This window comes from Oncorhynchus tshawytscha, linkage group LG27, assembly GCF_018296145.1.
Source record: "Oncorhynchus tshawytscha isolate Ot180627B linkage group LG27, Otsh_v2.0, whole genome shotgun sequence".
Lineage (NCBI taxonomy): Eukaryota > Metazoa > Chordata > Actinopteri > Salmoniformes > Salmonidae > Oncorhynchus > Oncorhynchus tshawytscha.
The window spans coordinates 7,652,167-7,714,371 of NC_056455.1; the positions used below are offsets into that span (position 1 = coordinate 7,652,167).

The 62,205-nt window shown below is 44.4% G+C and overlaps 4 protein-coding genes across 4 annotated transcripts in view; 1 reads left to right on the top strand and 3 right to left on the bottom strand.

Moving 5' to 3' along the window:
- LOC112225973 (tousled-like kinase 2) overlaps nt 1-11 on the bottom strand; it is an 11,719-nt gene extending 11,708 nt beyond the window's left edge. The window contains exon 1 of the mRNA XM_024390131.2: nt 1-11. This exon is cut by the window's left edge and continues 661 nt beyond it. The gene's annotated coding sequence lies outside the window, so the exon portion shown is untranslated.
- Nucleotides 12-107: 96 nt separating this feature from the next.
- Nucleotides 108-6,326, bottom strand: mettl2a (methyltransferase 2A, methylcytidine). Its single transcript, XM_024390134.2, has 9 exons — nt 6,113-6,326; nt 5,514-5,602; nt 2,236-2,510; nt 1,968-2,017; nt 1,704-1,764; nt 1,482-1,621; nt 1,260-1,366; nt 1,000-1,065; nt 108-650 (listed from the first exon to the last, which is right to left on the bottom strand). Exons 1-9 carry the CDS (start codon nt 6,265-6,267, stop codon nt 487-489), a joined length of 1,107 nt encoding a protein of 368 aa, XP_024245902.1. The 5' UTR covers nt 6,268-6,326; the 3' UTR covers nt 108-486.
- Nucleotides 6,327-8,566: 2,240 nt separating this feature from the next.
- On the bottom strand, nt 8,567-26,645 carry LOC112225975 (integrin beta-3-like). The gene is made up of 15 exons (XM_042307355.1): nt 26,512-26,645; nt 25,279-25,364; nt 24,744-24,948; nt 24,325-24,577; nt 23,946-24,108; nt 22,140-22,301; nt 21,952-22,047; nt 21,766-21,855; nt 20,958-21,092; nt 20,393-20,822; nt 11,668-11,890; nt 11,397-11,497; nt 10,293-10,409; nt 9,637-9,803; nt 8,567-9,522 (listed from the first exon to the last, which is right to left on the bottom strand). Exons 1-15 carry the CDS (start codon nt 26,576-26,578, stop codon nt 9,454-9,456), a joined length of 2,364 nt encoding a protein of 787 aa, XP_042163289.1. The 5' UTR covers nt 26,579-26,645; the 3' UTR covers nt 8,567-9,453.
- Nucleotides 26,646-33,526: 6,881 nt separating this feature from the next.
- On the top strand, nt 33,527-35,003 carry LOC112225827 (reprimo-like protein). The gene has a single exon (XM_024389922.1). It carries the CDS (start codon nt 33,938-33,940, stop codon nt 34,265-34,267), a length of 330 nt encoding a protein of 109 aa, XP_024245690.1. The 5' UTR covers nt 33,527-33,937; the 3' UTR covers nt 34,268-35,003.
- The last annotated feature ends 27,202 nt before the right edge of the window (nt 35,004-62,205 follow it).

Consider the following 62,205-nt stretch of genomic DNA (forward strand, 5'->3'; position numbering starts at 1 on the left):
CTACATGCAATCTAAAACTGGCCATAACTTTTCAGGGAGACAGAAACGCAATCATCTTTTGAAATGTGAAGTGAAGGCAATTATCTGAAAGGAATCATGTGACAGTGATGGGTTTACACAGTTTTTTTAATCATCTTGAAAGTGTTAATGTAAAAAAAAATTTTTTAACTCATACATCACAATTAATCTAAAACAATGAAAAATGTCAAACAGTCTGTTGAATGTAAACATTAGAACATTGGGTTTCCAGACCTTTTTTCAGGTTTCATTAGCTCATCATCCTTTTCTATATGCCATTTCTGAGCCAGGGCTGTGAAGACAAATGGCTGAGGGAACCCAATAGCAAAACATGTCTAATGCATTGCACACACATCACTCCTCAATCCATCTCCACCCATCCCTCCCAGGGGTTGCAGTCCCACATCTACCTCAGACACTGAAATGTTCAATGATAAGCCACACAGTGTTCTCTCTGCTGTTCCTGGCTCACTCCTGTGTCTCTGGTGGTTGGGTATGAGGCTTGCGGTACTTGCATTGGATCCAGACACGGTACATGGTCAGCTGCTTGCCTCTGTTCACCTGCAGCCGCCGGTCCACCATGTTCTGGACCTTCTCCAGACCCGCTTCACTGAAGTAGTCATGTAGCTCATCTGGTGAGAGATGTCACGGAGATATTATACACACAAAAAAAACAGAAAGGGTCTAGTGTCTGAGGTAGATGTGGGACTGCAGCCCCTGGGAGGGAGGAATAGAATTGAGATACCTCCATGAGACCATTGTGATGATGGACACTATGGAGATGGATTGAGGGGTGATGTGTGTGTAAAACATTAGTCATGTTTTGCTATTGGGTTCCCTCAGCCATTTGTCTGCACAGCTCTGGGTTCACCCAGGTGCTTAGATAAAAAGATATATTTAAAAATAAAAAAAAACGGACTTGCAAATTACCACTGTTAAAAAGCAGTACATACTAGCCTTTTGATTGGATTTATTTATTACCTTGAGTGAAGAAATAGACTCGTGTTCCATCACCCCGGACATAAAAGTTATCTGACAAGCACCTTCCTGAAAAAGGAACATTCAATAATTCAATATTTTCCCCAAAAATGTACATATTGCTAATCACAATTTACAAGCATTTCGATACACACAAGCATTACGCTACACCCGCAATAACATCTGCTAAATATGTGTATGTGACCAATATAATCTGATTATATTCCACACAGTACCACGCATGAGTGCCTATGGTAACTAACCTTTCTTGAAGCGTAGCTGTGCCATGTCATAGCGCCCATAGTCCCTGAGCAGCAGCACTCCTCCAGGCTTCAGCAGCCGAGCCAGTCTGCTGATGGAGGCCTGCATCCTGACAGAGAATGTTTTTTTGATTTGATTGCACTTCAATTTTCCCTATCGCACACACGCACCCACACTTGCTTGTTGCCACACTCAAACACACACGTCACACAGGGGCGTCTTACTTGTCCGGATGCAGGGCTGAGAGCACGAAGATGAGCACTATAACATCCAGGCTGGCGTCTGGGACAGGGTAAATAGCGCCCTCATCACCCAGGTCATGAACAAAGGCATAGCAGCGCCCGGGGTCATACTCTGAATTAGCCTGGTGGTGAAAGGGACAAGATGAATGAATCCATTTATCAGCCAACTAATGACACTGTCTATCAAGCATTTCTCCATCTCACCTTGACCAGCTCTACAGCGGTGCTGGAGAAATCACAGCAGTAGACAAAGAGTCCAGGGTCACTGTCCCACACAAAGAAGACAGGGTCATGGAACATGGAGGTGCGAAACAGGGTTGCAGCATCTAATACATATTGAGATCTGAATAGCAGATATACAGCATGTGCATACGAAGAGGGTAGTAGCTAGTATAAAACGTCAAACTGATCAGGCTGCATACTGCATAATGGGACTGATCAATACACGTGGTCCCAACCACCACTCACTTGTTGGTCTTCAGAATGGGAAAGACAGTGTTTCCAACACCACAGCCAACCTATTGAATCAAACAAGGACACAGGTTAGCCTACTTTATGCCTGAGTGCCACATATACTTAGATGGACCCATATCTGTTTGTGCTCTTGCCAACTCTATTGCTCATTCTCACGGCAAACATGTCTGACATTACAATGAGTGACAATGAGTTGGCATAACACAGACTGGCACTCAAGCTAACATATACTGCAGTCATACTATGATACAATATTCCTCACCTCCAGTATGCGATACATGGCACTGGATCCAGGGTAGTCACCATCTACATGGGCCAGAGGGGTGACTTCACTGCTTTGGCCCTGGCTCTGTTCGAGACCATGTGGTTCACTGTCCTCAGCTCTATCGTCCCCAATACAGGCGTCCCGGTTGAGGCGACACTGTGGGGCCAGCTCAGGGAACTCTGTGAAGAGCCAGTGGCGGTCTTTGAAGAAGCGATTCTCATGGATGGTGTAGAATTCATTCCAGTACTCGTTCGCCCGGCAGTCAAAGTCCTCTGTTGAAATGAGTGGAAGAGATGCAAATTGACTACTACATATACTATATCTTGTTCTGGTACTAACACTACATGACAAAAAGTATGTGGACACCTGCTCGTTGAACATCTCGTTCCAAAACCATCGGCATTAATATGGAGTTGGTTCCCAGCTTTGCTGCTATAACAGCCTCCACTCTTCTGGGGAGGCTTTCCACTAGATGTTGGAACATTGCTGCGTGGACTTGCTTCCATTCAGCCACAAGAGCAATAGTGAGGTTGGGCGATTAGGCCTGGCTTGCAGTCAGCATTCCAATTCATCCCACAGGTGTTCGATAGGGTTGAGGTCAGGGCTCTGTGCAGGCCAGTCAAGTTCTTCCACACCGATCTTGACAAACCATTTCTGTATAGACCTCACTTTGTGCATGGGGCATTGTCATGCTGAAACAGGAAAGGGCCTTCCCCAAACTGTTGCCACAAAGTTGGAAGCACAGAATCATCTAGAATGTAATTTTATGCTGTAGCATTTATGATTTTCCTTCACTAGAATTAAGGCGCCTAGCCTGAACCATGAGAAACAGCTCCAGACCATTTTTCCTCTTCCACCAAACTTTACAGTTGACACTATGCTTTCGGGAAGGTAGCATTCTCCAGGCATCTGTCTGACTGCCAGATGGTGAAGCATGATTCTTCACTCCAGCGAATGCATTTTCGCTGCTCCAGAGTCCAATGCCAGGGAGCTTTCCACCACTCCAGCCAACGCTTGGCATTGCACAGTGATCTGTGCGGTTGCTAGGCCATGGAACCTCATTTCATGAAGCTCCTGACAAACAGTTATTGTGCCGAAGTTGCTTCCAGAGGCAGTTTGGAACTCGGTAGTGAGTGTTGCAATCGAAGAGAGGTTAAATATTTTTTTTTTCTCCCCAATTTTGTGATATCCAATTGGTAGTCAGTCTTGTCCCATCGTTGCAACTCCCGTATGGACTCGGGAGAGGCGAAGGTCAAAAGCTGTGCGTCCTCCCCGAAACACGACCCCGCCAAGCCGCACTGCTTCTTGACACACTGCTCGATTAACCCGGAAGCTAGCCACACCAATGTGTCGGAGGAAACACAGTAAAGCTGGTGACCGAAGTCAGCATGCATGCACCTGGCCCGCCACAAGGAGCCGCATGAGCACGATGGGACAAGGACATCCCGACCGGCCAAACTCTCCTCTAACCCGGACGACACTTCAGTACTCAGCGGTCCAGTTCTGTGAGCTTGTGTGGTCTATCACTTTGCGGCTGAGCCGTTGTTGCTCCTAGACGTTTCCACTTCACAATAAAAGCACTTACAGTTGACCAGGGCAGCTCTAGCAGGGCTGGAATTTGACGAACTGACTTGTTGGAAAGGTGCCACATTGAAAGTCACTGAGCTCTTCAGTATGGCCATTCTACTGCCAATGTTTGTCTATGGAGATTGCATGGCTGTGTGCTCGATTTTATACACCTGTCAGCAACAGATGTGGCTGAAATAGCCGAATCCACTCATTTGAAGGGGTGTCCACATACACTATATATACAAAAGTATGTATCTAGCAGGCCTATGTATGGTTGTTTGTTTTATCACTTATCAGCGTCTAGCGCTGAAATAATTGATACCGTACTCTCAGTTGTTGAAACTGTTCCCACAATTGGGAAACACCCACCCCTCAACACCACCCACCTGCTCTCAAGGATTAACGGGGTGCAATGAACCAACCTGAACTAAAATTTGGGCTTACACGAGACATTCTCCTTTAAGCAGCCATTCAGCAGCTTTTTAAGCTTAAAGGGATACTTCAGGATCTACTTTCCCAGAGTCAGATACACTCTTGGATACCATTTTTATGTCTCTGAGTGCAGTTTGAAGGAAGTTGATAACTAGCGTTTGCGCAATGACTAGAATTCTTTGGTAACCGCTAGCATGCTAGTAGATACCATAGACTTCCATTCATGGTGCTTACGCTAGTGAGCATTGGCTCGCAAAACTCTCTCTAACTTCATTCACAATGGATGCAGAGACATAAAAATGGTATTCATTAGTTCATTTGACTCTGGGGAAGTAGATAAAGAGATGTCATTGCCAAAATCCCAAAGTATCTCTTCTAATGTCAATATACATTTGGTACTTACCAAAGAAAGGAGTTTCCCTGAGCAGCTATCGTCATTACTGCCCTACCCAGAAATTGTCTAAATAAAAAGTGACAAACAACTGAAAAAACACCTTATATGGAAATAACCTTGTTTTTGAGCAGGTGCTCATGTGCCAAATCCACCTCATTACTGCCACCAGAGATGTGTATATGATGCTCATGTCTCCGCCCTAACAATGGGAGTTGTTGTCCCAAAGCCGGGAAAACAGTAGACAAGCTTAGGTCCAAAATAAGCCCATAGAAACGTATTGGGCTTATATTTGGACTGATTTTGGCGAGAGTGAAACCTCTCGCTTCGCCTCTTCCTCTCTGATGCCACGCACAGATTGGCTGATCCAGCAGCAGGAAAGGGAATTGATTTTATCACCTACAACAGTGCATGAACCTCATAATCTGTTGTTTCACCCATGCTACACCGAATGCAATAATAGATTAAGTAGACAATATAGGGTACGTTATATTATTTCCAGAAAAGGCATTGGCCATGTTCGAGAGCATTAAAACTGCAATGTATCATGGGTAAATTGTGACTGACTGACTGATCTTCAAATAATAATGGGTCGTTACTTATGTCATTTGTGGATCAGTCAGTCGAGACATTATATACAGATCTCTGATGAATTAATTAGGTAGATTTTTTTTCAGATGCATGTCAATTTTATTTAGACCTTTTTTGGAAGTACATACTGTCTGGGATGGCAGCAATGATGATAGGAGTTTCACTGAGCAACTGTCTTTGGTAAGTTCCACATGTATTTTGACATTATTAAGCTTGAAAAGCTGGTGAATGGATGCTTCTCGGCTTAAAGGGGGACATCTCCTGTAAGCCCAGATTCTGGTTCAGAACCAACCTTGCTTCTCTTGAGGGAGGGGCTGACTGTTTTCCTGGACCTTCTTCTTGGCTGCTGTCTCTTGCTCCTCTGTCCACTCCACATTGTCCCTGAAAGTGAATGGGACACCAACACCACTAGAAACCAAGAGGAAGACTACCCCATGCCTAGTTCTGTTCTGTCCATATGTTAGCCCAATAATAGACTAATGAAGCCTAAAGTTACTCCTTACAGTCCAAGGACCTTACATGTTCTGTTGAAAAGCAAATGTACAAAAAGGTGATAGAAGACGCATAAAGTTAATCTGTTTTCCGTAAACAAGCGCTGTAACATGGAAATATGGCCGTGTGGGAACCCTAGCCCTATATAAAAAGCTGTGTATCAATTTAACCTTGTTTTGATTTCTCGCTGATATGAAATGAAAGGTCTTTGTGCTTCCAAAGCCGTACCGCAAGCGATGCATGTTTATGTTCAGACCAAGCCGTGGGGCTCTAAACAAAATACACATGTACAAAAGACACCTTCATCCAATGACTCTTGTGTAATGTAATGGAACTGAGAGTCATGATCAAGGGCTATTCATGTGTGTACTACCACCAGTAGTATGCTCAAATACGAACCATGCGTTATGTTGAAAAACTTGACGTGGGTCTGTCAGGAAACGGGTTCCGAACTGAGGTCTTTTCAGTTCTCCAGATGTGGATTCTGGTAATATTTGTTCCGTTTCAGTGATGTTTTGCTCCACTATCCCTCCCACAGTAACGGGCGCTGCCATGTTGAATTGACGCACCGGAAGGAATGTCCAGAGAAGTTGAAGCAAAGACCACACTGTCAACGAGATATCCCACTATAGTCCGTAAATCAGCATTGCCTGTGAGTACTCTGTTACACCAGTTGAGCGCGCCATAGCCCTACATTTAGCATTATGATCGAGAACGTGGCTGCTGGTGAGATCCCCGCGTGGGGATGAATGGAGGTAGGATGAAAGACGATGGCGGGCAAGGAAAAAAGTGCAGCGTATGAATAAATATGGAGTGTGGGATTGCACAAACCTTCTGGAAGATCTGTCGAAGGAGAAGATGGTGGATAAGGGGATTATGTTTAGAGGGAGTAATGAATTGAGATTTGCACAGAACTTTTGGAAGAGCTAGAGTAGGGAAGTGAGGGTGAATTCATTGTGGTGGCAGGTGCAGTGATGACCACCGAAAAGAAGCTGAGTGTAGAGGGCAGCGGTGTGGTGAGGGAGGTTGGTGCCAAGTGCAAAAAGAGGGATACGTCCTATAGTAGCTCAGAGGTGGAACCTGGCGAGTTTCTGGGTGTTGTACCTGCGGTGAGGATCGCCGAGCATACCGAGGATGAAAAGGATGATTCTGGCCCAGTGGGACGGAGATTTGTGGAGGGGAATCGATCCTTGCATTTTGGCTAATCCATATGTGGTGTCAGGTTGGATGGAGAAGAGGTTGGGGACTGTTGAAAGTAACTCTGAGTGGAATAGTGATGATTTATTGTGTTTCTTCAGTCCAGAGGGAGTTAGGGACAAGAAATGTGACTTGCTTCGCTCTCTTGAGCAGGGTGGAGTTGAAAGGAGTGATAACAGGGATGGCATTGTGTTGAGGAGGATCAGTTGAAATGGAAGATTTGCGGTGTCTGTGACACCCGCCGTTTGGTGCGACGCAGACCCGGTGGAGAGCGTGGGGAAATGAAGAAGACATTGTCTGTCCTGCTGAGTAGAGTCTTTGCCCGACAAGGTCAAGTTAGGAAGTGTAAGGTATCCCGTGAGAGAGTTTGTTCCTGAAAATACTACACTGTTTTAGGTGTCAAGCATATGGGGATGTTGCAGCAGTATGTAGGAGGGGAGATTCCTAGATGTGAGAAGTGTGCAGGAGGGCATGAGATGAAGGAATGTGGTTTTACAGGTGGTGTTGAGTGGTATAGTGTTCTGTTCTCCCCGACCGTTGGACAGGAGCAGGATTAGACAGGGTTTAAAAGTGGAATGGGGTAGTGTTGTTGTTTTTTTGAGAGAGAGAGCGAGGGGGCTAATAGTTGGCAGGGTAATTTTCTTTTTTCCCAATTTTGCATTACTGTATCAAAAAATGTAATGTAGGTAGGCCGTGAATGGCCTCACACACCAGTACAGTAGGTGGTGGTTTGTGCCCATAAAAATTGGATGCGCTCCGCCAACCAAATCCTTTAGAAGAGAAATAAGACTTCGCACCTGCCCCTCTGGAAATCCTTATCCTCTACTCAGCTAACATGTGGAATTGTTTTAAGATGGTCATACCAAGGATAATTTAGCTATCTGATGTAGAATTTAAGGACCCCTTTTAGGTATCAAGAATAAATAGAATAAAATGATTTGAGGAAACATTGAATTTGGCCTGCTATTGTTATTGGCCCATTGAAACGCATTGAATAACAGATTCATACCTGGAAAAACAGATGTTGAAAAAATCTAAACAAAGTATGTTTTTAAATGTCTGGGCTGCCTTCAGACAAGTATTGTGTGGCTTGTGGGAATCCTAGATTCCATTTTAAATTATAGTCGAGACACATTATCTTCACACATTTGAAATGCTTTTTACTAGCAGCAGCAACTCAATAATTAGCTATGCCTATTGCCACAAGCACTGTCCAAATTGCTGGCTTCCCAAATAGCCATAGGCCTACGTACGTGTGATTTGAAACAATAAAGCTCTCTGGTAAAGTTTTTGGAATAATTTTATATAGACAGGGGTAGTTATATACTTTTGGCAAAACACCAATGTACTTTAGGGGTTAGCCAGCATCTTAGCAGTGCACTGTACACCTGCCAATTAAACTTTTTAATTCGCAAGTGTCTGAAACCGGAGATCTGTATATAATTACGAGATGCTCATGTTACGGGTGGGTGAAGCGGCAACCGAGCGCTGAGCAACAGCTACAAAGGCAGCGGAGTGGAAATCCTGCACATGCGCAGAAATCTCCGTATCTTTATCCATGGCAAATCGTGTTTGTACTGGTTTGCACAATGTGTTATTGATACTCATTCAATTACAAACATGATGTTATATATAAAAGCAAAACGCAAAAGCAGATCATTTTTTCAAAAATGTTTCTTAGCAGAGTGAAATTGCTAAAAAGGAAGACAGAAAAATGGATGAGTGATATCACTTTTTTTAAATCAACATAGTAAAACCAATAATCTAACCAAAAAGCCACTCATTCCCAAAACACATTAAATGTAACATTGACATATTTTAACATACAGCATAAATTGGGCACCAGCACCATTAACTAAAACATAATTCACTCATGATATCCCATGTGGCTGTTTATTACAGGTATTGGCTTTGACCTTTTTGTAATACAGTGTGAATACCTGAGTTTAGTGTCATAACGCAAGTAAACCATGGTAGTAGAAGCAAGCAGTTAGGTTCCATAATAACATACTACAACCAGTTTGTTTGTGAAAGAGGCCTGTGGGCAAGTGTGCTGTGGTGTGTGCTGTGGTGTGTGCAGTGGTGTGTGCAGTGGTGTGTGCAGTGGTGTGTGCAGTGGTGTGTGCAGTGGTGTGTGCAGTGGTGTGTGCAGTGGTGTGTGCAGTGCAATTTCATGAAACAACAACAGAACATAACAGTCTTTCTCTCTAAAGTTAGGTTTGGGGTCTCTGAACTATACCTGGCCTTATTCTGGGAATGACGTCACACTTTGTGGGTGAAATAGGGGTCCTGGAGGCCCTGCCATAATTTGGACGGATATCGAAATGTTGGATAAGGCAGTTTTAATGCTTTGGTTTTAACATGATATATAGAATACCATCACTACAGTGTAATATCAACAAACGTATTTCACTGACAGTAGAGTTAGCACACTTTATCACGACGATGGAGAGGGTCCGCCCCACCAACCCCCTCTGTGTCACTACATTGCATCTCTCTTATAAACCCCTGAGTTTTGCTGATTGTGATTGGTCAAGAGTCCCTCAAGAGTTCCCACGGTAGGTCACATTCGTGAAAGTGGTGGTGGCTCCTTTGTACAAGGGGTTGTTAGCCTGGAAAATAGAAACAAATAGAGGATGTGTCATCTTGACATGGATAAATATTCTTGCCATTCATATTTTCTCCATCAGATGGCAGCTTTGTCTTAAAAGCATAGTCGGACTCACCGTATCCCACTTGGCCTTAGCCCTCTCCTCCTCAAACTTGGCGAACTCTCGGCGGTCGTGGATGGTGACCAGCAGCTTCCAGATGAGCAGGCCAGCCAGACCCAGAAACAAGATGGCCCCCGCCACCGCCATGAGAACCACCAGGATATCAGGCCCTTTAGGGCAGTCTGAAAGAGAGAGAAGAAAACAGGAGGAGAGAGGATATTTGTGTCGGCAATATGATATTTGTGTAGGGGACTAGCATTAATGCACCTCACTCTTGCTTTGGGGTTGTCTTTGTTCCTCTTGGGTGCGTGTCAGAGGGGAGAAGACTACCAGGAGTGGCAGGGCTGAGTGCTATTATCAGCTTTAGAGAACCATTCTGCCCTCTCTGTACCTGCTCTACTCTCTAGTGGTGCCTCCCAGCCACAAAGACAAAGACTGACATGGCACCCAGGAACACACTATTCTTATCTAGGGAGAAAAATCGACTCCTCCTACAGCTCCCGGCTTTAGTCCTATGCACACATAGTAATGCACATTATTTCTACACACACAATTATTCTCTAGATAACTAAAGGAATTCACTCTCATCCAGACCCTGCCAAATGCATATCATATGCTGTACATACGAGCACAGAACTCCGACCCATTCACACACGGATGGACACACTCACCAGGCTCCATGACATACAGGATGGACTTTCCGCTGGCATCCTCGTAGTACTGGAAGCGCTCTACACAGTCATTCTCATCCTTATAGGTGCAGTTCGCAGCATTCTTCTCATAGAAGACTGGGGTGAAAGAGAGTTAGATCCAAGTGGAGGATAAGGAGAGAGAGAGAGAGAGAGAGATGAGGAGCCGGAGGTTAATTATATTTATTTCGCAGCACATAGTAAAATCAATTGACACATAACATTAAATATACAGACAAACAAATACAATATAAACAGCAGTGTCCACAGGAATTAGACCTCTAAACCAGAGATGAATAAACCAGTCTGTACCAAAACAGCACAGTCCTACCGCATATTGAGAGAGCTAATAGCAGCCGGGATGAAGGAGAGTTTTGATCTATTAATTTTAAACCTTTGGAGCCTGTATCTGCACTCTAAGGGAAAAGCACACAAAAATGTATCAAACGGGGGATGATAGGAGTCTCAGAATGGATGGCTCCTTGCGTATGATTCATGTATGTTGCTGGCGAGAAAGGTCAGTTACTGTAAGTTCATACCAAGGATCCTGCTGCCTGGTTTCACAATGTTACTCAGCCTGTTCTGGTTCTTTTTAGGTTTAGATTACCGAATCAGCAGATCATACTGAATGTTAAAATGGAATTCAATGAATGAGCTCTAGAGAATGGTCATCAGCGTCATATCCACCCTGAAACTGCAGACTTTCCTCAGGGAGAACAAGCTCTGATACTGCCTCAATGTGGGTTGTTAACACCCAGTTTATATAACATGTTTTGGACTACTTAAAGGACCAATTAGGGTTAAGTGCTTTGCTCAAGGGCACATTGACAAATATCTCATGTAGTCGGCTCAGTGATTCAAACCAGCAACCTTCCAGGTGGGAAGGCCAAGGGGAAGGGAGTGATTTAAAAAAAAAAAAAAAAGTTTATTTAACTGGCCCAGCCCACCAGTCTGTCTACCTGCCACTCACATCATAGGAATATGTGAGAACATCAAGAACTTTAACACACACTGTAAATAATGCAATCTGTTGCTTGGAGAGCATGTTGAACTCACAACATGGGAACATTGTGTAATAGTTCTTACCTAGTTCTTCCACCTTCTGAATTTCATCCCTGCAGATTCGGGCACAGCTTTTCTCCTCAAAGAGACGGCCTCTCTTGAAGTGCTTACATTCAACACATTCCCTGCAGATACAACACAATGTTAACGCATCATCATCATCACCAACTTCATCATAATCATCCTCCTTTTCCTCCTCTTCCTTATTGCATCACCATTTCCTCATCACCCCTATCACATGTACTCATACAGTATCTGTGTGTAGGCAGTTATACTGCCCCCTGTATTTACTCACTTCTTGATGCTGCAGGCATCAGGGCAGGTTGGACACCTCTCACAAGTGGCCCCGTAGGCCCCTGGCTGGGTGCACTCACAGGCCCCACACACACACTGGCCCCGGCCGCTGCACAGCAGGCCCATGCTGGACATGCAGGTGTCTGTCCGGGTTGTGCAGTTACAGTTCTCCCCCATCCAGTCAGAGCCACACTTGCAGAAGCCACAGTCACATTTCCCATGGCCTGGCAGAGACACAGAGAGTGAGGATGGGCCATTTTTTAATGGACATTTTATGTCTAACTTAGAGACCGTAATAATGTATATTTTGTACATCACGTTATCAGTACTGGACAAACCCATGAGTGCAATTACAACCCTGGCCTGGAATGTTTTGAAGTTCTAAGCACTGTGTATGTGAGTGGTTGTGCACGTGTTTTTGCCAGATTGTATCTATACTTAACTAAAATAGAAACCCAACATGTAAAGTGTTGGTCCCACGTCTCATGAGCTGAAATAAAAGATCCCAGAAATGTTCCATATGCACAAAAAGCTTATTTCTCTCAAATGTTGTGCACAAATGTGTTAACATCCCTGTTAGTGAGCATTTCTCCTTTGCCAAGATAATCCATCCACCTGACAGGTGTGGCATATCAAGAAGCTGATTAAACAGCATGATGATTACACAGGTGCACCTTGTGCTGGGGACAATAAAAGGCCACTCTAAAATGTGCAGTTTTTCACTCAACACAATATCCCAGATGTCTCAAGTTTTGAGGGAGCGTACAATTGGCATGCTGACTACAGGAATGTCTACCATAAGCCGTCTCCAATGTTGTTTTGGAGAATTTGGCAGTACGTCCAGCCGCAGACTACGTGTATGGCGTTGTGTGGGTGTTGTAACTTTAATGGGTTACAGAGTTAATGTTTACAGTTAATTAACTAAGCTGGATCTAAATATATTTTCTTTAGAGTTATTTACATATGGAATTGTATTAGAATTCGTGTGTTGGAGATTGAGAGAACTACGTACATATTTCTGTTGTATTGGCTAGTATTGGATTAAGCTATTGACGGCAAGTTCCAGAATGCCTTGTGACAGGAAGTAGAGAGAGAACGCGCCAGTTATGTACAAGTGACAAGTGATTATCCTGACTTTCGCTAGCAACTTTCTTTTATTGTTTTGTAGAATCTGAAGTTGTTAAATGTAACGTGAACAAGTAGTATTACTAAAAGAAGCTTTCATTTCAAACCCGACGTCCCGAGTCATTACTTTGAAGATAGTTATTCTACAGTGGGTGAGTGGTGTCAATATTGTGAAAAGAGTGCCCAGTGGTGGTGATGGAATTATGGCATGGGCAGGCATAAACTACGGACAATGAACACAATTGCATTTTATCAATGTCAATTTTAATGCACAGAAATAACGTGACGAGATCCTGAGGCCCATTGTTTTTAAGGTGTCTGTGACCAACAGATGCATATCTGTATTCTCAGTCATGTGAAATCCATAGATGAGGTTCTAATGAATTCAATTGACTGATTTCTTCATATGAACTGTAACTCAGTCAAAATCTTTGAAATTGTTGCATGTTGTGTTTCCATTTTTGTTCAGTGTAATTGTCAGCAATTCTGCATGTGTTTGTCTCTGTATTCATGAGTGTATTGAGAGCATGGGCAGGCAGGCACATGTGTGATGAGTCCATATTGAGTAATAATTCCCAGAACATTAAGTCATCAAGTCATGACCAGACAGTGCAGACAATGGCAGGATAAGCGCCGGGCAATGAATGACGAAGAGCAGAGACAAACTGAGTCACTGTCTCAGAGCTCAGCTGGGTTAGAGTGACCGCTGGAAACTGAACAGAGGTCTGTAAAACTGTGAAAACAGGCCCTCAGAGACATGGGCATTGTTGTTTTCAGGTGAAACCACCTCCGTCAGCTAAATTCCCCAGTTCCCATGCCCTATCTGACTCTGTCATCACTGTGAGATAAGTGAGTGTGTGTGTGTTTGTAATGAAAGAGGCAGCTATAAAAAGTCGCTTTACTGTCTTGCAGGCACATAAGCTTTCTGAGTTGAGCTGGTTAACGTTTTACAGTATGTATGCCACAAACAGAGCATGAACCCAACTGAATGGGACACATTCAACACATAGTAAAGAAAGTCCCGGTTTTCCTCTCTTAAAAACGTTCTTGCGTTTGGCTAATGCTCCTTATACTCTACCTCATCCGTACAGTGAGTTCATGCTTGTGCCTTGTTCTCTCTACTGTACTTGTTGTAGGGTCGAGTCAGACATGGGAAGGAGTTTCTAGGCATACATCCCAAATGGCACCCTATTCCCTACACAGTGCACTACTTTTGACATGAGCCCTATGGGCCCTGGTCAGAAGTAGTGCACTATACAGGGAATAGGGTGCCATTTGGCATGCATGTCTAAATAATCTGCCTCGGTCTGAGATGGCACTCTAATCCTCCAATTTATCAAATCGTAAACATGAACTACAGAGACACATAAACATGGAGTCCAGGAGGGAGGACAGAGCGAATGAGAGCGAAGCGGTGGAGGAAGTCAGAGACATAAATATAAAGAAAGAGAGAGAGAGAGAGCGAGAGAAAAAGAGCACGAGAGAGCGAGAGGGGATACTGTAAACACACCGATGAGAGAATAATACACATTTTAAAAAAGAGAGAGGAGATGAGTGGGAGTATTTGTGATGGAGGTTAACTTTAAAAGAGGGAGAAAGAGACGATAGAAAGAGAGAGGGCAGGGTGCCAGAGGAATGCTTTCCTGTTCTCTCTTGCCTGTTTGTGTGCCCTGGGGATGTGCTTGCTGACTCCTGCTCCACAGCCCCAACCCCAGCTCCAGCTCCAGCCCCAACCCCAGCCCCAACCCCAGTTCCAGCCCCAGCCCCAACCCCAGCTCCAGCCCCAGCCCCCCAACCCCAGCCCCAACCCCAGCTCCAGCCCCAGCTCCAGAGCAGAGGGAAAAATACACGCCCTCCGGGGGATATGGGAGGGCCTGGGATTGGGAGGACGGGATGGGAGAGACTCAAATTGAGCTGGGCCCAGGGACTCTTATACTATATTGTTTGTCACACAGCAATGACATAATGCCAACAAGACTCCAGAGACACAGGCTGACTAAGTTGAGTCTCCTTCACTGTGCTCTACTCACTAAATATAGAGTTCTGGACTGTTGCATTTCTGTGCCAACCATAGACAAGAGTACATCTCAATGACTAAGACCACAATCCCACAAACAACATATTTTCCACTGACGAAACCATAGATAATGCTGAGTTAAGACAGTAATTACTGTTTTAACCAAATATAACCCACTCCCAAGTCCTGACTTCGCCCTAAGCACCATACATAACATTTCACACACAGCATACATTTCACTCAAAAAAGCCAACTTAACCAATTGATTAATCAGCATTATTTTGTGAATTGAAGGAAAATAAATGTAGCTAACGTGTGAAGGTTTGTTCATTCAACAAACTTTGCTCACATTGAGCTGAATGTATATGAATTTGTTGAGACGAATTACAAGTTAATGTTTACCTTTGGAGTACAATTACAAATATGTTAGCTAAAAACCACACCCATCGTTATTATATTTCCCAGCATGCTCTAATTGCAGGTTGCTTTTCAGAATAGTTTGTTTCAATATCTATGTTTTTGCATGTACAATGATTGGTTGATTAATCTTATGCTACAAAACATTAAAAAACATTGATTTTTCAAAACTAATCCAATCTGTTTGTAGTTGGACTTTTTGTACCCGTTACTGAGATGGCTATTTAGGTAGTCTCAATAATCAATATTTTCTACCACTGTCAGTCATTCTCAATGCAGGTTGTGGATGATTGAAAGTTCCAATTGTTGGGATATCCCCACTCTAGATGGATTCCAATAGGAATTACACATCATAATGTGACTTGCAGGCTTGATGTGGCCTGTACACCAGGAGTTTCAGATGACTGCGTTAGGGTGTAACTAGGCCCTCAAAGAAAGCCCTGATATATGTAATATACTGTCATGAAGAGTTTCATTTTACACTGGGAAATATGCAGATAAAGTAGAATAGAATGTATGTTGGTTCAGCTATATGCCCAAATATTGAGCAAACTCACAATCCTTTTGCAGCTGGTTGCCTTAGATACATTGAATTTTTTTTAAATGATTCCGGTGCACATTACCCTTCTTGTTCAGCCCACGGGCCCTTTTTATAGTGCCTTCCCAAAGGGCCAGACTGCTTAGGTTAAGAGATGCTGTCTCACATGACTCAGACCCCCCCTGCCTTCCCGTCTAAATCCCTGTGGAGGCATGCTATGGCTGGGTGAGGGGAAAGAGGGGTGAGGAAAAGTCTGGACAATGTGAAAACAAACATGTGAGGCGGTTGACCATGGGAACATCCTCATTCCTAGGTCGAAAAGACTCAGGGCTACGCTGGGAACTAATGGCAACCATCTATTTGACAACAAAGGTCTTATGGAGGGTATCAAACAGCACATTTTCAGTAAAATGACGATAATAGACTACATAGCTCTTTCCCTGCCTCTCATTCTTTCAGAGATTACAACAGCGATTGGCCAATCTGACTTTAACCTCTGTTACCATAAGCCAAGTCCCGGTTGTCTAATAAAGCTCAGTCATATCCCTAAGGGAACGGCTGTGGTTAAAACACAGAGTTATAGCCACAGCCAACACATATAGTACCAGTCAAAAGTTTGGACACACCTACTCATTCAAGGGTCTTTCTTTATTTTTTGCTATTTTCTACATTGTAGAATAAGACATGAAATAACATATGGAATCATGTAGTAACCAAAGAAAGTGTTAAACAAATCAAAATATATTTTGTATTTGAGATTCTTCAATGTAGCCCCCATTTGCCTGGATGACAGCTTTGCACACTTTTGGCATTCCCTCAACCAGCTTCACCTGGAATGCTTTTCCAACAGTCTTGAAGGAGTTCCCACATATGCTGAGCACTTGTTGGCTGCTTTTCCATCACTCTGCGGTCCAACTCATCCCGAACCATCTCAATTGGGTTGAAGTCGGGTGATTGTGTAGGCCAGGTCATCTGATGCAGCACTCCATCACTCTCCTTCTTGGTCAAATAGCCCTTACACAGCCTGGAGGTGTGTTGGGTCATTGTCCTGTTGAAAAACAAATGATAGTCCCACTAAACGCAAACCAGATGGGATGGCGTATAGCTGCAGAATGCTGTGGTAGCCATGCTGGTTAAGTTTGCCTTGAATCCTAAATAAATCAGACAGTGTCACCAGCAAAGCCCCATCACACCTCCTCCATGCATCATGGTGGGAACCACACATGCGGATATCATCAGTTCACCTACTCTGCGTCTCACAAAGACATGGTGGTTGGTACCAAAAATCTCACATTTGGACTCATCAGACCAAAGGACAGATTTCCACCGGTCTAATGTCCATTGCTCGTGTTTCTTGGCCCAAGCAAGTCTCTTCTTCTTATTGGTGTCCTTTAGTAGTGCATCTTTGCAGCAATTCGACCATGAAGGCCTGATTCATGCAGTCTCCTCTGAACAGTTGATGTTGAGATGTGCCTGTTACTTGAGCTGCAATCTGAGATGCAGTTAACTATAATGGACTTATTCTCTGCAGCAGAGGTAACTCTGGATCTTCCTTTCCTGTGGCGGTATTCATGAGAGCCAGTTTCATAATATCGCTTAATGGTTTTTGCGACTGCACTTGGAGAAACTTTAAACTTTCTTGAAATGTTCCAGATTGACTGACCTTCATGTCTTAAAGTAATGATGGACTGTCGTTTCTTGGCCTTTTACCAAATAGGGCTATCTTCTGTATACCACCCCTACCTTGTCACAACACAACTGATTGGCTCAAACTCATTAAGAAGGAAAGAAATTCCACAAATTAACTTTTAATACGGCAGACCTGTTTAATTTAAATTCATTCCAGGTGACTACCTCATGAAGCTGGTTGAGAGAATTCCAAGAGTGTGCTAAGCTGTCATTAAGACAAAGGGTCTCTACTTTGAAGAATCTCAAATTCAAATCTCAAACACTTTTTTTTGGTTACTACATGATTCCATGTGTGTTATTTCATAGTTTTGATGTCTTCACTATTATTCTACAATGTAGAAAATAGTTTTAAAAAATAAAGAAAACCCCTGGAATGAGTAGGTGTGTCCAAACTCTTGAATGTCACTGTATATAAACGCAGCAATGGCACCATGTCTCATCTGCTACGCAGCAACATTCAATTATCCAATGACAGGACTTATTACAATGCTTCTACTTTGATTTTGCAACGGGTGTGCTTGTGCAGGCATGCAGTAGGGAGAGATGATCAGCGATGACACCTCATACTTCATTCCCAAGAGTGGTTAGAAGATTGATAGAATCAGTGAGTGCTGTGAGCTCGTTTACTATGCTAAAATGATCATGGGAGAAGACGTGGTTTTGATTTGAATAATCTGAATAACTTCTTCTCGTGAGTAAGTATATTGTAAACATGTTCCGTTTCCTTTGAATGTTTTCACCTTCATAATACAATCTAAGTGTAAGAGCAGACGAGGTATATCCATTGGAGCTACAGTACAGTAAGCATCGTGGATTTGAGCAAATGTTAAAGGTCAAAGACATTGACCAATGGTGAACCACTGCATTCTCTGTTTATGTCTACATAACGTTGTGTAGTCTTGGTCTATTTCAAAGCCAACAACGTTCAGTATATGGCATATAATAAGAATGTGGTGTAACACCTTATTTTACAGCCTGGTTTAAGCCGGTATTTATCTACTAATACAGTGGCAAGAAAAAGTATGTGAACCCTTTGGAATTACCTGGATTTCGGCACAAATTGGTCATCAAATTTGACCTGATCTTCATCTAAGTCACAACAATAGATACACATAGTGTGCTTAAACTGATAACACACAAATGATTGTATTTTTCTTGTCTATATTGAATACATCATTTAATCATTCACAGTGTAGGTTGGAAAAAATATGTGAACCCCTAGGCTAATGACTTCTCCAAAAGCTAATTGGAGTAAGGAGTCGGCTAACCTGGAGTCCAATCAATGAGACGAGATTGGAGATGTTGGTTAGAGCTGCCCTGCCCTATAAAAACACTCACAAAATTGGAGTTTGCTATTAACAAGAAGAATTGCCTGATGTGAACCATGCCTCGAACAAAATAGATCTCAGAAGACCTAAGATTAAGAATTGTTGACATGCATAAAGCTGGAAAGTATCTCTAAAAGCCTTTATGTTCATCAGTCCACGGTAAAACAAATGGTCTATAAATGGAGAAAGTTCAGCACTGTCGCTACTCTCCCTAGGAGTGGCCGTCCTGCAAAGATGACTGCAAGAGCACAGCGCAAAATGCTCAATGAGGTTAAGAAGAATCCTAGAGTGTCAGCTAAAGACTTACAGAAATCTCTGGAACATGCTAACATCTCTGACGAGTCTACGATACGTAAAACACTAAACAAGAATGGTGTTCATGGAAGGACACCACGGAAGAAGCCACTGCTGTCCAAAAAAAACATTCATGCACGTCTGAAGTTTGTAAAAGTGCACCTGGATGTTCCACAGCACTACTGGCAAAGTATTCTGTGGACAGATTAAACTACAGTTGAGTTGTTTGGAAGGAACACACAACACTATGTGTGGCAAAAAAAGGCACATTACACCAACACCCAACTGTAAAGTATGGTGGAGGGAGCATCATGGTTTGGGGCCGCTTTGCTGCCTCAGGGCATGGACAGCTTGTTATCATCAACGGAAAAATGAATTCGCAAGTTTATCAAGACATTTTGCAGGAGAATGTTAGGCTATCTGTCCGGCAATTGAAGCTCAACAGAAGTTAGGTGACGCAACAGGACAACGACCCAAAACACAGAAGTAAATCAACAGTAGAATGGCTTCAACAGAAGAAAATACGCCTTCTGGAGTGGCCCAGTACTGACCTCAACCCGATTGAGATGCTGTGGCATAACCCAAGAGAGTAGGTCACATCAGACATCCCAAGAATATTGCTGAACTGAAACAGTTTTGTAAAGAGGAACAGTCCAAAATCCTCCTGACCGTTGTGCAGGTCTGATCCACAACCACAGAAAAAGTTTGGTTGAGGTTATTTCTGCCAACGGAGGGACAACCAGTTATTAAATCCAAAGGGTTCACATTCTTTTTCCAACCTGCACTGTGAATAAACCAACTCGGGGCCTCCCAAGTGGTGCAGGGGTCTAAAGGCACTACATCACAGTGCTAGCTGTGCCACTAGAGATTCTGTTTCGAGTCTAGGCTCTGTCGCAGCCGACCGGGAGACCCATGAGGCGGTGCACAATTGGCCCAGTGCCGTCCGGGTTAGGGGAGGTTTTGGCCGGCCAGAATGTCCTTGTCCCATCACGCTCTAGCGACTCCTGTGACAGGCCGGGCGCATGCACGCTGACACGGTCGCCAGGTGTACGATGTTTCCTCCGACACATTGGTGCGGCTGGCTTCCGGGTTAAGCGGGCATTGTGTCAAGAAGCAGTGCGGCTTGACTGGGTCGTGTTTCGGAGGATGCACGGCTCTCGACCTTCGCCTCTCCCAAGTCTGTATGGAGTTGCAGCGATGGGACAAGACTGTATAACTACCAATTGGATACCACGAAATTGGGGAGAAAAAGGGGTAAAAAAAATGAAACCAACATTGCTGTCTCCTTGACAGACACCACAGTGGTCTATCCACTCACCTGAGCAGATCTCTCCTTTGAAGCGCAGGCAGTTGAAGTCGTCACATTCGCAGTACTTGCCCCACACCTTTCCAAAGCCACTAGTGTGGCAGGAGCATTGGCCACACACACAGTTGCCCCTCCCACTGCAGATGGGGTCATCAGGTTTGGGGCTGCAGTTGCCCTGGTCTGAGGGCCTGTAGTCCCCGTCGGCACACTCACAGCGGTCTCCCAGGCGCCCCGGGTGACACTGGCACACACCACACTCGTAGGTCCCATTTCCCTGGTTACAGAGAGGGCTCTCGGGCTGGGCTGTGGCCTCACAGTCACACCCGCAGGCGAAGTGGACCGTAACCTCCAGGGCGTCCTTGAAGCCCACAGGTTTAATGGTGAAGGTATGGTTCTTCTCCTTAGGGCAACCGCGTAACCTTGCCTCCACACTGAACGACACCTGGGGGGAAAGGTGTGTGTGATACAGCAGGTTACATTTGAACTGCGCAGTAAGAACAGAGCATTATTCCTATACCTAAGATCTGACACTAGGCCAGCATTTATCATCCAGATGGTGAGTGGTACAGGTACTGACTGTGTCTCCGATCTTAAGTCCGGAGCAGGACTTGAGTCCCTGGATGAGCTCTCCGTTGAGGCAGGTGGCGTTGAAGGACAGATTCAGCTCCTCTGGAACACCCAGCAACTCCAATTCCACCTTGGAACGGATCCTCTACTCCACAGGTCAGGGGTCAATGGGCAGAGGTCAGAAAGAACTCAATCAGAAACATAAACGATTCAGAAAACCTCTACTCTTAGTCTCTGTGGAAATGGATACAGTGTGTATATACAGTGTTCTATCTGTCACGCATGGGCTCGTGGGAAGTCAAATAGACTGTTTGAGAATTTAAGGGGGGCTGAACTCACTCCTTTTAGCCTCGCTTTCCACGTCCTCATTAAGAAATGCTAGAAGCAATGAGAGTTTGAAGTGGGAGCGTTATGTTCGCTAATGTTGTGTGTTCCTCTTGAAATATCTCAAACAGCCAATGTACGTGCCGAATGGTTTAGCAACGCATGACGCAGCATGACCAGCTCAAGGCCTTTCCTGCTTTCTAGAGTATCTGTATTTTTTATGACTGTTGTGTTGGTGATGTTTGCTCCTGTCCTTTCAACATAACATTGGTTACGAGGCGCTGCATGCTAATGGGTAGTTCTGTTGTCTGTAAATGGCCGGGCTGTAGGCTGATTCTGCTGCTACGATTGGATAAAGCGCACTCAGCGCGGCTGCTTCTCAGTGCATGACCATTCTCCCCTAGGTGTTACCAACTCGCGTTAATGGTAAAGTGGGCATGACTGGGCGTGATTGAAATCAAAACCCAATTCTCATATATACGGCTGTCTTTTACCTCGTAAGCATCCAGGATGAGTTGGATCACATTCCCAGAGTCATCCGACAGCGTTCCAACCGTGGTGCCAGGAATCAGCTGGCTGTAGTTCTGAGGAAAGAGGTTCCAAGGGGGCATAATCGGTATTGTACCATGACCCTACACCTAGTAACCCCGGTGACCCTGGTAACAGTCAGGTGTACTCACCTGGTAGAGGGGCATCACATTGTTGGTCACAGCGAAAATGAGGTTGATGTTGTTCTCAGACATCTTCTCTGTGATCAGAGCCAGAGATGGGTAGTCCTGAAGGAGGAGACCGTCGTTATCATTAGGTTTCTCTTGTGATAACAGACGAATAGAACTCCAACACAAACTCCCTGACACACACCACTCACCAGGGTTGACGACTTGTCATAGTTGTTGTCTCTGTCGATGTGACACTGTCCATCATTGGGCTGCACTAGACCAGCCAGCCGGCCGTCTAGGGCTATGTGTGTCGTAGCATCGGTAGTGAACACCAACAGGTGGGAGGCATCCCCACGCCAGCCTATCTTGTCCTAGTGACAGAGGGAGGGAGAGAGAGGGGAAGAAGAGGAGAGAAGAGAAACGGCATGTATTCAAGTTTGTGTGCTGTTTTCTAAACCACTGTGTGTGTGTGTGTGTGTGTGTGTGTGCGCGTGTGTGTGTGTGTGTGTGTGTGTGTGTGTGTGTGTGTGTGTGTGTGTGTGTGTGTGTGTGTGTGTGTGTGTGTGTATGTCTCTAGGTGTCTGTCTGTATGTCTCTAGGTGTCTGTCTGTATGTCTCTAGGTGTGTGTCTGTATGTCTCTAGGTGTGTGCGTACACGCGTGTGTATTTACAGTTGGAATCAGGGGTTTACATACACTGATGTTGGAGTCATTAAAACTTGTTTTCAACCACTCCACAAATTTCTTGTTTACAAACTATAGTTTTGGCAAGTTGGTTAGGACATCTACTTTGGGCTTGACACAAGTCATTTTTCCAACAATTGTTTACAGACAGATTATTTCACTTATAATTCACTGTATCACAATTCCAGTGGGTCAGAAGTTTACATACACTAAGTTGACTGTGCCATTAAACAGCTTGGAAAATTCCATAAAATGATGTAATGGCTTTAGAAGCTTCTGATAGGCTAATTGACATAATTTGAGTCAATTGGAGGTGTACCTGTTGATGTATTTCAAGGCCTACCTTCAAACTCGGTGCCTCTTTGCTTGACATCATGGGAAAATCAAAAGAAATCAGCCAAGACCTCATAAAGAAAATTGTAGACCTCCACAAGTGTGGTTCAGCAAGGAAGAAGCCACTGCTCCAAAATCGCCATAAAAAAGCCAGACTACGGTTTGAAACTGCACATGGGGACAAAGAGCATACTTTTTGGAGAAATGTCCTCTGGTCTAATGCACAAAAATGGAACTGTTTGGCCATAATGACCATTGTTATGTTTGGAGGAAAAAGGGGGAGGCTTGCAAGCCAAAGAACACCATCCCAACCGTGAAGCACGGGGGTGGCAGCATTATGTTGTGGGAGTGCTTTGCAGCAGGAGGGATTGGTGCACTTTACAAAATAGATGGCATCATGAGGGCGGAAAATGATGTGGATATATTGAAGCAACATCTCAAGACATCTGTCAGGAAGTTAAATCTTGGTCACAAATGGGTCTTCCAAATGGACAATGACCCCAAGCATACTTCCAAAGTTGTGAAAAGTGGCTTAAGGACAACAAAGCCAAGGTATTGGAGTGGCCATCACAAAGACCTGACCTCAATCCTATAGAAAATGTGTGGGCAGAACTGAAAAAGCGTGTGCAAGTAAGGAGGCCTACAAACCCGACTCAGTTACACCAGCTCTGTCAGGAGGAATGGTCCAACTTATTGTGGGATGGCTACCTGAAATGTTTGACCCAGGTTTAACCATTTAAAGGCAATGCTACCAAATACCAATTGAGTGTATGTTAACTTCTGACCCACTGGGAATGTGATGAAAGAAATAAAAACTGAACTAAATCATTCTCTCTACTATTATTCTGACATTTCACATTCTTAAAATAAAGTGGTGATCCTAACTGACCTAAGACAGGGAATAATTTTTACTAGGATTAAATGTCAGGAATTGTGAAAAACTGAGTTTAAATGTATTTAGCTAAGGTGTATGTAAACTTTCGACATCAACTGTATCACCTTGCACACCACTGCCTGTATGACCGCGTCGAAGCCTCCCTCTGGAGAGTCTCTGTTACGAGACACCTGCTGCTTTGCCACCTCCTCTGTGAAGCGCTCCACCTGCTTGGTCAGAGACAGCACGTGCTTGTAGCCAAACTGAGGCAGGCACCGCGTCTGGATCCTACGCATCACACCCCATGCCATGCCGAAAACAGGAAATTGACAAAAAAGGTGGCGAGAGACAGAGAAAGAAAGATAAATACATTACAAAGACACATCCTGAGGAACTTTGAGCTTCAACACAGAATATCAACCTTTTTCAGAATCAAAATCTTCCACTCTGAACAAACTCCTCCTCCTCTCCCTCCTCCTCCACCTCTCTGCCCCCCCCACTCACCCATAACAAGGGTTACTGACGGCTTCCTCAGGGTAGGTGTACATATATGGGGACAGGGGCTTGTCCACAAAGGCCCCAAAACCCATACGCAGGTTGCTGGTGGTGCGGCCCATGGCTGCAGCCAGCTGGTTGCCCAGGGAGCGCAGGCGGGCCAAGTCGTCCCTCATGGAGTAGGAGAGGTCCATCAGATAGTACAGGTCAACTGGGTAGTCCTCCACCTGCTTCACTGTCACTGTGAAACGCCTGGCATCATCTGAGAGAGAGAGAGGTCAAAATCAGGTAGGGTACAAAGGATAAAAAGGAGGTGTTTGAATTTGTGAGAGAGGAGAGGCGAATGATGTACTTCAATGTACTTTAGATGAGTTGTGAAGCCAGTGTATAAGGGTGTTTGTATGTAAGCCTATGCTGTGTTAGTGTACCTGGTCGCAGAGTGAGGCTGAGTTTCTGGGGTCTGATCTGGGTGACGTCGTCGGCAGCCCCCGATGCCTTGTCACTGAGGGGCGTGTTTTCTTGCACACTGAGGGTACTGAAGGGGAACTCTAGCCCCCCCTTCGTACACCCCCCATCCAACAGGTTCTGCTTCAGGTCACAACGGGACACACTGGAGCCCCCTTGGCCAAACTCCTGACCCCAGGAAGACAACACACACACTGGTGAGAGTAACACTTCCCAATGAGACAACCAGTAAAGGGAGAGTGATCAATTTAAAAAAGTGCATCTAAATGCAATTCAATGGAAGGGGGATTCAGTAGATGAATACAGTTTTTGGACAGTGACACATTTTGTTGTTGTTTTGACTCTGTACTCCAGAACTTTGGATTTGAAATGATGCAATGACTATGGTATTAAAGTGCAGCATGTCAACTTTAAGTTGAGGGTATTTTCATCCATACAGGGCGAACCATTTAGAAATGACAGCACTTTTTGTACTTAGTCTCCCAGGGGTATACTTACTTCCTTAAAGCACCAAGCACAGCTAGGGTGGATAGCCAAACACTGTCTGCAGGTGCTCACCCCTCGAGACGTGCAGATGTTTGAGCCTGAAGTACACACCAACATAAACATGAGTGAATCGGTATGAGGTCCAGTAGTGGGAATCAAAGAAGCTATATATGGACACTTGAATAGGAATCATATACATATGCTATGTACTGTATGGACACTTTTAGATTGATTCTTTATTCGCTTTTGAGTGTTTCTGACAATGTTATTCTACTTGCTGTTTTGCCCAGTAATTGTGTCTCATGACGTTTCTCCACACTGACTCTGCATTTAAACGACACTTCTTCAACTTTTCTCACTACTTCAGTAGTTAGTTGGGCCACAGACGGTTCCGTATCTCTACCACACACTCTCATTTCTCTCTCTCCTGGTTCCTCTTCCTCTGCTTCCTCTCTGCCCCAGGCTCTACTCCTCTCCTCTTCTGTTACGCCATACTGCTTGCTACTCAAGCCTGTGCTGTCACGCACGGTTTTTTTAAAAACAGCTGTCATGCAGGCAATTCGATGCTAGTGAAAGAGGCAGGAATTTCCATCACTGTACGACGCTACAATGTGTCATGTTGACGCTGCTCAATAAGTCTCTGATGTTAAATATTACGTCTTGCAACAGTTGGTTATTAAAACCTGATTGCAGTCATATCATATATTTTTTTCAATGAGATGTATACGCGTTGTCTGTTCGATGTGTTGAGGTTTAATTATGTGTTAGATATCCTTTTCTATTATTATTATTATTATTATTATTAGGCTATTCGCTATTGTGCATGTTGAGGTGATCGCTTGTCTATATAGCACTGTTTCTATAAGAACAGGAGGCCAAAACAAAATACTATGTGAAAGTGTTATCTTATGATGCAAAGGTGTGGCCTGTACAAATATGAGCGCACTCTGGCACAACGTCTCGCGAATTAGCGATCCCTTCTAAGGTATTAACATGCCCAATGTTCAATTCCGGTAGCGCAATACAGTGCCATACAGTTTATTGTTTTAGCAAATAAAATCGTTAAAAAAACTATCGTTTGGTGAGTTTTCCTGGAACTTAAGACGTATTACTTATTAAAAACATAGGATAAAACAAAAGTATGATTAAAATTCTAGCCGGCGTTCTAGAATAGAAAATGTATTTTAGAATGGCAGAGGAAAACGTATTACATACAAATTACTAAATGAAAAAGTAAATACTTACCAAGAACTTCAGAAGAAGCTAATAATAAACCAGAAAATATCCATAGACGGTCTAAAAAAGTTCCCATGTTGAGGAGACGGGTTAGGACTGACTGCTTGACTTTCTCTGCCTGCTCCACCTCCTGTATTAGTAGCCTGATCTCAAACCAGTGGATCACCAATTAGAATGCTTTTCCTCATTCTTGCAAAATGCAATGCTGATTATGATTCAGAGAGGCTCTGACATATACGTTTAGGCTACTGTATAGAAACGTAACTGTACGACATAATATATAGACGAGAGTGTGGATATGCATTATATTAAAGAATATTCTCCACGTGTCAGTGGCATAGATATGTCTGTCACTATAATGGTAGCAAGCATCTGTGTGATTCAAGGCATTAAAATTGCCTGCTAATCTTTTGAAGTCTATTCGACAATACCCCCCCCAAAAAAAAAAAACTGAAATGAATGAATACATTTATATATAAACTAAACAAATGTATGAAATGAAAATAAGACTCGTGAAATAAAAAATATATAGAAATACAAAACGTATTGTCAAAAACAATACACTGTTATAACAATGCAGAGAAAGGTGTTTGTAAACGTTGTCGTTTGCATCTTTGTTTAATTTTCAGATAAGGCTTTACAAGGCTTTGAGCATATTTCGCTTGTTGTGTATGTGGGCATGTAGGCTGGACTATTTACATCCATTATCTGCCATCTCTTCTTTAGAGAAGGATTCAGTAGTCCTGTTTGATCCATTCTTCCTTTATCTGAACCTGACCTGTTTAGTGGCCCTCCCAGGCTTGTCCATTGTGGAGTGATGGAGCAGGAGAGAAATTGTGTACCTCTAAAAGTGCAGGAGGGGGGATAACAACGAGGGGGGGGAACAGACAATGTCTCTGTCTCTCTCTCTCTCTCTCTGCCTCTAAGCTTGTCCATTTATTGAATCACTGTCCCTCTCCCTCTATACCGTTATTCTCTCTGTCTCGCTGGTTGCTAAGCTACTGCCACCAGCCAGTGTTCTGGAATTGCAGCGAGGTGGGGTGATAGAAAAAGAGAAATAGATAAGCTGTAATACCCAGGAAGGCAGGCAGTGTGCTTGCATTAGGCTCTGATTGCTCCTGGCTGTGGGTGGGGGATAATGCTCCATGGCTCACATTGTACTGGTAAAGAGCTAAAGAGGGGGTCAGATGGCACCCAATTAAGACAGTGAGCTGGACCATTGGGGGGGGCAGGAGATTGGTCTTGACCTCTGCCTCTGCTCCATAGAGCACATTGTCAAGCTTTTCACTGAGTCTGAGAATGCAATCACTCTGCCAATATCAGTGTTTGGATAACCAATCATCACCACGTCACCCCTTTCCTTTTCACTGGGTCTGATATAATGAAGACCACCTCATTATGTAAGAGGGGGTCCACCTGGGATTTGTTGCAACTCAGGTAGTCTATATCTCATTGGGGTTTACCTTACGAGATGTGGCCTAGCTCTTCTCATGGCGGACATGTTGTTTGTGTTGTGACGCTGTGCCTCCTGACCCGCTGGCCCCCTGCCTTTCTGGCTCGGAGAGCACTGCTCCTCTCCTCAACAGGTGTCCCTAGGTAAAGAGCAACTCAAACGAGAACTTATAGGGAAAGAAAGACTCTTAACTGGCATTTAATGGAGGGGAGAAAGGGATAGAGGGATAAAGGGAGGGTGAGCATTTTTCTTCCACATTCTTCCTCTTTTTAAAAGCACATCCACTCTTTGGCACAATGGGGTTGTTTCATAGCCTGCTGTGTAACACAGAAAGCCGGAGACAAAGAGAGAGGGGGAGGGAGAGCGGAGAATAAGATATGGTGGAAGGGGGAGAGGTGGTGAGAGAAAGAGGTGGCGAGAGAAAGAGGTGGCGAGAGAAAGAGGGGGCGAGAGAACGAGGGGGCGAGAGAAAGAGGGGGCGAGAGAAAGAGGTGGCGAGAGAAAGAGGTGGCGAGAGAAAGAGGTGGCGAGAGAAAGAGGTGGCGAGAGAAAGAGGTGGCGAGAGAAAGAGGGGGCGAGAGAAAGAGGGGGCGAGAGAAAGAGGTGGCGAGAGAAAGAGGGGGCGAGAGAAAGGTGAGAAAGAGGTGGCGAGAGAAAGAGGGGCGAGAGAAAGAGGGGGCGAAAGAAAGAGGGGGCGAGAGAAAGAGGGGGCGAGAGAAAGAGGGGGCGAGAGAAAGAGGGGGCGAGAGAAAGAGGGGGGCGAGAGAAAGAGGTGGCGAGAGAAAGAGGGGGCGAGAGAAAGAGGGGGCGAGAGAAAGAGGGGGCGAGAGAAAGAGGGGGCGAAAGATGGAGAGGAATACAGTTAGAACGTTTAATGAGGGATGTGTAGATCTGCCAACATGTTTAGGCCAGGAGATTCTTCAATGAGGGAAGTGTGGGAGACGTTTTCCCTGGAGATAGGAGGCAGAAAAAGCAAGTTAATTAAATTAAGGCAATGCAATTCAAATTCACTGCCCTCAAACACACAAACAGATACGCTCACTCAAACAAATGGGTGCGCACACACACGCACACACACAGGACAACGTTACAACAAATTAAGGCAATGAAGCCATTATCTCCCTGAAACAACTTGAATGACTAATGGATGCAGCCTGTTAAGGGGTTGTTGAGTGGAGCGGTCAGAAACACTCTGCTGCTGTGTACCTGGAGTCTCTGTGGCAGGGGGGAACTAATGACTACATTTAGCTCTATGTGATTAACTGTCCCACAGGTGACAGTGCCCACAACCCCAGACATGGCCTCGCTCTCTCTGTTTCTCTCTCAGTCTCTTTCTCTCTCTTTCGGATTCTCTCTTCTATACTCCCTAACCTTCTCTCTGTTTATGTGTGTTTCCTGCTGGTTAATCCCCTCACTCTCTCATTGAATCTTGACCTCCACTCACTAACATGCCCGTCGCACTCACACACTTTGTTCATCTAATGAAGCCCTGGCTGTAGGTAATCTATTAGACTAATTGAACTTGATCAACATCCTAAGAAGTATGCCCCCAGCTGCACCTCTGGAGAAGGGATGTGGAGATGAAGGGGTTGGGGTGGGGGGTGGGGGGTGGAGGGTGTGGGCTTCTACTCTGCTGTGTTCAGATGCTGCCATGCCGTGTGTGAAGGCCTCTAAAGACATGGGTGGAGGTGGAAGGGGGAGGAGGGAGGTAAGGGCTAAACCCCTGCGTGTTGCTAGGGGATGTCTTTACTTAGTTTGTGTTGCTAGGCTGCCAATTCCCCTGTGCTAAGTGGAAGCGTTTTGCCTTCTCCTTCGTCCAGGCACCCCATCTCTCTCTCTCTCTCTCCCTCTCTTCTTCCCTCCCTCCTCTTCTCAACCAAAATAACTTTACCAGCCATCTATCACTATGCTCACAGGTCTACTGTTGCTAAGGAACAAGTCTTTGGACACACATACATGTCTATATGTACTTTCCATATCTATTTATATCTTTATACACAGGCCTACATGCTGTGTGTCATGATATGAAATAATAATGAGCTCATGCCACCTGTGACCTGTTGTTGAGTTCTGTATTGCCTCTAGTGTCACTAATGATGTCGATAATTGACCAAAAAGAACGTGCTGCTTCCCCCGAAACTATAACGTCTGTATTCCACAATATAAGACTCAGTTTTACCAACAGCTGCTTCTCCGAAACTATAACGTCTGTATTCCACAATATAAGACTCAGTTTTACCAACAGGTTGCATGCAGCAAAAATGAACGACAAATATCATTCATTGACTTCAAAGTCTGCTGAAACGTTGTGAACGAGTCTTTTGTAAAGCAGCTTCACATCAAAATGTTCCAAAGTAACAGACTTTTGATTCAAGAACTTTCTCTTCTACTTTGATTCAGGAATGAAACTCCCTGGCTGTACTTTGTACTGTAATCGTATTTAACTTTGCGGGGGCTGCAGGTTATTGTTTCATAAATAGACGACTGTGTGCTTTATCGTTAACGGGGAGGCAGGCTGTGTTTACAAAGGAAATCGACGTTTAAATCCATGTCTGTTTCTATAATTACAATACACTATTAAATGAATGAACAGAATGACATCTACACAGCATTAGTTGATAGCGCCAACTGTTGTCATTTACAAGTCCCTGATCGAAATGAGAAAAGCTAATAGGATTATTCCAGCTTGGTGGACACCAAAACACTTAGTTTGATCTCCAGTTATTATACAGTGATAAATCAACTGTAATTGACCCCCTAGAAGTGTAATTAAATATTTGTGTAAACAGCTAATCGTTGTTTGTACACACGCTTGTCAGTTCGCAGCCTAAAGCCGCTCATAACCAGACATATCGTGAGCATCCTCAATTGGCTTTCAAAGGCTTTGTTGAGCAGATAAACAGAATATTAGGTCTGGGGGCTTTAATATTCTCTCACATTATCTGAGGGAGTATTTTTTTTTTGAAAGCATCATCATAGCCTACACCTGCTCACCCATAACGTCGGTGCCATTGCTTCTTCATATAATAGCCTACTCTACAATGCCCAGGGACAGGACAAGCATAAATGACAGTAAGGTTATTATAATACTCCTGTTCAAATATAAGAAATACGGAACCGTGGAGGTTCCATGTGAATAATAGTAGTGGTCTGGTCTATGATGAGAAATACTGTTTACTACTCAGAATGATATCACTTCTGTTCCAAGTCAATGTTCTCTACTCAAAGTCATTGTTGAGGCCAGAGATAAGGACCTATGATAATACAGTTCCCCGTTTAGCCATTAAAGAGGGTTTGATGGTACTAAAGATAACAGATGGTAATGGAAGCAGGAGAATAATATTACTGTAGCAGGTGATCATCATGAGAGGAAGAATATGAGCAGTTACAATTTGCCTCTTAATAACTTCTTATGGCTGCAGGGGCAGTATTGAGTAGCTTGGATGAAAAGGTGCCCATTGTAAACGGCCAGCTCCTCAGTCTCAGTTGCTAATATATGCATATTATTATTAGTATTGGATAGAAAACACTCTAAAGTTTCCAAAACAGTCCAAATATTGTCTGTGAGTAAAACAGAACTGATATTGCAGGCGAAACCCTGAGGAAAATCAAACCAGGAAGTGGCTTCTATTTTGAAAACTCCATGTTCCATAGCCTCCCTTTGCTCCATTTAAAGGGATATCAACCAGATTCCTTTTCCCATCGCTTCCTCAAGGTGTCAACAGTCTTCAGACATAGTTTCAGGCTTTTATTTAGAAAAATGAGCCAGAAAGATAACATCGCCTCAAGTGGTCGCATGAGTTTTGCTCGAGCAACAGAGTTTGGACAGCCATTGTTTTTCCCTCTCCTACTGTTAAAGACATTTGCGGTTGATATATTATCGATTATATATTTTAAAAACAACCTGAGGATTGATTATAAAAAACTTTTGACATGTTTCTGTGGACATTACGGAAAGTATTTGGAATTTGTCTGCGTTGTCGTGACCGCTCTTTCCTGTGGATTTCTGAACATAACGCGCCAAACAGACAGAGGTATATTGCATATAAAAATAATCTTTATGGAACAAAAGGAACATTTATTGTGCAACTGGGAGTCTTGTGAGTGAAAACATCCGAAGATCATCAAAGGTAAACAATTAATTTGATTGCTTATCTGATTTTCGTGACCAAGCTACTTGCTAAGTGTACATAATGTTTTGTCCATCGATTGATAAACTTACACAAACGCTTGGATTGCTTTCGCTGTAAAGCATATTTTCAAAATCTGACACTACAGGTGGATTAACAATAGGCTAAACTGTGTTTTCCTATATTGCACTTGTGATTTCATGAATATAAATATTTTTTGTAATATTCATTGAATGTGGCGCAATGCAATTCAGCAGTTGTTGATGACAATTATCCCGTTAACGGGATTGCAGCCATAACATTAAGGCTCCTTGTGAGGTCCTCTATCTTGACACGAGCTCAACACCGAAAGCCAAATTGGGAAGGGAAAAAGTCCTTACAAACCACTGAAGATATGCATAATGTGAGCCTTGGATACTCTTTCAGTAACTAGAATATGTATAGCCAATCATATAGCCTATCACTAGGGCACATATACGGTTTTCAATACAAAAGGCATGGTTGATAAGGTTGAGTCCATAGGAGGCAAAGGCAATAAGCTCTCATACCCAATCTTCAATCTGCATGTAGATGATGGTGATTATGGTTGCTTTCAATTTGTCAGAGCATCTAAACCTGCGCATCTCTTTGACAGGTATAGGCTACAGTACGAATAGTACAGTGCCGTATAGTGCTGCAGAGATCTTACTTTTCGTCAGGGGGTTGGCTGAAATAGCTTGACTGTTGACTTGAGAGAGAAACTGATATTTGAATAAGGCATGTTAATAAAACCGAGAGAGGCTGCTACCCAGCAAGTTAATCTCAGCGAAAATAGCACTGGCGTCTACACACACGGGGAAAGTATGGAGAGAGGAGGAGGAGTGGAAATAGACTTCTCTGCTGAAAAGTTTGCCCAGATTGATCAACTTGATTTACATTTCTCCATCTCTCAATTCAAGTTGAGAGATGGAGAAATGTGTCTCTCTATGACTGTGCTCAAGGTTGTACTGTCACGGTGGCATTTGGAGGATGAGTGCAGAACTGAACTGTACAGTACCTCGGGTTTCTTTTCAGAACCCTCCTTTGTTGTTATGCCTCCCGTTTTATTATGCAGTGGATATGAGAATGTTGGCACTTCGGGGAGAAATGCAGCGTGAGCAAAGTGTTGTAGAGATTGATACATTCATCTACCGTAATTAAGGTTACAAAGCATTGCCACATTCTACATCCATCAGAAATCATCTAATGGGAGTTCTTAAGTGGTGGTGACAGACCATAACCATTCCTTATGCCTTTGATTACATATTGTAATAATAACACTCCATATAACTGCCTGTCACTGACAGTCGATGAGGGTTGCATAAATCGTTCAATTGTCTACTCTCCGCACCCGCCCGCCCGCCCACCTCCCCTCATGGAGAGCGGAACTCATCATCTCTTTAAAATGCACGAGAGACTTGGCACGAAAGCGCACTCAAGCGGGCACATGTGCGCATGCAGGGCAGTCTTACGTACAGATTTACACCTCCTTCGAGATGTCCAAGGGGACCCGCTTGAGAGGTTCGAGCTACGTAGAAGTTGTGTTCAGTTTATTACTTTGACTCGCAAGTATGATGCTGAATAGGGCATCTGGTTAGGGTTGGGATAGTTTCTCTCCGCTGACACGCACCTACATATAAGCTTTTGGCCGTGCTGCTATTATCGAATTTAAAAGAAGGTTATACATTTCTCATTTGGTTTTTACTTTGGTTTGTTTTCCCAGTCACATGACGCAAATTGAAACTGCGAGCCAGGTTTTAGCCGTGAGTGTGTGTCTGTGGAACCGCGTGCGCCCATATCTGCCAAGCGCTGTCAGATTGACATCCACGGAGACATGAACAGCTCCTTCTTCGACCAAGCCCAGGGCGTACTATTCAACAGGAGCCAAATCCTCGCTGGTACTCTGGCGAACTGCTGCAACGCGACCGACGTGGCAACCAGTGACGGCGGCTCGCTGGCGCTACCTCCGGACGAGCGGAAACTCTTCATCAGTCGCGTCGTACAGATCGCCGTCCTGTGCGTATTGTCGCTCACCGTCATGTTTGGTATCTTTTTCCTCGGCTGCAACCTCATGATCAAATCAGAGAGTATGATTAACTTTATGGTGAAGGACCGGAGACCTTCCAAAGACATAGAGGCGCCGGGGATGATAGGACTCAGCTAGTCTCTGGCGCCGGGATGGAGAATGGTGTGTAAGCAGCGCGCCACGGACCCATAGCCTCACCACGCTGTCTTTTGGGCGGCACGCTGATATGCAATGCGTTTGATTTCCTTACGAAATATGTTTGCCAATAAAGACTGCAATTGCAGTCAAGCGCGGACAATTCCTCACATCAAAAGTTCAAGGAGGACAAGGAATGCATGTTGTTTACGCATAGGCTGTTGGATATGGTTTTGTTTTTGACTGTCAACTTGAACAAAGTAATGGACTCTTGTGATATAAGTGTTTACACGTTGTTACCTCAAATTCTATTTGCAAAAGTCGATATTTCATAATTGTTCAAGTAACAAAACTAACTCGTCAGCAACTTTACGCATGCAGATGTTATGCTTTTTTCCCCTTTCCAGTTCTGACAGTAGGCTGTGGATGTTTTGGATGTGGGAATTCTCTGAAAATATATTTTTCTTGGTCCCGTTTCTTAGTAGCATTTCGGGCAAACACTCAAGGTGCTGGGATCTTGCATGTTTAACAAACCCCATCACTGCTTCAGATAGTGTTTTCTTGTTCAGTTCCAGCATGCACGCGGCTTGGTCTGTAGCCTACCGTACAAGGTGGTATTTGAACCTACTGTTTTTGCACTTTTTGAAAGCACCTGATGCTGCATGATTTTTGTACCACGATGAAACTTGAATGAAAAGTGCAGCATGCTACGAATAAACGTGACGTTGTCGTATCTCTTCATTGATATCTATTGTACATAATGTACCTAGGCTACCTGTTGCAGTAGATTCGATTCATTCATGTATGGCATAGGCCTATCGCACAAAGCAGCATAAATATGCAGTATAAATTAAACAAATGAATTACATTTAAATGTGATCGAGGATCTTGTGCATGTTATACTGTACTCTAATACCAATAACAGTAACAACAACAATAATAATATAAGATAGTAATAACAGTGATTATAATAATAACAATAATAACGATAATGTTATTAGTCTATTATAATTATAATAATATATTACAAGGATACATAATGGTTTATAGACAAGACAAAACTATTCACCATTTGCACAGTTACGCACGTAAATAACTGTGTGTAAAATCTAATATTGTTGGCCATAAAACTAGTCCGTTTTAATGCACAGGTGAATAAGTAGTCAAGACTATTAAATGTTGTGCACTCATGCCTTGACTTTTATCAAAATGAATTTGTGAATTTCTTGTCTGACGATAAAGTGGAGATAATCCACGGAGAGTATGATCCATAGAGGCCATCTCGCTACAAAATCCATGCAGTCAAATAAAGTCAAGGTTGAGTAGAGACATATCCCACTTTGCAGAAATTGTTTTAATCGACGTTGTTTCAATGTCATTTGTAAATGTATTGTGACGTGGATCTACCTGCAAAATACATTGGATTTGAAAAAAGTAACCATCGTAAACATGTTTTGAGGATGGAATTTCAACCGAAGGATTACGTCATAACTGTAAACCATTTTCAACATAGACAAACCTTGTATAAAATATGTTGAATTTGTACCTTTAAAACAATGTCAGATCTTCAATGTTATATCCACTATCAAAAAAAAACTAAACAATAGTCTGGGCTCCTACTGGTCGCCCATCCAATAAGCTCCTACTGGTCTCCCATCCAGAGTTTTACCCAAGCTCTGCTAGTTTTGATATTTGTCACTGACTACTACCAATGTGCTATCACGAGAAGGATTATTGATATCTAAATAACTAAATATATTCACTGTTGTTATCAAAGTCAGTCCAGAGAGTAGGTTTAAACAGAACAAATACAATGTAACCATACTTTAGAAGTCATATATCATCAACATTATACTATTTATTCCTAGATAGCATTTTGCAAGTCATCAACAGCTGTTGTTTCAATTCAACCCGCGGTTCAACTACAAATAGACCATTCATACAGTGTAGACTTATGGTTTCAAGCTTTGGTTGGTTTCAAATGTAATCTTCAAGTTAATCATTAATATGTTGGATTCACATCTCCAACTCAACCAAAAATCAGTTAAAGCATAGCACTAAATCAAATCAAACTTTATTTAAAGCGCATTCAAAGTTTGACCACATTAAATGTAGTCTTATGCATTAACTTTGATTTAGTGCCATGCTTTAACTTTGATTTTTGGTTGAGACGGAGATGTAAATCCAACATATACATTATTCATGTGTAGACAAACTGGATATTGAATTGTGTTTGGTTGTCATTGCAACCAGATATCAACGTTTGAAGGATAGGTATCTTCAGCTTGGATAGTTCCATCTGTGCCACTGATTTTACGCACCGTCCAGGCGCCGAATTTATGTGAGTAGAAATTAAGAGCGGGCTGGCACGGTTATAAACTTCGCTAGACGTACGGATTGGTTTCTCAGCTCAACACTGCAGCGACATCTTTTGTCGGTTTTGGGTCGAATTCAGGCATAACAGCGACCTCTCACAGAAGTCCTCCACCTGCGATTCCGAGACCCTGATTGTGCTTCCGTGGTGGTAGCGAAGCAACTTTTATTTGCATGCAATTAACATATAGCATTTGCCATGTCTTGCGACATTGGAAGAACTGCCCTGGTGCGCCACATGAAACAGAAGCGTGCTTCACCCGCACTGCGCCGAAAGAGTGGCATAACTATTATCAGAAGTCCGACGAGGCGCACGGCACTCTATCTCCGCTCTTCCAGTGAGAAAGGGACGTTTTAGAGTGGTGTTTGAACTAGGGCTAAGTCTGGCTTTAATTCCACTTGTCTAATTGATATGTTGGATAATGAATTGACCTTACATAACGTTTCAATGACGGCCTAGGAACAGTGGGTCAACTGCCTGTTCAGGGGCAGAACGACAGATTTGTACCTTGTCAGCTCGGGGGTTTGAACTTACAACCTTCTGGTTACTAGTCCAACGCTCTAACCACTAGGCTACCCGTTTGATTTGATTTAGTCCTATTCCTTAACTTATACTTTTGGTTGAAATGGAGACATGAATCCAACATATCAATTATACATTTTTAGACAAACTGGAAGCCAAACTAAGTCTGTGGCACAAAATATACATATCCTGCTTTTATACCTAGGTGTCTGGCTAGACTATAAACTCTCCTTCCAGACTCATATTAAACATCTCCAATCCAAAATCAAATCTAGAATCGGCTTCCTATTTCGCAACAAAGCCTCCTTCACTCACACCGCCAAACTTACCCTAGTAAAACTGACTATCCTACCGATCCTCGACTTCAGCGATGTCATCTACAAAATATCTTCCAACACTCTACTCAGCAAACTGGATGCAGTCTATCACAGTGCCATCCGTTTTGTTACCAAATCACCTTATACCACCCACCACTGTGACCTGTATGCTCTAGTCGGCTGGCCCTCGCTACATATTCATCGCCAGACCTACTGGCTTCAGGTCATCTATAAGTCTATGCTAGGTAAAGCTCCGCCTTATCTCAGTTCACTGGTCACGATAACAACACCCACCCGTAGCACATGTTCCAGCAGGTATATCTCACTGATCATCCCCAAAGCCAACACCTCATTTGACCACCTTTCCTTCCAGTTCTCTGCTGCCTGTGACTGGAACGAATTGCAAAAATCGCTGAAGTTGGAGACTGTACTTCCGGCGCCGACAGAGATGGCCGCCTCGCTTCGCGTTCCTAGGAAACTATGCAGTTTTTTGTTTTTTTACGTGTTATTTCTTACACTAGTACCCCAGGTCATCTTAGGTTTCATTACATACAGTCGAGAAGAACTACTGAATATAAGATCAGCGTCAACTCACCATCAGTACGACCAAGAATATGTTTTTCGCGACGTGGATCCTGTGTTCTGCCTTACAACCAGGACACCGGAGTGGATTACATGCAGCGACCCAAAAAAACGACTCAGAAAAAGAGTGAAACGAAGCGGTCTTCTGGTCAGACTCCGGAGACGGGCACACCGTGCACCACTCCCTAGCATTCTTCTTGCCAATGTCCAGTCTCTTGACAACAAGGTTGATGAAATCCGAGCAAGGGTAGCATTCCAGAGGGACATCAGAGACTGTAACGTTCTCTGCTTCACGGAAACATGGCTCACTGGAGAGACGCTATCCGAAGCGGTGCAGCCAGCGGGTTTCTCCACGCATCGCGCTGACAGAAACAAACATCTTTCTGGTAAGAAGAGGGGCGGGGGCGTATGCCTTATGGCCAACGTGACATGGTGTGATGAAAGAAACATACAGGAACTCAAATCCTTCTGTTCACCTGATTTAGAATTCCTCACAATCAAATGTAGACCGCATTATCTACCAAGAGAATTCTCTTCGATTATAATCACAGCCGTATATATCCCCCCAAGCAGACACATCGATGGCTCTGAACGAACTTTATTTAACTCTCTGCAAACTGGAAACGATTTATCCGGAGGCTGCATTCATTGTAGCTGGGGATTTTAACAAGGCTAATCTGAAAACAAGACTCCCTAAATTTTATCAGCATATCGATTGCGCAACCAGGGGTGGAAAGACCCTGGATCATTGTTACTCTAACTTCCGCGACGCATATAAGGCCCTGCCCCGCCCCCTTTCGGAAAAGCTGACCACGACTCCATTTTGTTGATCCCTGCCTACAGACAGAAACTAAAACAAGAGGCTCCCACGCTGAGGTCTGTCCAACGCTGGTCCGACCAAGCTGACTCCACACTCCAAGACTGCTTCCATCACGTGGACTGGGAGATGTTTCGTATTGCGTCAGACAACAACATTGACGAATACGCTGATTCGGTGTGCGAGTTCATTAGAACTTGCGTTGAAGATGTCGTTCCCATAGCAACGATTAAAACATTCCCTAACCAGAAACCGTGGATTGATGGCAGCATTTGTGTGAAACTGAAAGCGCGAACCACTGCTTTTAATCAGGGCAAGGTGTCTGGTAACATGACTGAATACAAACAGTGCAGCTATTCCCTCCCCAAGGCTATCAAACAAGCTAAGCGCCAGTGCAGAGACAAAGTAGAATCTCAATTCAACGGCTCAGACACAAGAGGCATGGTCTACAGTCAATCACGGACTACAGGAAGAAACCCAGCCCAGTCACGGACCAGGATGTCTTGCTCCCAGGCAGACTAAATAACTTTTTTGCCCGCTTTGAGGACAATACATTGCCACTGACACGGCCTGCAACAAAACATGCGGTCTCTCCTTCACTGCAGCCGAGGTGAGTAAGACATTTAAACGTGTTAACCCTCGCAAGGCTGCAGGCCCAGACGGCATCCCCAGCCGCGCCCTCAGAGCATGCGCAGACCAGCTGGCCGGTGTGTTTACGGACATATTCAATCAATCCCTATACCAGTCTGCTGTTCCCACATGCTTCAAGAGTGCCACCATTGTTCCTGTTCCCAAGAAAGCTAAGGTAACTGAGCTAAACGACTACCGCCCCGTAGCACTCACATCCGTCATCATGAAGTGCTTTGAGAGACTAGTCAAGGACCATATTACCTCCACCCTACCTGACACCCTAGACCCACTCCAATTTGCTTACCGCCCAAATAGGTCCACAGACGATGCAATCTCAACCACACTGCACACTGCCCTAACCCATCTGGACAAGAGGAATACCTATGTGAGAATGCTGTTCATCGACTACAGCTCGGCATTCAACACCATAGTACCCTCCAATCTCGTCATCAAGCTCGAGACCCTGGGTCTCGACCCCGCCCTGTGCAACTGTGTACTGGACTTCCTGACGGGCCGCCCCCAGGTGGTGAGGGTAGGCAACAACATCTCCTCCCCGCTGATCCTCAACACTGGGGCCCCACAAGGGTGCGTTCTGAGCCCTCTCCTGTACTCCCTGTTCACCCACGACTGCGTGGCCACGCACGCCTCCAACTCAATCATCAAGTTTGCGGACGACACAACAGTGGTAGGCTTGATTACCAACAACGACAAGACAGCCTACAGGGAGGAGGTGAGGGCCCTCGGAGTGTGGTGTCAGGAAAATAACCTCACACTCAACGTCAACAAAACTAAGGAGATGATTGTGGACTTCAGGAAACAGCAGAGGGAACACCCCCCCATCCACATCGATGGAACAGTAGTGGAGAGGGTAGCAAGTTTTAAGTTCCTCGGCATACACATCACAGACAAACTGAATTGGTCCACTCACACAGACAGCATCGTGAGGAAGGCGCAGCAGCGCCTCTTCAACCTCAGGAGGCTGAAGAAATTCGGCTTGTCACCAAAAGCACTCACAAACTTCTACAGATGCACAATCGAGAGCATCCTGGCGGGCTGTATCACCGCCTGGTATGGCAACTGCACCGCCCTCAACCGTAAGGCTCTCCAGAGGGTAGTGAGGTCTGCACAACGCATCACCGGGGGCAAACTACCTGCCCTCCAGGACACCTACACCACCCGATGCTACAGGAAGGCCATAAAGATCATCAAGGACATCAACCACCCGAGCCACTGCCTGTTCACCCCGCTGTCATCCAGAAGGCGAGGTCAGTACAGGTGCATCAAAGCTGGGACCGAGAGACTGAAAAACAGCTTCTATCTCAAGGCCATCAGACTGTTAAACAGCCACCACTAACATTGAGTGGCTGCTGCCAACACACTGTCAATGACACTGACTCAACTCCAGCCACTTTAATAATGGGAATTGATGGGAAATGATGTAAATATATCACTAGCCACTTTAAACAATGCTACCTTATATAATGTTACTTACCCTACATTATTCATCTCATATGCATACGTAGATACTGTACTCTATATCATCGACTGCATCCTTATGTAATACATGTATCACTAGCCACTTTAACTATGCCACTTGGTTTACATACTCATCTCATATGTATATACTGTACTCGATATCATCTACTGTATCTTGCCTATGCTGCTCTGTACCATCACTCATTCATATATCCTTATGTACATATTCTTTATCCCCTTACACTGTGTATAAGACAGTAGTTTTTTGGAATTGTTAGATTACTTGTTCGTTATTACTGCATTGTCGGAACTAGAAGCACAAGCATTTCGCTACACTCGCATTAACATCTGCTAACCATGTGTATGTGACAAATAAAATTTGATTTGATTTGATTTGATTTAAACATGAACTATTTCAGCAGCTAACCGATCACTGCAGCTGTAGACAGTGTGAAGTCCATCTGTAAATAGCCCACCCAATCTACCTACCTCATCCCCATACTGTTTTTATTTCATTTACTTTTCTGCTCTTTTGCACACCAGTATCTCTACTTGCACATCATCATCTGCTCATTTATCACGCCAGTGTTAATCTGCTAAATTGTAATTATTCACTCCTATGGCCTATTTATTGCCTACCTCCTCATGCCTTTTGCACACACTGTATATAGACTTTCTTTTCTCTACTGTGTCATTGACTTGTTTGTGTTATTGGCTTGTTTATTGTTTACTCCATGTGTAACTCTGTGTTGTTGTCTGTGTCACACTGCTTTGCTTTATCTTGGCCAGGTCGCAGTTGCAAATGAGAACTTGTTCTCAACTAGCCTACCTGGTTAAATAAAGGTGAAATAAAATATAAAAAATGATTGAAAGTGAAGTGATAACACATTTAGATGACAACTAAACCAAACATCTGATATTATTTTTCCATTGTAATTTGGTTGTGCTTTTAGATGGTTGAAAGCATAGTGCTAACACACATCCGAAATTCAACACATCGCCAGCTGTCTTTTTGAGTGTGTGAATAAAGGTTGACATCCCATTGATTAATGTCTAGACAAAATATTACCCACATTTCCACCAAATGTTACCCAAATTTCACATTGAAATGATGTGGTGTGCCCAGTGGGACAGTAACCTATATGGTTCAGACTTCAAAGTCAGACTGAGGTATGCCTGCAAGTCTGGTCACACAGCAAGGTGCTACATCTTCTCTCAATGCAGGCTCCAGTCCATGAGACTCTTTGGTTGCCACACACACACACACACACACACACACACACACACACACACACACACACGGTATGGGTGGCTCAAGAACCTCCAAAGTTATGAGGAATACTGGGTAGTGAACAGCTAACATTGTGAACAACTAACATTGTAAACAGCTAACATTGTGAACAGCTAACCATGTACTCCCAGTCCAAGGCCTACAATCTAAACTCTAAACTGAATAAGCGCTTGTAAACCTAATAATAAAACACTTCACACGGTCTACCTTGAGATGTGAGCACAGCCTCAGCTAAAACCTATAGGGCTGGACTGACATCGTATTGGGTCTGACCAGTTCTCTCTAGTCAAACCCTGCAATTGACTGACCGCAATTAGGAACCCTTTCACCCCTCCTCACACCCCTGGGGCATCTATCTACTGGACCCTAAGGGCTTTGGTCCAGGCACACCGTCTGTCCTCAAGACATCCACATTAATCTCTTTCCCTCAGGATCTAAACAATGCTCAGAGAGAAAGAGAGAGAGAGAGAGAGTTTGTCAAAGCACCTTCAGACAGCTATCCTTCACATTCTCTTTCTCTCCCTTCCTCTCTCTATCTCGACCTGCTGTCACGTCTCTTAAAGCAGACCTCACTCTGTTCACCCCATCACCAAAACCCTTCCTTATTTTTGCTCCATCATACTTTTCACCATTTTCCCCGTCTTCCTTGAAGTTTCTTTGCATTTCAAGGAAATCATACAGAGTAGAGTCTACGTCAAAATCTATCCCCCCATCTTCCTCTCTTTCTTTGCCTCTCTCTCTCTCCCATATCCCTATCTCTGCTCTCCTCTCTGCTTTCCCCTACCCCCTCTACTTTTCTCACTCCCTCTCCCACTCTGACTCCCTACTCAGAAGCAACAAATGTTCTCATTATTATTTTATCACTTGTCAGGGGAGCTGAGTCTCTAAGAGGTGGATGAGTACACACACACACACACACACACACACACACACACACACACACACACACACACACACACACACACACACACACACACACACACACACACACACACACACACACACACACTAGCTCCTTGTCCACTGAGGCATCCACATACCCTCAGGCTGAAATCCATTTAATCAAAAGAAGTGAAAGAAAACAACACACCACAACGTTCTGAGGATGTGGACCCGTTGACATGGAGACCACAAAACCCTTAGACTTAGATTTGAAGCCCATGGAACTTGAAGCCCTTTGCTGTAGATATGACCATTCTTTGATCACTGGCTAACCTCTGGTTATAAGGCACATTAACGATTATGAATCTAGATATTTCTGCATGGCCATTCTGGAGAACAAACACACTGTAGTGTTCTGAGATACAGTCATGATCTGTAGGTGAATGCTGATTGAGAGAGAACAACGTGCTGCTCTATATTTAGAAGAAAAGACAGTTCACTTCTTAACTAAATTACATGAGACCCCAGACTGCCTGGGTGAGGGAGGGAGGGAGGAGGGGGTGAGGGAGGGTGAGAGGGTGAGAGTTCAGCACACTGTTGTGTCAGAGGAAAAACATCATCTATCATGAACCACTAGTTATAGCAGGGAAGATGACAATAACAGGAAAACACTCTTAGATGTGAAAAAAAGGAAAATGCTTAGCTACAACACACACTGATGGATCATGGAAACAATGGGACCTAATTGGAACTGTCATATCTGAAGTCCCTTAATGAAGACTGAAGATTAAAAGGAATGACATGCCTAATTATGCTAATTCCACTTTGAAGGATTGATTGATTGTGTGACAAGGATAAAAAAATGCAAATGATATGGCGAGGACTGGTGTGGGAGAGTTGGGGCTGATTGTTTCAAAACGGTGGATGGGGAAGATTGAGAGGCATCCAGATCATTGGATCGCTATGCTGTGTGAACACACAGTAAGTACACTGTATTGTTGCAGGGGCTGTTTCTCATGCAGTCATTCAGTGCTAGACTGACGGACGTTAACCCTTCCCCTTGGTGGAGAATGTGGACCTTTATTACTCTGGTACACTGCTCTGAGCGCTCCATAGAGCTATATTAGCTTGTCAGGCAACGTCAGGGGTGACCTTTAACAACAGAAACCATCAGTGGATATAATAAACGCTACACCAGGACTGGAAACATGACAGAAATAATGGTGATTAAGTCACGGTTGGTATTTAACACTTAGTGGAATAATGCATTAAATTATTCACCAGCATAGAAACTTTGTCTGGAATGAAACTTTCACATATTACATTGGTTTCTAGTGCTGCCGAATATGTTCTGTCTGGGAATGATTGAGTATTTGAGAAATATACAAAATACAAATTTGTCAGGGAGAGATGAGTCCAACCTTTTACAAAAAACAAGTAGCTATTCTCCTTGTATCTTGGGGGAGAGCAATCCACAATAGAGACAATTTCTGTGCCGGCACCAGGCTTACTAGAATTTAAGTGGCCTTTCTCAACCCAATTCAAGTCATTTCTAATGGGACGTGCTGTAGAGAATGGAGACAGAGAGAATGGAGGCATAGCAGTGACACTAGACAATAGCGACACAGAAAAGGGGTTTTACTATTCCATCTCTCCCCCCTGCATCCTCCTTTCTGATACTTCTCAGATAGACGGAGATGCATTCCTATTCAACCATTTTCTGAGGCTGGTAGCTAGGATTGCACATTTTGGGGAATATTCAGGGGTGGAAACTTTCTGTGGGAATTCACAGGAATATATGGTAATTAACGGAAATATATGCCGATTTAATATTAATACGATTTAAATGTAGATATTTACCATACCATGTGGAGACAGAAACATAAACCTTTTACCTTTTAGCATAGGTAGACATAATTGCAAATGATTAAATCCTTCCAATAGAAAGAATTTATTAAATGAGTTGACTCCAAAAAGTACGATATTTGTCTCCATGTGTAGTTGCAAACCGTAGTCTGGCTTTTTTTATGGCGGTTTTAGAGCAGAAGCTTCTTCCTGGCTGAGCGACCTTTCAGATCATGTCGATATAGGACTCGTTTTACTGTGGATATAGATACATTTTGTACCGGTTTCCTCCAGCATCTTTACAAGGTCCCGTGTGGTTGTTCTGGGATTGCACTTTTCCCACCAAAGTATGTTCATCTCTAAGAGACAGAAGGCGTCTCCTTCCTGAGCGGTATGACGTCCCCTACATTGTCCCATGGTGTTTATACTTTGGTACTATTGTTTGTACAGATGAACATGGTACCTTCAGGCGTTTGGAAATTGCTCCCAAGGATGAACCAGACTTGTGGAGGTCTACAATTGTTTTTCTGAGGTCTTCGCTGATTTCTTTTAATTTTCCCATGATGTCAAGCAAAGAGGCACCAAGTTTGAAGGTAGGCCTCAAAATACATCCACAGGTACACCTCCAATTGACTAAAATTATGTTAATTAGCCTATCAGCAGCTTCTAAAGCCATAACATCACTTTCTGGAATTTTCCAAGCTGTTTAAAGGCACAGTCAACTTATTTTATGTAAACTTCTGACCCACTGGAATTGTGATATTTCAGTGAAATAATCTGTCTGTAAACAATTGTTGGAAAAATTACTTGTGTCAAGCACAAAGTAGATGCCCTAACCGACTTGCCAAAACTATAGTTTGTTAACAAGGAATTTGTGGAGTGACACCAATCTAAGTGTATGTGAACTTCTGACTTCAACTGTATTTCAGAACTGCAGTTTCCTCTGGTTGGAGCAAGTGGGCAGGGCAGTATGGATTTCTTCTCTTACATCTGCAAGCATAGTCTAAACATCAGACAGGATGGCATTGTTTCCCTCAATCCGTGCAATGGCTACTGCTATAGGTTTCAGGAGTTTCAGGCTGCTTACCACTCTCTCCCAAAATGCACTACAGTTCAAACGTTTGGGGTCACTTAGAAATGTCCTTGTTTTTGAAAAAAAAGCATTTTTTTGTCCATTAAAATAACATCAAAATGATTAGAAATACAATGAAGACATTGTTAATGTTGTAAATGACTATTGTAGCTGGAAACGGCAGATTTTTAAAAATGGAATATCTACATAGATATGTGTTCCAATGATACGTTGTGTTAGCTAATCCAAGTTTATCATTTTAAAAGGCTAGTTGATCATCAGAAAACCCTTTTGCAATTATGTTAGCACAGCTGAAAACTGTTGTTATGATTAAAGAAGCAATACAACTGGCCTTCTTTAGACTAGTTGAGTATCTGGAGCATCAGCATTTGTTGGTTCGATTACAGGCTGAAAATGGCCAGAAACAAAACTTTCTTCTGAAACTCGTCAGTCTATTCTTGTTCTGAGAAAGGAAGGCTATTCCATGCGAGAAATTGCCAAGAAACTGAAGATCTCGTACAATGCTGTGTACTACTACTACTTCACAGAACAGCACAAACTGGCTCTAACCTGAATAGAAAGAGGAGTGGGAGGCCCCGGTGAACAACTGAGCCAGAGGACAAGTACATTACAGTGTCTAGTTTCAGAAACAAACGCCTCACAAGTCCTCAACTGGCAGCTTCATTAAATAGTACCCGCAAAACACCAGTCTCAACATCAACAGTGAAGAGACTACTCCGGGATGCTGGCCTTCTAGGCACAAGCACAAGGACAGGTGAAACAGATCAGGGTGTGACATTTACAACATTAACAATGTCTACACTGTACTTCGGATCAATTTTATGTTATTTTAATGGACAAAAAAATGTGCTTTTCTTTAAAAAAACAAGGACATTTCTAAGTGACCCCAAACTTTTGAACGGTAGTGTACATCATCCAGGAGAATCCTCTTGATGGTGCTGTCCATATCGGCAGACTGTGATATGGCCATTTCTTGGAGAGACTCCAGGAGACTGTCAAACATGATAACAACACCACCCAAACAGGTGTTGCTGGGCAGCTTCAATGTGGTGCTCTTATTCTTCTCACTTTGCTTGGTGAGGTAGATTGCTGCTATAACTTGATGACCCTTCACATACCTAACCATTTCCTTGGCTCTCTTGTAGAGTGTATCCATTGTTTTCAGTGCCATGATGTCTTTGAGGAGCAGATTCAATGCATGAGCAGCACAGCCAATGGGTGTGATATGAGGGTAGGACTCCTCCACTTTAGACCAAGTAGCCTTCATGTTCGCAGCATTGTCTGTCACCAGTGCAAATACCTGCTGTGGTCCTGTCACGGTCGTCCTCCTCTTCATCTGAAGAGGAGAGGCGAGATGGATCGGAGGACCAAAATGCAGCGTGGTATGTGTTCAGTGTTTTCTGTATTAAAATTAATGATGAACACTGAAAACCCTATACAAAAACAATAAACGAAATAACCGTGAAGCTAATGCAAACTGCGCTGAAACAAGCAATCAACATAGAAAATCAAACATAGACTACCCACCCAACTCACGCCCTGACCAGACTAACTAAATACAAAACAAAGGAAGTAAAGGTCAGAACGTGACAGTACCCCCAAAGGTGCGGACTCCGGCCACAAAACCTTGACCTATAGGGGAGGGTCTGGGTGGGAGTCTGTCCGCGGTGGCGGCTCTGGCGCGGGACGCGGATCCCACTTCACCATTGTCTTAGTCCGCCTTATTGTCCGCCTCCGTGGCTTTCTCACCATGACCACCCTTCTCAATGACCCCACTGGATAGAGGGGCGGAAGCTCTGTACAGAGGGGCGGAAGCTCTGGACAGAGGGGTGGAAGCTCTGGACAGAGGGGCAGCTCGGGACAGAGGTGGGGCAGCTGCTCGGGACAGAGGTGGGGCAGCTGCTCGGGACAGAGGTGGGACAGCTGCTCGGGACAGAGGGACAGCTGCTCGGGACAGAGGGACAGCTGCTCGGGACAGAGGGACAGCTGCTCGGGACAGAGGGAAAGCTGCTCGGGACAGAGGGGCAGCTGCTCTGGGCAGAGGGGCAGCTCTGGGCAGAGGGGCTCCGGCAGCAGCGCCGGACAGGCGGGAGACTCCGGCAGCAGCGCCGGACAGGCGGGAGACTCCGGCAGCAGCGCCGGACAGGCGGGAGACTCCGGCAGCAGCGCCGGACAGGCGGGAGACTCCGGCAGCAGCGCCGGACAGGCGGGAGACTCCGGCAGCAGCGCCGGACAGGCGGGAGACTCCGGCAGCAGCGCCGGACAGGCGGGAGACTCCGGCAGCAGCGCCGGACAGGCGGGAGACTCCGGCAGCAGCGCCGGACAGGCGGGAGACTCCGGCAGCAGCGCCGGACAGGCGGGAGACTCCGGCAGCAGCGCCGGACAGGCGGGACCACCTGCAGGGAGGAGACAGCGAGACAGCCTGGTGCGTGGGGCTGCCACAAGAACCACCAGGCTGGGGAGACCTTCAGGAGGCTTGGTGTTAGGAGGAGGCACCTGAAGGACCGGGCTGTGGGGGAGCACTGGAGCTCTGGGGCGCAACCTTGGCACCACTTCCCCAGGCTGGACAACTACTCTAGCCCGGACCCTCCAGAGTGCAGGCACAGGTTGAACCGGGCTGTGGGTAAGCACGGGAGATCTAGTGCTTACTACACGCACCTCTCCCTTAGGCTCCACTCCCACATTTGCCCGGCACGAGTGGAGCGCAGGCAGAGGACGCACTGCACCCTCCCAGCACCCCGGAGACACAGCACGCAGAGCCGGCGCAGGATACCCTGGACCAAAACTGCGTACCGGCGACCAGACCCGCTGAGCAGGCACCATACGCCCTGGCTCGATGCCCACACTCGCATGGCACTTTCGGGGGGCTGCCCTATAGCGCACCGGGCTATGGGCACGTACTGGCGACACCGTGCGCTTAACCGCATAACACGGTGCCTGACCAGTAATGCGCTGCTTATAATAAGCACGAGGAGTGAGCTCAGGTCTGCTACCTGGCTTAGTACAACACCTCGTCTGCCCCCCCAAAAAAAATGTTTGCCGCTGCCTCTCGTACCTGTCGCGCTGCCGTGCTGGCTTCGCCAACCTCCTGTAACCTTCCTCGCACTGCTCCATTGAATCCCAGGCGGACTCCGGCACTCTCCCTGGGTCGACCGCCCACCTGTCTATCTCCTCCCATGTCCAGGAGTCCTGTGATGCTGGCTGCTGTTGTTGCTGCTGCTGTCGTCGCTGTCTTTTACCACGCCGCTTGGTCCTTGGTTGGTGGGTGATTCTGTCACGGTCGTCCTCCTCTTCGTCTGAAGAGGAGAGGCGAGATGGATCGGAGGACCAAAATGCGGCGTGGTATGTGTTCATCATTCATTTTAATACAGAAAACACTGAACACTGAAAACCCTATACAAAAACAATAAACAAAATAACCGTGAAGCTAATGCAAACTGCGCTGAAACAAGCAATCGACATAGACAATCACCCACAAACAAACAGTGCAACCCAGGCTACCTAAGTATGATTCTCAATCAGAGACAACTAATGACACCTGCCTCTGATTGAGAACCATACTAGGCCGAAACATAGAAATCCCCAAATCATAGAAAATCAAACATAGACTGCCCACCCAACACACGCCCTGAACAGACTAACTAAATACAAAACAAAGGAAATAAAGGTCAGAACGTGACAGGTCCAAAGTCATTGATGACTGCCTTCAGCTCATCTGCAATGTAGAGACCGGTGTATCTGTTGACCCTTGTGTCTGTGCTCTTGTAGAATACTGGTTGAGTGGTGGAGATGATGAAGTTAATTATTCCTTGCCCATGAACATTCGACCACCCATCAGAGATGATTGCAATGCAGGCTACTTTCTCTATGATTTCCTTGACCTTCACTTGAACTCTGCTGAACTCTGCATCCAGAACATGAGTAGATTAAGCATGTCTGGTTGGAGGGGTGTATGCTGGGTGAAGAACATTCAGAAATCTCTTCTAATACACACTGCCTGTGAGTATCAGATGTGAACCATTTCGAGCAAGACATTCATCAGCATTTCTCTGACTACGTTCCTCCATTGAGTCAAAGAAACGTCTGATTCCAGGAGGACCATGAGCTGTTGCTATCGATAATGTGTCTCAAACATTATTTTCACCTTGAATAGAAGTAGAGGGACTTTTGTCAGAGGTTGCTCGTTGTGAGCACTGAGGTGAACTTTATGCACTTGGCCAGATGATTCTGCATCTTTGTTGCATTCTTCACATATGATTTGGCACAGTACTGGCAAATGTACAGCTTTCCTTCTACATTAGCTGCAGTGAAATGTCTCCACACATCAGATAGTGCCCGTGACAGTATCCTGTAAAGATTTAGATTTAAAAAAATACAATTCCATGTACAGATTAATAGTTTAGCAGTTAGATTAAACAACTCCTTTGTAAGATAAATGTTTTAAAATGAAACATGTATGGAAACAGGTGAATTAACACTCCTCAGTTAGCAGGCTCAAGCAAGCTAAAACCCACATGGTAGGAGAAACTAACTATCAGAAATTGTAAACAAGTTAGAAATTATTTTAAAACACTTTGTTGTAGGCTACTATTTACTAGTTAACAAAAAATCATGTTTGTCGTGTACAATATATTCACCCCACCCAGAATTCTAATCAAAACTTACCAGAAAGCGTGTAGTCCTTGGCTCAGACAGTGTAGTAGTGTGGGCTCAATAGCATCTCATTAGTGTGCAAGATCTTGAGAATCAGCTGCACATGTGATGGAAAATGCACTGTGCATGCAGAGCAATTCCATTGAATTGGGGATAGTCTAACCAAAATATCCCTTATGTGTATCCCATTAAAAAAAAGGTTCACTGTTATTAGCTACATTTTTAAAATTGAATTTAAGAAAATTTCTCCAAATTCCAGGGATTAACTTCCCAAGGAAAATTTTCCGGAAAGTTTCTGACCCTTTGCAACCCTAGAGTTAGCCATATTGTAAGGCTGGTAGCCATTTTGATGCCGGTCTTCTTCTCGAGAAACACCCACAAGCATAATGCATATTCAGCCAATTAAACAGTCAATAAATGAACACAGGTACTCTTCCACTGAGTCACATTTTCACAAACATAAATATTCTTACTATAGTATAGTAAGAGGGGAAGGTTTGGCCTGTTGAATACAAGTCAATGGTGATGGTAGTTAATTGTATGTGCATTATAATGGCATGCTGTCAAATATGAACCTTCAACTCCAGGGTGAAATGTTATTTACCTGCACAGTCCTGAAGCTCCTTAGCTGTCAGCATGTCCTGATGTTCTCCTCTTTCCTCCTCCTCACCATCCTCCTTCCTGCTTCTTTCTTCCTCAGCTTTCCATCTGCTGTTCTTCTCTCCATCAGCCAGCCCCGGCCCTGAATTGACTTCACACAAATGTGGAAGACATATCTTTTAGCAGCATGCACCAGGTGTACCAGGTAACAATTGATGAGACAGACGCTTTTGGTGGATTTGAAGAGACTTCAAACTGCAGGATGTGAAAGGAATTATTATGGAAATTCAGCCAGCTAACTCAGCCTTCAGTTTGCCATTCGTCTCCACTGTTACACCTGAACCAATATGGAATGCAGGTATTCTAAAATACAGATTCTTATGAAGCAATTGACGATACTGACGCTTGCAGTGAAGTTCAACATCATTATAAAAAACAGAATAATGGGCTGACTATGTCTATGACTCCCTCTCGTATATTGACGTTCAGACCTCTTGACTTCATTTACCAAACCTGTAGGATTCTGAATTGAATAGATCTAATGACACTCTAACCATATGAACGTTTGGGACTGAGCATTATATTACTGCGGCGCTTGTTGTCTGCAGAGGCAGCCCTTTGGCACTGTGGCCAAATCAAATTCCCATGAAGAGGAATGGGCCATCAGAGACTGTATTGACCCATCTTTTATCTCTGTTTCTGTATTTAGTTGAGGAGCATGTCCAGGTCAGCCCTATGCTGCAGGATAGAAATAAACAGATGCACAATCACACTAACAAGCTAAAAGGTTATAGTGCGGGTGTCAAACATACGGTGCGCGGGCCGGAGGGGGTCCAATCTGGCCCGCGGGTGGTTAGAGTTACTTAAAATGACTAAAACTGTGTGAAACTTATAACGGACCTACATGTACACAGTTTCTTGCCTGTGTCTAGCATGCTAATAACCACCGGAATTAAAGCCAGACAGTCAGGGAATATAGGTAGAGGAAGATTTTTTTGCACATTTTGACGACGAGGAAATAACACATTGTTTTGTGCGGTCCCCAGACCTCATTGAAAACTGAATGCGGCCCCTGGGGCAAAATGAGTTTGACACCCCTGGGTTATAGGGAGAATTTGTGTGTTTACACACGGACTGGCATCTTTCTTACAGTAAAGTGAATGGTCTTGGGGGGGTACTTTCCATAAGGTATCCCCCACAGCCATTAGCACCTAAAGCAACTAATGAGCAGTTCTGAGATCAGTAATGACAACAACAACAAAAAATTACTCGACAACATCTCTTTAAGAATCCCTTCAGGATAGGAGTAGCATAAGTACGGGCATGACAGCTCTGCCACATTCACTGCAGACAGAGGCAGGTATTTTTCAGTATTAATAATGGGACTCAATTTCTGTGCCTGCCTGTAAAAAAACATGAAACAATCAACAATGGGTTCTGGAGAGCTTAGAATTGCCAGGATGATGTCTGAGACAATTGACATGAAAGTGTCTCTCTCTGACCCCTCTATCCCAGGAGGACTCAGGGTATTGTACCATTGATTTCCACTGAAAATCACCTGTAATGAGCTTGCGTTCCCCAACTCCCCAGCGTTCCCCAGCTCCCTCAAAGACCAAATGAAATTGGAGTCTGTTGCTAACTGGGTAATGCAGTATTCAAGAGCTGAGTGTGTGTGCAGAGACGTGATAATTAGAAGCAGTCGGTGGTGGGGAGCACCACACACATGCTACCACGCAGAGTGTGTGTGAATGTGCATGTGTGTGTGTGTGTGTGTGTGTGTCTGTCATTCAACCACTCTCCTTGGGGTACTGACAAGAAAAAAGGAGGACAGACATGTATTCATGGCCTTATCTCCCTCCCTCCGTCCTTCCCTCTCTCTCTCTTTCAAAAGGTATATGTCAAAGAAAGAATAACATTTACTCTCTCTCTCTCTCTCTCTCCCTCCCCCTTTCTCTTTGTACCCCCCTCTCTCTTCTCTTTCATCCCTAGTTGGGAGCATTAGTGTTTTAAAGAATTATGAATAGGTGTGTGTGTGTGTGTGTGTGTGAAACCAAGCAAGTGAAATATACGAAGACTGAGAAGGAGAGATTGAGTGTACGTTCCAAAATAGCACTTATCTGTCCTAAATGTAAACATATTCATTTTTGTTACACTAACAATCCCCACTGAGCACACATACTGTCATTGCTACCACCATTACCTATGGGTTACAAGAGCAGGGTAGGGTTGCCATAGGAACCAATAAAGGTAATGGCCATGTTCTTGAGCACATGCCGCAGGGGGTGAGGGGGGGCAATGGTGGGGAGGGGACGCGGGGTGTGCAAGTGAGTCAGAATTAAGGACCGATGAGGGGTTGAAGTTTAAAAAGCAGAACCTTCTCTAGTCTACCCATTCATAACGGCACCCTCAGCATTACTAGCCACTTGTTCGTAGTGACAACACCAGCACACAAAATGAACTCACTAATAGGATAACATTTACAGTAACGTGATAACATTTGCAACGTTGTCACTCTATTTTCTATAATGTATTCAGTGGAGGTTTGAGTTAATGCTGAGTTAATGTTAATCATGTTATCTGTGATGAGAAGGGGAGCTGAACTCATCTCAGGCATGAGGTTTCATCAGAGGCTTAAAGCATTAATAAATGATCCTTAATGGGATAGAGCTAACCCTTAACCCACACTGTCCAGTGTATTTGTGTTTTCATTAAATATTACTGAAGATAATTTGTGTGATTCAGATGCAGGCAGCACACAACAGGCATTGGAGATTTATTTAGGATAGCCCACCTGTTAACGCAACGGGCCAAGTGTACATTTACTTAATTGAGCACTCAGGTTGAACTGTATAGAATAGAATTACTTGATTTTTCCAGAAGGATCTGCAGTTTTGGCAAGTCGGATAAGACAGCAACATTCACACATGACTACAAATGCTTACTCGCTGCACATTGTAACGAGGTGTCATGTACTTCCAGAAGTAGTGGGTGGAGGAGTCAGGCGCAGAGAGCAGGGTAGTTGATATGTGGAATGTTTATTCCCAAAACAAGAGTGTTGGTCAACGCCACACACACGGGCGCAATAAGACCCAGTCCAAAACAACAGTGTCGGTCAACGCCACACACACGGGCGCAATGAGACCCAGTCCAAAACAACAGTGTCGGTCAACGCCACACACACGGGCGCAATAAGACCCAGTCCAAAACAACAGTGTCGGTCAACGCCACACACACGGGCGCAATAAGACCCAGTCCAAAACAACAGTGTCGGTCAACGCCACACACGCGGGCGCAATAAGACCCAGTCCAAAACAACAGTGTCGGTCAACGCCACACACACGGGCGCAATAAGACCCAGTCCAAAACAACAGTGTCGGTCAACGCCACACACACGGGCGCAATAAGACCCAGTCCAAAACAACAGTGTCGGGCAACGCCACACACACGGGCGCAATAAGACCCAGTCCAAAACAACAGTGTCGGTCAACGCCACACACACGGGCGCAATGAGACCCAGTCCAAAACAACAGTGTCGGTCAACGCCACACACGGGCGCAATGAGACCCAGTCCAAAACAACAGTGTCGGTCAACGCCACACACACGGGCGCAATAAGACCCAGTCCAAAACAACAGTGTGGGTCAACGCCACACACACGGGCGCAATAAGACCCAGTCCAAAACAACAGTGTCGGTCAACGCCACACACACGGGCGCAATAAGACCCAGTCCAAAACAACAGTGTCGGTCAATGCCACACACACGGGCGCAATAAGACCCAGTCCAAAACAACAGTGTCGGTCAACGCCACACACACGGGCGCAATAAGACCCAGTCCAAAACAACAGTGTCGGTCAACGCCACACACACGGGCGCAATAAGACCCAGTCCAAAACAACAGTGTCGGTCAACGCCACACACACGGGCGCAATGAGACCCAGTCCAAAACAACAGTGTCGGTCAACGCCACACACACGGGCGCAATGAGACCCAGTCCAAAACAACAGTGTCGGTCAACGCCACACACACGGGCGCAATGAGACCCAGTCCAAAACAACAGTGTGGGTCAACGCCACACACACGGGCGCAATAAGACCCAGTCCAAAACAACAGTGTGGGTCAACGCCACACACACGGGCGCAATAAGACCCAGTCCAAAACAACAGTGTGGGTCAACGCCACACACACGGGCGCAATAAGACCCAGTCCAAAACAACAGTGTCGGTCAACGCCACACACACGGGCGCAATAAGACCCGGTCCAAAACAACAGTGTTGGTCAACGCCACACACACGGGCGCAATAAGACCCGGTCCAAAACAACAGTGTCGGTCAACGCCACACACACGGGCGCAATAAGACCCAGTCCAAAACAACAGTGTCGGTCAACGCCACACACACGGGCGCAATAAGACCCAGTCCAAAACAACAGTGTCGGTCAACGCCACACACACGGGCGCAATAAGACCCAGTCCAAAACAACAGTGTCGGTCAACGCCACACACACGGGCGCAATAAGACCCAGTCCAAAACAACAGTGTGGGTCAACGCCACACACACGGGCGCAATAAGACCCAGTCCAAAACAACAGTGTCGGTCAACGCCACACACACGGGTGCAATAAGACCCAGTCCAAAACAACAGTGTCGGTCAATGCCACACACACGGGCGCAATAAGACCCAGTCCAAAACAACAGTGTCGGTCAACGCCACACACACGGGCGCAATAAGACCCAGTCCAAAACAACAGTGTCGGTCAACGCCACACATACGGGCGCAATAAGACCCAGTCCAAAACAACAGTGTCGGTCAACGCCACACACACGGGCGCAATAAGACCCAGTCCAAAACAACAGTGTCGGTCAACGCCACACACACGGGCGCAATGAGACCCAGTCCAAAACAACAGTGTCGGTCAACGCCACACACACGGGCGCAATGAGACCCAGTCCAAAACAACAGTGTCGGTCAACGCCACACACACGGGCGCAATGAGACCCAGTCCAAAACAACAGTGTGGGTCAACGCCACACACACGGGCGCAATAAGACCCAGTCCAAAACAACAGTGTGGGTCAACGCCACACACACGGGCGCAATAAGACCCAGTCCAAAACAACAGTGTGGGTCAACGCCACACACACGGGCGCAATAAGACCCAGTCCAAAACAACAGTGTCGGTCAACGCCACACACACGGGCGCAATAAGACCCGGTCCAAAACAACAGTGTCGGTCAACGCCACACACACGGGCGCAATAAGACCCGGTCCAAAACAACAGTGTCGGTCAACGCCACACACACGGGCGCAATAAGACCCAGTCCAAAACAACAGTGTCGGTCAACGCCACACACACGGGCGCAATAAGACCCAGTCCAAAACAACAGTGTCGGTCAACGCCACACACACGGGCGCAATAAGACCCAGTCCAAAACAACAGTGTCGGTCAACGCCACACACACGGGCGCAATAAGACCCAGTCCAAAACAACAGTGTCGGTCAACGCCACACACACGGGCGCAATAAGACCCAGTCCAAAACAACAGTGTCGGTCAACGCCACACACACGGGCGCAATAAGACCCAGTCCAAAACAACAGTGTCGGGCAACGCCACACACACGGGCGCAATAAGACCCAGTCCAAAACAACAGTGTCGGGCAACGCCACACACACGGGCGCAATAAGACCCAGTCCAAAACAACAGTGTCGGGCAACGCCACACACACGGGCGCAATAAGACCCAGTCCAAAACAACAGGACGAAACGGTTCGAGAACAACATACTTCCACAGAAATCACACACATCAAATAACAGAAAACAAGCCCGCACAAAAGCCGGCGGGCCTACTGGGTTTAAATAGCCCAAAACCAAAACCGAAACAAGAAACAGGTGCAACTAATCAGACAATACTAAATGAAACAGAAAAGGGGATCGGTGGCAGCTAGTAGGCCGGCGACGACCTTCGGCGGGATTCGTGACACGAGGATACGTGAGCGCTTCCATACAGCCGTTACACCTTAGCTTGTGGAAGGCCACGGCAGCAGTTTTTGAACTCTCGACTCTGAAGAAACAAAGCCTATTATAAACTTCTGTGTCCAGCTGCAGGTGGAACTCCAAAAACCAGAGAATATTCAGAAAATTATTAAAAACATTTTTTGTATCGAGTGGGAAAAGCCTCTTGCATGTGTGTAGATCTTTGTTTTGGTTGCACAGTGTGATGTGGTTGCCTCCACGTCACTTAGAAACGACTAGTTCCTGCAAAGATGTTGGGAAATGCAAAATGTCTGGCTGCTAAAATGGCGAGGGGAATTCCGGTGGATGGATTATCTTGGCAAAGAAGGAATGCTCACTAACAGGGATGTAAACAAATTTGTGCACAACATTTGAGAGAAATAAGGTTTTTGTGCTTGTGGAAAATTTCTGGGATCTTTTATTTCGGCTCATGAAACATGGAACCAACACTTTACATGTTATCTTTATATTTTTGTTCAGTGTATAAAAAAGGGGCCAATGTGTGACATAAGGGTCAACATTTCTAAATGGTTTGATATACATTTAAATATGATTGTCTTGTAGCTTCACATGTGTAGTTACAAGAATAAGAGTTTAGATGGGCACAATGAGTCTGTAACTCCTAGCAACAACAAACATCTACAAGTAATTTAAAATGTCACTTGCTTTAATCAAATTCTCTATCATTTATAGCAATGCTGAACCTTCCAGAAGAATGAAAAAGATAAACAACAGCATTTCTATATTTAAAAAAAAAAAAAGTTTATATAATAATTCAATACAATAATATAATACAATGGGTTCTATCAATAAAATAATTGACAATAATAATAACCAATAATGAAATAATTAGAATCAATAAACACTTCAAGCTGTGTGTGTGTGTGTGTGTGTGTGTGTGTGTGTGTGTGTGTGTGTGTGTGTGTGTGTGTGTGTGTGTGTGTGTGTGTGTGTGTGTGTAAGACTAGACATCATGTTCTTGCTTCCTCTTCCCTCCACTCCCCCAATGTGCTTTGAGAGGGAGGTGGGGAATGGAGGAAACAAGGGGAGAATCTCAATTGCATTTCCTTCATTCCTCACATCCTCGCCTCCTTCTCAAAACCCATTAGATAAGAAGGTGAGAGGGGAGAGACCTCTGACCTTTTCATCCAATAGTTTTTGAGAAGGAGACGAGGAGAGAGGACGCAACAAATCAAGGAAATGCAATTGAGGACAGATGAAGCAAGTATTTGACAGTTATGCCTTTTCTTTACACTGACTGAGCTACTCTAATACCAATGGCCTTTCCAGAAACAACCCCTAGCCCCTACAGCCAAGAGTCTAGACACTTGTGGAGATCTGAGAGGGATTGATGGGTGGTGACATGGTGAGAGCTCCACCTTACCCTCTGATAGGCTTGGTGGAATGTTGGCGGTATTGCTTAAATCTGTCCAATTCTCTCAGATCTCCACAGTGTCTAGGGGTTGTTTCTGGACACGACCCCACAAACATTTGGGTGTGGGGTGGACCTACAGCACCACACTTGAGGCAATGGTTGGATGTTTAATTCCATTGCTATACACACAGATTTGCACAGGTGTAAATTGGACACACCCACGGCACACTATCAGGCTGATCAGGCAGGTCTGGGTAGCCAGAGACTTGCTGTAAACAGTGAACTGAAGACCTGCTGCAAACAGTGAAAGGATATATTATTATTATTAGTCTACTATTCACACCCTTGCTTCATTCCAGCTAGTTAGATGTGCAACCACTGACCAGTGACAATTTCAGCATGTAAATCTTGGTGGGGCAAACTCCCAAAATGTTTTTTCGATGCATGCCAGCAAAGCCACTACACAACACTAAACAATATATTAATTGCACTATAACGGTGACAAATGGTACCCATACATTGTTAGGGCCTACACTACACCTAAGCTGTCCTAACAGCAGAGCTTTCTTTTCAGCACCATGACGTGAATCTTTACCACCGATACACCAGGTTGTCGGCGGAGCCTTGTCTGGCAGCGAAACAGTTAATTCAGCCTATATTTACTGCCTTTTAAAAAAACAGAGCTGATATGGTTGACTTCCTTAAACATATGTGGTTTCTACTGACAATTGAGATGTACAAACTTTGGCACAAGGGAAGCAAGGAACCATGAGCGCAATCTATATTTTCGATTAAGACATTAATGAGCAAGCTAAGATGGACGTAGTCAATATAACTATTTGTTCAGCACTTTTGAAATGTACAGCGACAGAATTCAGAATATGGGCCATTCTTACAGTATTCTCCCTGTACACCGAGTCAGAATTGTATGATAAATAAAGGGGGCATATACAGTGCCTTGCAAAAGTATTCGGCCCCCTTTGAACTTTGCGACCTTTTGCTACATTTCAGGCTTCAAACATAAAGATATAAAACTGTATTGTTTTGTGAAGAATCAACAACAAGTGGGACACAATCATGAAGTGGAACGACATTTATTTTATTTGATATTTCAAACTTTTTTAACAAATCAAAAACTGAAAAATTGGGCGTGCAAAATTATTCAGCCCCTTTACTTTCAGTGCAGCAAACTCTCTCCAGAAGTTCAGTGAGGATCTCTGAATGATCCAATGTTGACCTAAATGACAAATGATGATAAATACAATCCACCTGTGTGTAATCAAGTCTCCGTATAAATGCACCTGCACTGTGATAGTCTCAGAGGTCCGTTAAAAGCGCAGAGAGCATCATGAAGAACAAGGAACACACCAGGCAGGTCCGAGATACTGTTGTGAAGAAGTTTAAAACCGGATTTGGATACAAAAAGATTTCCCAAGCTTTAAACATCCAAAGGAGCACTGTGCAAGCGATAATATTGAAATGGAAGGAGTATCAGACCACTGCAAATCTACCAAGACCTGGCCGTCCCTCTAAACTTTCAGCTCATACAAGGAGAACACTGATCAGAGATGCAGCCAAGAGGCCCATGATCACTCTGGATGAACTGCAGAGATCTACAGCTGAGGTGGGAGACTCTGTCCATAGGACAACAATCAGTTGTATATTGCACAAATCTGGCCTTTATGGAAGAGTGGCAAGAAGAAAGCCATTTCTTAAAGATATCCATAAAAAGTGTTGTTTAAAGTTTGCCACAAGCCACCTGGGAGACACACCAAACATGTGGAAGAAGGTGCTCTGGTCAGATGAAACCAAAATTGAACTTTGAACACACCATCCCCACTGTCAAACATGGTGGTGGCAGCATCATGGTTTGGGCCTGCTTTTCTTCAGCAGGGACAGGGAAGATGGTTAAAATTGATGGGAAGATGGATGGAGCCAAATACAGGACCATTCTGGAAGAAAACCTGATGGAGTCTGCAAAAGACCTGAGACTGGGACGGAGATTTGTCTTCCAACAAGACAATGATCCAAAACATAAAGCAAAATCTACAATGGAATGGTTCAAAAATAAACATATCCAGGTGTTAGAATGGCCAAGTCAAAGTCCAGACCTGAATCCAATCGAGAATCTGTGGAAAGAACTGAAAACTGCTGTTCACAAATGCTCTCCATCCAACCTCACTGAGCTCGAGCTGTTTTGCAAGGAGGAATGGGAAAAAAATTCAGTCTCTCGATGTGCAAAACTGATAGAGACATACCCCAAGCGACTTACAGCTGTAATCGCAGCAAAAGGTGGCGCTACAAAGTATTAACTTAAGGGGGCTGAATAATTTTGCACGCCCAATTTTTCAGTTTTTGATTTGTTAAAAAAGTTTGAAATATCCAATAAATGTCGTTCCACTTCATGATTGTGTCCCACTTGTTGTTGATTCTTCACAAAACAATACAGTTTTATATCTTTATGTTTGAAGCCTGAAATGTGGCAAAAGGTCGCAAAGTTCAAGGTGGCCGAATACTTTCGCAAGGCACTGTAAACAGACAATGAAAGCTCTTACAATATTTGATGATGACATTTCTCTAAAACAGGCTATAGGCTACATGTGCACCACCAAGTCGGAACAGTAGGCTAAGTTATGAGGGGGGAAGGGACCAAAATATTAGGGTGAGGCACATGGGCTACTAACAGCTTACTACACAACATACACATACCAATACCAATGGTTCGTCAAGTAACTAGGATATATCAGTCAGCTAACCATTTACAGTAACAGCAGTTCATTAATAAGTCAACACACACTAAATCTTATGCAGAAAGTGATCTTACCCTATCTTGGCACTGTGGCATGTTATGAGCAGCTATGAATCAATTAATGAATAGACTAATAGATTCATGAATGGCGTTAGAAGGGTGACTTCCTACTTTGAAAGGACAGGAAGTGTTGGCTGTGCACTTGACCAGGTATTCCACATTTATCCCCACCCACATTTTAACATTGAAATACCAAGTCATTTTTTTGGTTTTATATTTTATAAAAACAAAAACACGAACAAGCAATATGTTTATGCTCCCCCACTATTCCTTTGCTTGGAAAACAAAGGATCAAAATGTACACAGACCTTAATCTTACCTCAGGAATCTTGATTTCATGTCATCTATGGTGTAGACAAATTACCTTGACCATTACACAACATAGACACAAATGTTCTGTCAATCCTCAAGATCAACATGAATTCCTGCACTTTGGCTGTTTTTAAATTGAGTGCAGTATCACACAATCTCTTTATCACTTGATGTCATTCAGACTAAAATGTTAACCTGGTCTCAGAGCATTTCGTAATATTCTGTATGTTAATCCGAGGACACTCCATTTAGTATATGTTACGAATTACAAATCGTACTATATGTTGTGAATTTGCAAAATGTACAATATGTTATGAATTTGTCCATGATGAGCTTTGAACTTGCAACCTTTGG

Coding starts and splice junctions, on each gene's coding strand:
- LOC112225827 (XM_024389922.1), top strand. CDS start 33,938: ATGAACAGCTCCTTCTTCGACCAAGCCCAGGGCGTACTATTCAACAGG.
- mettl2a (XM_024390134.2), bottom strand. CDS start 6,267: ATGGCAGCGCCCGTTACTGTGGGAGGGATAGTGGAGCAAAACATCACT. Junction 2,511..5,513: donor CCTCCCTCAAGAGAAGCAAG/GTTGGTTCTGAA, acceptor TCATTTCAACAG/AGGACTTTGACTGCCGGGCG. Junction 651..999: donor AGTCTATTTCTTCACTCAAG/GTAATAAATAAA, acceptor ATCTCTCACCAG/ATGAGCTACATGACTACTTC.
- LOC112225975 (XM_042307355.1), bottom strand. CDS start 26,578: ATGGGAACTTTTTTAGACCGTCTATGGATATTTTCTGGTTTATTATTA. Junction 24,109..24,324: donor GTCAGTAACCCTTGTTATGG/GTGAGTGGGGGG, acceptor TGTGATGCGTAG/GATCCAGACGCGGTGCCTGC. Junction 21,093..21,765: donor TCATCCTGGATGCTTACGAG/GTAAAAGACAGC, acceptor CCTGTGGAGTAG/AGGATCCGTTCCAAGGTGGA.